At 40.4% G+C, this 72,089-nt stretch overlaps 4 protein-coding genes across 4 annotated transcripts; all 4 read right to left on the bottom strand.

Annotated features, from left to right (window-relative positions):
* Nucleotides 1–7,289: 7,289 nt before the first annotated feature.
* LOC136879150 (cuticle protein 76-like) lies at nucleotides 7,290–7,919 on the bottom strand. Its single transcript, XM_067152941.2, has one exon. It carries the CDS (start codon nucleotides 7,917–7,919, stop codon nucleotides 7,290–7,292), a length of 630 nt encoding a protein of 209 aa, XP_067009042.2.
* A 16,668-nt stretch (nucleotides 7,920–24,587) lies between these two features.
* Nucleotides 24,588–35,204, bottom strand: LOC137501533 (cuticle protein 67-like). Its single transcript, XM_068228685.1, has 2 exons — nucleotides 35,185–35,204; nucleotides 24,588–25,110 (listed from the first exon to the last, which is right to left on the bottom strand). Exons 1-2 carry the CDS (start codon nucleotides 35,202–35,204, stop codon nucleotides 24,588–24,590), a joined length of 543 nt encoding a protein of 180 aa, XP_068084786.1.
* Nucleotides 35,205–47,943: 12,739 nt separating this feature from the next.
* On the bottom strand, nucleotides 47,944–48,432 carry LOC136879221 (cuticle protein 67-like; the record flags this gene model as incomplete). Its single annotated transcript, XM_067153064.2, has 1 exon — nucleotides 47,944–48,432. A coding segment is annotated over one exon (489 nt), but the record flags the coding sequence as incomplete, so codon positions are not given.
* Nucleotides 48,433–64,384: 15,952 nt separating this feature from the next.
* Nucleotides 64,385–64,873, bottom strand: LOC136879319 (cuticle protein 67-like; the record flags this gene model as incomplete). Its single annotated transcript, XM_067153170.2, has 1 exon — nucleotides 64,385–64,873. A coding segment is annotated over one exon (489 nt), but the record flags the coding sequence as incomplete, so codon positions are not given.
* Nucleotides 64,874–72,089: the final 7,216 nt, after the last annotated feature.

Below are 72,089 nucleotides of genomic sequence, written 5' to 3' on the forward strand. Positions count from 1 at the left end.
TACAGAGCAATTGAATCACGATGTTTCTCGTAAAAAGTTACTGAAAACTCGTGTGACCGCCCAGTCCCTCAACAGATATTAGTGTGATTTAATATTCATGTAATCGCTCTACTCCTGCTTGCATTTAAGAACCTTGTCGAATGACGTCTAAAAATTCCATAATCAGTAATTTCGGAAAAACGTCCAGTTTAAAACATTATTGAGTATAATCACACTTGCAGAAGAAGAAGAAGAAGAAGAATCATATGGCCTCAGTTACCGTGTGCAGACATTTTAATACACACCTCAAAAAAGTTTTTCACCACCTGTATTTTTTGTGTTCTTGAAGGATATTCGCTCTAAAATTTGTTGCGTGAAAAATGGCCGAATGTCGTGTAACGCTACCTGTTAGTGGACGTGGAGGTAATACGCGCAGTCTCAAGACAACCCAGATAAGTGCGCTGTTACTGTCACCTGTGGACACAACATGACACGAGCGCATTTGTGTCCTGTGCAGTATGAAAGCCTGCCTCAACGAGTCATTACCGCCTTTGACCATACGCGCATACTGATATTGCGTCAGCAAGGCCTCTCTGCGAGGGCATTTGCCGACCTGGTTGGTTTACAGTGACATTGTCAGGACATACAACTGCTATCGTGTGACACAAAAGGTTGGAGATCGTCATCGCGGTAGTCCTTGACAGTCAACAACAGCAGTGGACGATCGTTACATGCGAATCCTAGATAGCAGGAACCCGGCAGACACTGCAGCAGAACTGTGTAATGCATTACGCCAAGCAACTGGTCGGTTTGTGTCTACGCAGACAATCAGAAATAGTCTCCACAGGGACCACCTACACTCAAGTGTTCCTTGGTGAGCACCTGCACGTACACCCCAACACCGTGGCACCAAGTACAGATGGGTAAGGCAGCACTTGGACTGGACACTTGAAGAATGGCGGTAGGTACTCTTCACGGTTAAGTGCGGAATGATTCTGACGCCGGGTAATCGTCCGAAGCGGGTTTGGAGAGAGTGAGGTAACGCCAGAAGAGTCATGTACGCCACCCCACATGCCTATCAGGGAGGCGGATCCGTCGTGTTTTTGGGCAACATTATGTATTGTGCCCTTCAGGACTCTGAAGTTCCGGCCAGGCGAAAGCCGGTCTCGAACCCAGAGTACAGAAGTGAAAGAACTCTCACAAACGTGAGCTGGTGCACATAGTCTTACCTGAACACATTTCTTCGCTCAGCCGGATAAGAGCGCTCTTCTCAGGGATAACATGGGGATAAGTGCGCAACAAAGATAAAATACTAGGAAATGTGACTAATCAGGTAATAATTCGCTAAATTAAAATAAAAATATCTAACAGAAAACATCGCTGCATTCAAAGTTTAACAAACAGGGATTTATTACATAAAATTGAATTTATTTACAAAAATAAGAGCTTTCAAAATGCTTGGGTCAAGATAATGTTGAGCCGATGACAACCAGTTCACTGCCTCCACGAAAACAGCTGTGCTGTAACAAGCATGTTACAATTGTGTAAGTAACGACATCTAGAAAAACGGATATCTGCTGAAATACACATCTAACAGTAATTCCCATAAAATTTACTATGCCTCGTACCATCGAACCCCGGTGCAAACAAATATCACCACATAATGTACAGTGTCCTGACTCGGTCACGAACCCTAGTCCCATGAAGAGTAAGGCGTATCAGATTCATAAACAAACACTATAAAAAGAACACAACCAACATATCCAAGGGTGTCAATATCAAACGGGCCAGTGTAAAAATTAACGTAGAGCAAATAGAACATTAAAAATCTCTCTCTCTGCTTTCAAAACATCAAGGCCGTATCTTCCTCTAAACACACTCGACAAGCTGCAGACCGTAATATGACCAATTCTCAAGACTGTGACGTCAGGCACAGCACCCTCACCCTCCGACCACTTCACCAGCGACAGTCCACATAATTTATGAGCTCAGCTGGGCGGCAGGCTAAAAATCTCGCCTTTCATAAACACCTCACGTAATCTGCTGCTAAAAGCCCTCTTTTAAATATACCTGGGCTATCCGCCCAGGTCTCAATATCACCCGCACTATCACAAATCTTACTTCCGCCTCTCATGGGCTCAACCTTGGTGCTATAAAAACACAAATCACTAATCGATAGTCACATGGCCATAATACGGCATCTCCAATACATCAAATACACTCTCTAACTGTGCGGGGCTTTCTCATATCAATACATACAGTTGGCTATATGCTTAATGCTCAAATCTCTCACATATTCGGACTTGCTCGCTCTATCAGTGAAGCTAGGTGGATTACGGGTTACATCCTGGTCACAACTATACACGTCTACGTCTGCAGAGACAAATGCCTGAACGCGACACAATAAAAAGTGCCTGCCTGTTAGACTAATCTACTATGACCAAAGGAGTACGACCTGACCCCCAAAGATAACACGTATGCTAATATAATACTATCAAAGAAAAATAAACACACCAACAAGGAATCTACAAACAATCATCTACCCTAATGTACGGGGTTCGAGCTTGAGGCCTAGCTCTTTATTACCAAGAAATATTCCTACCCTAATTAATCTGTTGACTGACGGCCCCCCGATTCCTATCTAAATTTAAATGACATGCTTGAAACAGAATTGGAAAGCTCTGACCTTATGTTATTGATGACATGACGGAGCGGCCCTCCCTGTGGACCACTGAATTTACCACATCATGGCAGACTGCGGCGCTTGCATCAGATACTGTTGACCACTTGGAGACATTCTTTCTTGCGTGACTCCTTCGTACAGCTCCTTAGATAGTTGAAAGATGTCCCCTTCGACGTCGCGCTGATCAGGTGCTCCCAACGTTCCTGGATCGATGCCCGTTGTCGTGTTGGCTTCAGCTCCTGGTTGTGGCTTCCTCGCAATGATGATGTCAAAACTCGTTCTGACTTGATGCTGGGGTAATTCCTCGCAGTTACAGTAGTACTAGTAGTATGTGCAGCTCGAAGACAAAGCGTTGTTCTCAGTAGCAACACGCAGTATGATGACTCGTTCGATCAGCCTTCCGGTCAAAGAATGAGACTGATATGCCAGGCGGCCTTATTTTTATAATCAAGTTTAGCGTCATCACGCCGCTTGATCGCGTGCAGGATACGCGCGCCCGCGACTCGAAGTTTTCCCGCACAAAGTACTTCCAGTACTCTATTTAACGAATGCATTTATGATTGCAGCCCTAATGCATATCAAAATTAAGCAGAAATTATGCAGGTTGCAATTCTTGTTTCAAATCCAATGCAACTCTTCCGTAACCAAGGATATAAATTTAATTCTTTCTTCCCTCCTAATGTACGTTTTGCCGGGATCTAGGAAGCGTCCCTAATCTTCATCAAGAGGCTTGGCTTGGGACATAACTCCCTTTAATGAGGTTCTGGAGATTTCTCATAATGACGCTCTAGCTCACTTCACACCAGAACGCTTCTTCTGGACTCATTTATGAAATACATTATAAGACAATGACTTCGTGGGTGGTCTTATATAATCCCAATATCCAATACTAAAATCAATACTCTTGGCCCATGAACAGTACGGTTCAGTATGGACGTCGGACGCAACTCATCGTCGTAGAGGGCAATATGACTGGTATACAATACCGGAACAGATTCTCAATTAACTTGGTTTATTTACCTTGGTGCATTCATCCATAGTTATTATCATCATGAGGAGACGGCCGGAAATATCTACAGGGTGGTCAGAAACAACATGAACCGAATGTACAGTATGAACGTTAGAGGGCTGGTCATAATGATATATAATTTGAAAAAAATAATTCGATATCTCTTGTCGTTGCCATTTTATCACCTGCTGAATTTAGCCAATCAAATCAATTCTTGGGATAATTCGAATGGGCTTTGCAAGGCGGTATTACTAAATCTGCACGTGGCTTAAGACCGGTTTGGATTTCATGTAAAACACGAGGTCTCGTGCCCAAGATTGCGATATAAACAGTCACGTAAAACTTCCAGGTTGCTTAGGTCTTGGCCGTGTATGCTTCCTCTCATAGCAGACAGCTTTCATGTACGTCTCCGCTATTCGTTGCTGTCGCAAGGGGCACTCATGACGTAAACGGTTAGACGAGTTACATGCTAAACATGTTCTTAACTGTCATTCATAAATTTTTTGAGCACGATAACTTACTATGAGAATAAAAAAGGGAATTATCCCTTCTATTTCCATTCTCAACGCGCGAAAACTATTTTGAACCATAAATGGGTAATACATAGACCTTCTTTTCTATGTTCCACCAACTTACCTTTCCTGTTTATAAAAATATTGGTAGATTCATCTGGAACTTCTAGTGTAAGTTCAGCACACGAACTGTGTTCAGTATGGTATCTGCTTCAGTAATGTATATCTTCCCTATTCTTACACATTTTAATGTTATCCACAGAGATTCCTGATAATTCAATAACAGTCATATAAAACATAGGGTATTATCTTAATGTATGCTGCGGTTTCGATGTTGTCGAGCTGTATCATCTGTATTCAGTTCTGATTGAGCTTCAGGAAGGTCTGGATCCAGATGTGAATATCCCATGCATTTGGCCTGTTTTCCTTCTTGAATGCACATTTTAGAGTGTTCTTTTGGATAATTGTTTGCTATGTTGTTATCCGCACTAATGCACAGTTACCGCAGTACCGTATATCACGACCACATACGCAATACCACCTACGCTACGAGCTTGACAGTACAATACTTCGGTACTGTTCTCTCGAACTTTGCCACAAGTGTACCTCCTCGTAGCGCATCACAACAACAACAACGTTCCACCTTCTGCCAAATCCTGCGTATGTTATATTAGTATCCCGTATGTTTTGTGTATGGCCTGGTAAACGTACCTAATATTCATATACAGCTTTACCTTTGCACAATCCATGGACGAACACAGTCCTACGTTATTCATGATGAGAGTACACAAAAGGTAATGCCACACCACTGAAACACTGAAGTCAAAGTATTCATGGTCTTTAAATGCGACGAGTAATGCTATGCAATAGTGTGTATGAAATACTGCAACAATCACACAGCTCATACGAATCTGCTTAGTTTCATCGTCATTCAGCGATGCCCATCCTTGTATACTATGTGATGCTCTAACAAGTTACGTCCACATACACCGATGTAGTGCTTATCTCCTACGATCTCCCGTGACGACCAACTAGCTTACGTCTTTCTTCAGCACACCCCACCATCGCAGACTTGGTCTACTAAGGGCTCAAACTTTGTCGATGCTCTCCTTCACAGCTCTGGATATTGATTCTTCTGATATGCTCATCACATGACCAGTCTTTTTCTCCGAATATTTATGACACGGATATCCACCTACCGCACTATATATCTCTTTGTGTATCTTGTGTCAACACTCCCCTCCATATCTGATAGGCTTGAGGATCCACCGCATCACTTGCCTTTGGTTTATGACAGGAAAAATGAATTTAATATCGACATTGCTATGTTCTTAAACACATATTGTCAACAAGAGACATTCATTAGAACGAATAAAAGGGGAAACTCATGCGTCCGATTATCCCTAATGGGTACAGTACAATAATGTACTGTGTTTTTGTATGCATCCTCAGAGATCACGTTTTTCGTAGCGGATACGTTCTGCACTGAGTGAGTGGTAAAGCGGAATGAAAATTACGGTACTTCACTTCGTGCTCCTTTGTTTTCTTTCTTTTCTCTCTTTAATGTGCTAACAAATTATTTCAAAATTTTGATGACCTAATCTGGTATCTTTCTTCTTTATATATTTTGAAGATGCACTTAAGCAGTACAGAAAAAATCCTATCCAGAGATTTTCGCTGAAAATTCTCAAATTCGCCCTAGTGAATTTCTTAAACTCTTGGTCTTTGTACTATATGAATGTAGGGTTAAATCGATGTAGAATTCAACAAGAAATATGTCCTTACTTAAAATGACGTACATTAAGTTACGACCCTTATGTAACTATGTTTTATGTGTATGTTTTATATTCTTATTGAATAGTACAAAATGTACTTTAACCTTAGATCTTATCTACTTTTTCTGCGCATGCCTTGAAAGTTCTTCAGCAAAACTTAAGACGAGATTTTATTAGATCCTAGTTATTTCTGTATCAATGTTCCAGAAACTTTTATAAACTTAGAGAAATGAAAACAGCTCAGAGCTTTAGGAGACTAGATACCGAATTACCTGATATTAATGATATATTTTACCTGAAATCCGACCACATACGCAATAGCATCTACGCTACGCGCTTGACAGTACAGTACTTCGGTACAGTACTCCCGCACGTTGCCAGAAGTGTACCTCTTCGTAGCGGATCACAACATCAACGTTCTACATTTGGCCAAATCCTACGTATGTACCAGGTGGCTCGCGAGCGCCGATATTTCTACTTATAAATGCCCCGCAAGCACAAATGATGAATGGGTTATCTAGCAACTGATTTTCACAGGGGCACTACTGTCAGCGGACAGGTAACATCATAATACGAAGAGATAACAACCGTACGGTCACTCGCAGCATGTTCCTCAGCGCTACGCGACTAATACAACCCCTTGGATTAGTAAACCTCGTTTTCGAATGCATACTACTTGGCTGGTGTATGGTACAGCAGCACTACATTTGCTGTCTGCATATCGGCAATGGCTAGTGTGTTCAGCAACGACAAATACACAGACATCATTTTTATTTGGAGAATCTGGTTGGAATGCAGCCGAAGCTCCAAATAGACGTCTGCCTTCTATGCACGTATATCGCCGAACTGTATTAGTTTTGGTTTCATACAAACAACTCTTTTATTGAGTGGAATGTCTACATGTCCATAAATTAATCAGTTATTAAATGTTCTTTTCTGCATCTCCGGCGTATTTACAAATGCACCCTGTTATGGAACCTGTGCAGAAAAATGACTGCTATTTGTTTCACAACATTCAAAATACGGCACGTTGTAGCGCTCCTTCGAAAACAAGTGATTAGGCATCCCATGCATCACTAATGCATGCGGGACAATTGTAAGTAGAAAGTACGGCACTCGCGGGCCGCCTGGTATATAGGGAAGAGGCAAAATCAGGAAACATTCTGATCTCATAAGTAATTGTGTGTATAGGTTCAAAAAAAATAAAATTCAGAATTTTCTGCACTTTTATTTTAAAATAATAGACTTCGTTATAATAATTTATTATACGGACACAGTGGTAGAGTGATGGGAAAAAATGATAGCTCAACTACTTAACGTAGGTTCACCATCTACCATGCGTAGGAAAGACCAAGACCGTTACTGTAGGTCATGTGAGCGACGGCGGGGGCAGCGGAGTAGGCAACTCCGATAAGACTGTGTCCGACGACAGCGGGGGCGGCAGCTTTCACGATAGCGGGAGCAGCATGAACGGCAGGGGCGCCATAGGCCACAGCAGGGGCAGCGTGCACAGCAGGAGCAGCATAGGCGACTGGACCATGAGCAGCATAGGCGACTGGAGCATGAGCAGCGTAGGCGACTGGAGCATGAGCGACGGCGGGGTAGGCAAGAGCGTCGTTGCTCACACGGACATCAGACTTGCTGACACTAGAGTAAGGAGTGTTGATAGACTTGGAGTAGGTGGAGATCTGTCCCAGGTTACCGGGAGTCCTCAGGATATTGGAATGCTGGGCAGTGATGGCGGGGGTGGCCAGAGAGTGGGCGGCGTAGCCGTAGGCAGGGGCGGCAGCAGCATAGCCGTAGGCTGGGGCAGCAGCGTATCCGACAGCAGCAGGTGCTCCCAAGAAGCCAGCGTTTGCGACAGCCACGAGGGCAGCGAGAATGACAACCTGGAAAAGAGAAAACTTTAACGTCTTGCAGGTAATAAAACTCCGTTCATTTAATGGTTTTTGTATCGACATTGTGCCCTTTCTGAGGTGGAAACTAATTTCTAAACTGTTCGAATTCCTGACAGAGAATCGAACCCACTTCTTCCGGATGAACCGAATACGGCTTTACCACCTCATCTAGGTAGTCTCGATGCACTGCACTACTTAATCACTACTTAATCACAAACAGTTGGAATGAAAACTCAGCAATCTTACTGGACGGTAACTGTCGATTAAAAGGGCGCTTTCAAGATGTGAACTTCTGTTATCTTTGGTATTGTGAGTGAGCAAAAATTACATAGAGTATAAATGAGTTATGAATTAAATTTCCTCCTTTTGTTTGTCTGATCCCCTCCCTTCTACACACTGTAGTACCATATCCACACAGTTCTTTAATTACGCTGTTTAATGTATGAGGGGAACTTTATAGTCAGGAATATTGTATATTTGTCATGGTAATGAGGTCTTTTGTTTAAATGTTACAAGAAGTGACTCATTACGCCCCTGAGTAACCTGCACAAGTAACTACCTTGAATAAAGTTCAGTGGGTCCTTTACCTGACTGGGACTGTAATTTTCAGCCCCTTCGTGTATAGGCTGTTCCAAGGATAATGAGTCATTATCTGTAATTGTGTGGCTACTTGTTTCCTATTGAACTGTTTGCTAATTGGGGACCTGAGTGTAGGGTCGCCTTGGTCGTGTGTTTGTCCCATTGACAAATTTATATCCGGGTTGCTTAACGTCTCAGTCCTCCATGATAAAGGAAATGAAAATCCACAGCCTGTTTCCAGTCATACGACCGGGTCAGGAATAGAACGAAGCCCCATCTAGCGGCAAGAATAGGAATTATGCCGGCTGCCGAAGCTTGTCGCACTCCCCTGGGGCAATGATTAATGTCTGATAGATGAAATGATATTGGAGTGTGTTGCTGGAATGAAAGATGACAGAGAAACCGGAGTACCCGGAGAAAAATCTATACCGCTTCCGCTTTGTCCAGCACAAGTCTTACATGGAGTGACCGGAATATGAACCACAGAACTCAGCGGTGAGAGGCCGACGCGCTGCCACCTGAGCCACCAAGGCTCTATCTTCTTTGCTACTATCGTACCTTATTAGTCAGAAAAGTTTTGAAATTAGTAATATGTACCGAACTTTAATATGGGTCATTCGTTCGCGCGTGCGGACAGAATGCTAATTAACGTGCATCTGTCCAAAGATTTATCCACAGGATTTAATTTGTTTCTTCGATAAATTGTGTTTTCGATATTCATTCTCAGATCTCCAAGTTGTAGAAATGATCACGAGAATATTTTAATTGTTTTATACCCTGTCGGGCTAAGTACCACAGATAGGAGAGCACTGGCTTTTTGAGGTTCAGTTAGTGGGTTCAACTCCGGTTCAGTCCGGTGGTATTTGATGGTGCTCAAATACACCGGACTCGTGTAGATAGATTTTCTGGTACTATGAGAACAATTTTCCGGCACCTTAGCATCTCCGGAAACCGTAAAAGTAGTTAGTAGGACGTAAAACCAGTAAGATGAAACATTTTCCCCTGATCTTTCCAAATTGATGTGGCCCGTGAACAGTATTCTGCATGAAGGAAGTCTATACGCTTGTGCTCTTCTCTAGAGACCCTCAAAACAGACTAATAGGTCTGAGTTATTCCATAATTCCTTCCGTTTGCTTACATCAGCCTTTTACCTTTCACGTTTCCTGTTCTACTCCTTAGAACAACTGTTGTTGTTAGCATATACCATTCTTAAATCTGGAAGATTCTAGGAGCAACCGAAATGTCTTGTGACGTCCTTTGCTACGAAGACTCATTTAATGAAGCCATATATATTCGAAATCTGATGATCCCAGCCGAGATATTCCCGTGCTTATCTTACCAACCGAACACGAGTCAACTGGTATTGTATCTTACTTACGCTCATTCATCTGTGACATGATCCCCTTAACCGACTCAATTCAGGTCTCTTTTATCTTACAAGAAATGTGGGTTACGATGAAGGATAATCCTGCTTATTATCTCTGAAGGAATTTTCATCGTTTAATTTTTCTGAACTTCGCATTTTTATCTTCATCTAGCGCACCCTCCTTTTACTGATTCCTGTCTGCTTGAGTCTGCAGCCACTGTTGTCTTCACTTCAAGTTCTAAATTAAATATCTTAAATTCAGTGAAAATCCTTTCGTCTCCTAGTCTTGATGGACAGCGTAGTGGCGTCTGGTTGAGAGGACGCCGGGTCCGGGATTTTTCTGGTTAATTTTTCAAGCTCGGGTCCTTGTATTCATGTTAACAACAAATCTTTCATAAAAAACCGTGCAATATTGAATACATCCCTCATTATAGGGTTGACTTCAGGTATTCATTCATGTACAGTGCCTTAATAGATATCGGAAGTTAAATTTTAGTAACACAAAAGTAAATCTTAGTATCTGTGGAAAAATTCAAGACTGTAGTATATCACCAATATGTAATTCCTAGTCATCTAACTCAGCAGAAATGTCGGATAATCTTCGAACTCAGCCATCCTAAAAGAGATTTTCCGTCGTTTGTAACTCCAATTTCATGTGAATGTCAGGTTGCCTGGCCTTTTGGCCACGGCTAATTTCTTCCCCCTCCCCTCTCCTTTCCCACATAAGAACATTGGACCAAGGTATCCAAATCCCATTGCACAACAATTGAATATTTTATTATCACTGTCGCAATAATAGTCTTACAGTATTAAACTTGATTGTAGTTACAAGCGTGCAAGGCAAGTTTGCTATACAAAAAAATCCATACAAATTTTCCTAGAAATAAATTTTTAATAAATCAGTTAATTCATCACATTAGGCTCATAAAAATAATTTATTTAACTAAGTATACACTAATACAATTATTATCGTTTTAATTAAATTACCACAATTTCTATAATCTTCGTTAGAACGTACCTGCTTTCGTAGCCTAGATCTCCCAGATTTAGAATTTGGCAATTGTCCTGTATACTTCACTTAGTTAATCAATCCTTAATATATTTTATAAATCTAGAACCGAGGTCTCCTGTATTTCACGTCCCAGTACGCACAAGGAACTTAGTGAGCAAGAGATATAACAAACTCGCGGGACATGGTGTTAAGTGGGTTGGCTGAAATAGGCATTCTACCTGAGCACAGATTTCACGATATTATAGCACCATACTGAAAAACCATATATCCAAAGGTCTTGAAATGATCCACTCTTCCACTTTTGTAAGTCATACGATATTCTCGTAAGAGTCTTCTGAACTAACGTCACTTAAGTATTAGAAATGCTAATTTTCATTCTGTACAGTACTATTTTTTTTTTCAAGTTACCGAGCGAGTTGGCCATACGGTTAGCGGTGCGTGGCTCTGAACGTGCATTCGGGAGATAGTGGATTGTAACCTTACTGTCGGCAACCCCGTAGTTTCCGATTTTCACGCCATCAAATGGGGGCGGTACCATAATTAAGGCCCGGCAGCTTCCTTCCCACCCCTGGCCCTTTCCTATAACATCGTCGCTTTAATCCCCATTTGTATCGGTGTGATGTAAAGCCAATTGTAAATCATGTCAAGCTTCAAGATTTTAAGGTTTCATCGCAGTCTATTATTACGACAAAATCATCTGCATAGACCCTACAGCTTACTAGATATCTTACCAACTGAATTGCCCTATGTCGTCCCTAAAGGAACTACATCGTCTAGATCACAATTTCAAAACTCGTTTTTTAAGAACTAATAATACTAATGATGTCAAGAGATTTACGTACTTATTTGGTTTTCAGAGAAACCGATATGCCGGAAATTTACTCTGCAGGAGTCCTTTTACGTGTCGGTAAAGTTACTGTAACGAGGCTGACTTATTAGACCACCTTCGAATACCACCAGTACGCGTCGGACTCAGAAGGCTAGTGCTTCTACTGCCTAAGCCACTCAAGCAGACTGTTTAACAACTCAATCACTTTCATTTTCCTCCCTGACAAATTTCCCACTTTAATTGGTTCGGCACTCATGTGTATATAGCCCATATTTTACGGCGGTATGCCCTTTCTGACTCCAAACCTTGGCACAGGCAATCTGCATATGAAACCATTCCTCAATTGGTAAATTTGTTAATATTATTAGACACAGGAACATACCGGTGACGTCTGTGTAAGAAATGGATCATTATTTTAAATTATTTCCCCCTCATGAAAAGTCAACAATGGAAAACATCATGCTTGGTAAATAAATACCGTTTACATAAAATTACACACGTCAGGTTATGGAACACTTACTATTCCCGCAAAGCGCGTTCTCGAAAATTATCGTACAGAAGTGTATAACAGTTTCTCAAATATTTTATCATCTCCAAAATTTCTGAAACTGTAACACTTAGACTTAGGGATCCGTATTTCTCCACTCGAAAATTAGATACGTACAACAGCTGGTATACGACTAGCTCTATACGTCCTTACCTTGAAAGCCATTATTGTTCAAGAGTTGTGAGTACACCGTATCAAAGCTGATCACACTGTGAGGGGAGTGTGGACTGCCTCACTTTTATATGAAGCAGGTCCAGTGGACGTCGTCATTCAGTGAAGACAGTCAGTCGGCGGTGCGCTTTCACCAGCCAGAAGGGATCGCGGTGTAGCCTTTCCTTACGTCATCCTCCAATGTCACAACTAATAGTTCCAATGCTCACCTAAATTAGGCAATTCCAAACTAGTGCGCAGAATAGTAATTTTATCACTTATAATTTCCAATAATCTTTGACGCCAATTTCTTCAGAACTTTCATTGCATGTAATTGAAACACTTAAGGTCAGTGATGTTGGAAATTTTGCAATAGTATTTAAGCCAGACATGCAAAAGGCGGGGAATATTTTCATAACGGATTTGGTCTTAGGGCAGTTCATACTCACCATAGATAGACTTAGACTCCCAATATATGGGAACATGGATAATGGGATGTAGAAGCGTAGAATCCTTAATAATATTTGAGTAGAGGCATCTCAGTTACATGTATGTATTTTTTTTTTTGCTAGTTGTTTTACGTCACACCAACACAGATAGGTCTTACGGCAACGATGGGACAGGAAAGGGCTAAGAGTGGGAAGGAAGCAGCCGTGGCATTAATTAAGGTACAGTCCCAGCATTTTCCTGGTGTGAAAATAGGAAACCACGGAAAACCATTTTCAGGGCTGCCGACAGTGGGGTTCGAACCTACTATCTCCCGAATACTGGATACTGGCCGCACTTAAGCGACTGCAGCTATCGAGCTCGGTGCATGTATGTATACCAGAATGCATGGATAACGGTTTGTTGAAGCGTAGAATCTTCAACAATAGTTCAGAAAAGGCATCTCAGCTACGTCTATGTGCAGCAGAATACACCGTCCTTCCCTGTGATTGGCCTGTAAGCAGAAGTACATTTATGTACATTTCCTTTTCAAATCGTCAGTTAATGATAAAACTCGTAAGTTTTCTCCATAAATTAGGTTCATTATTCTCTAGTACAGTATTTCCTCTTCGTCACTAACGTCTATACCCAGTTGTTTCGTCCAATGCAGTTATTCTTACTTTGGCCTCCGTACTTACAATGCATATACAAATTTTATCCTTTTGGGATAGGAGTCGTCCTTAAAACTCCTGACATGCCACTTAGAGTATATCTCCGTGTTTAAGATCTATAAAACATAAATGGAAACATGTGAGATTTTCAATAGGCTGTAGGGAAGACTAGAGGAAAATATGCATGAAACACAATGATAAGAGGATAACGTCAGTTGGGACCCGTTGTTATGACTGTTTAAATCCTTGCTATTGGATAATTATATCATCAGAATCAATGTGACCAGGAAGCCAAATTCGTTATAAAAACTAGATATGAGGGATGAAGGTGAAGATGGCGTTTAGGGCTGGAATAGGAGCAGTGTGGGGCAGGTATTGAAGAAGTGCAGAAATGGAATATATTCAGTAAAATGTTGATGGACCCAACATTCAACAGCTCTGTTTAATTGCCCTGTTTTAATTTCAACTGGGATCTTTATGCAAGCACTTGATAAAATACAATTCGGAAACCTCACCTTTATGGTTCATTTCCGTCCAATACAAGGAAGTTTTGAACATACCAAATCCAGCCACATAAACATTCAAACAGGCAGGCCACATGAAATGTGAACAATATTGAGAATATTGAGAAAGAAATGCAGAGTGCATACATACCAGTAGGGACAACCCAGCGTAGGACTACTGCACTCGGTGTGACAGTAAAAGAAAAAGGGAGAGGAGAAGGCTATTTGTGAATACTATCTTTCCATGTTTTCGGAATACTATTCTAAACTAACACAATGTTGCCTGCGATATAAAGTGGGAGGGATTGAGTAACGTATGCAGTAAATAACTGTGCACTAATAATTTGCCCTATTATGAAATGTGGCGTGTCTCTCATTTTACATGTAATTATGAACTGTTGCACCCAAGAGTTCAATATATACTGACTCGGCTACTACTTAGAATAAACTAACATATCCATGACTCAAAGTTGTCATATGAATTAAGGTTTGTGGTCAAATCTTGCCTTACTGCCAAGATCTTTATTTATTTGTGTCTTCATAAACTGGCGAAGTTAGGGCTCTTGGCCCTCTCTTACACTTAACCAACACAATTTTTAGTTTTTACAGCATTAATTAAAAATATCATAATAATGAATTACATAGTACAATTGTTTAAGATGGAAATTGTACTGGATAAATAGGGAGTATACAGTAACAGAAACAGCAAATTAGTAACTATAGAATGTCTGCTTACTAGCTTAAAGGAAAACGTATTCTAATATGAGACAAAATGATACGAACTGCATATTAGTATGTAACAATCTGAGTTACTATGTTGAATATTTTGGCATTATTCAGAACATGTCCTTTCATTCTATCAGCTTTTGTTCCTTGTCAAATTCGAACAAGGATCTTTGTTTTAGTCTTGTTTATTTGTATTTTCTAGGCTAGCAGGATGGATTCCATTTCCCCCGGCATTAATGTTAGCTCCTTTTCACCTTCTGCCAGGACTGCAATGTCATCTATCTATAAATCATAGCATGTCCACTCTTTCTTGTGCCGGCCCCGTGGTGTAGGGGTAGCGTGCCTGCCTCTTACCCGGAGAACCCGGGTTCGATTCCCCACCCGGTCAGGGATTCTTACCTGGAACTGAGGGATGGTTCGAGGTCCACTCAGCCTACGTGATTAGAATTGAGGAGCTATCTAACGGTGAGATACCGGCCCCGGTCTCGAAAGCCAAGAATAACGACCGAGAGGATTCGTCGAACTGACCACACGACACCTCGTAATCTTCAGGCCTTCGGGCTGAGCAGCGGTCGCTTGGTAGTCCAAGGCCCTTCAAGGGCTGTAGTGCCATGTGGTTGGCTTTGGTTTGGTTTTGGTCCACTCTTTCTCCGTGTACCTTCACCCCACCGATTTGCCTCAAGCTGGCTCGCATTTCTTCTAGTCCCATCCGAATGTAGCTGTTGAACAGGATACGCGAGAGTGAACACACATGTCTTACTCCCTGGTTGATTTTCACCTAATCTTAATGCTCATCACATCTCACCACTACTTTTCTTATTACTCTTCTTCTTTATACAACCTCTATTGTAGGTATAATAGTAATAATAATAATAATAATAATAATAATAATAATAATAATAATAATAATAATAATGCCGGGCTAAGTGGCTCAGACGGTTGAGGCGCTGGCCTTCCGACTCCAACTTGGCAGGTTCGATCCTGGCTCAGTCCGGTGGTACAGTATTTGAAGGTGTTCAAATACGATAGCCTCGTGTAGGTAGATTTACTGGTACATAAAAAGAACTCCTGCGGAACAAAATTCCAGCACCTAGGCGTCTCCGAAAACCGTAAAAGTAGTTAGTGGGACGTAAAGCGAATAACATTATTATTATTATTATTATTATTATTATTATTATTATTATTATTATTATTATTATTATTATTATTATTATTAATGACGATGATGATGACCGAGTGATTTGGCTACGTGTAACGAATCGTGTAGTTGTACGCTAGTGTTCAGTCCCCACCGTTGACATCCCTGAAAATAGTTTTTCACCAGGCAATTGTCGGAGTAGAAGAGTAGACCTCGGCCGTTACCTCCCCTTTTGGCATCCATCGTCACCGAAAAATATCTCACTTTCTTCATGTTAATTATGTAGTTAAGTAATTTTTTGCGTAGTATGCGTCATATGGAAACTCAGAATGATGGCAAATTTGTCTGTTAAGGTCACTGCATTTCAGTTTCTTGCATGATACATCTCTGCATAATTTGCAAAGTAATATACTGTATATGTTAATATAATTAAATATTTGCACATAAAATTAGAATTATAGAATTTATAGAATTTATGTAATTTTTAATTTGATATAGTCAGTATACTGCACTCCAGAAAACATTTCTGTCAGCAACAATCATGTGTTGCAGTATACATTTATGACCTCTTGCGATGTCGGCATATCATTTCAATACTTTTCAATCGTCGACGAAATCTGAAAATATGGAAAAGTATCTTGTGATACTTGCTTAACTTGACAATCTCACCAAAAACTACTGTGACGTATTGAAATGAGTAGTGTCTTTGAAAATTTTCTGTAACTATTTTTCAATAGATAGCTACTTTTTAATTCCGTGGTAAAGTATGGTATTACATATTTAGTACATATTTCGAGGGGTTTTGTTACATGTTTACGTAACGTCTCTAACTTAAAAAAAAGAATGAGAGCTTGGTACTGAATTTTCCTCTAATTTAATATTTTATCAGAATTAATTTGATCAAATTATAAATTCACTTCCCATGTAGATACAAAACCTGTTGGTACCCACCCACCCTACGTAATTTAATTACTATTGAGGAACTATCTGACCCTGTCTAGAAAGCCAAGATGACGGCCGAGAGGATTCATCGTGTCGATCACATGACACCTCAGCCTTTAGGTTGAGCAGCTGTTGCATGGTAGATGAAGGCCCTTCGGGGCTGTTGTGCCACGGGGATACAAACTTACAGGATACTATTACATGAAATTCCGGACTATAATTATGATCACTATTATTATTATTTTTATTATTCATAGTTAGGACCACTAAGAATCGCGAGATCTTGCCGGCCCACCAGGTTTTCATACTTTCGTCGTGTGCTTTCTTCCATGCATCAGAATGGACATGCTTCAGTCGAGATGGGACTTCTTCTTGATGAACCTGTCTAAGTTTGTATGTGAGTGGTACTCGGAGTTGAATGTCTGTTTCTGAGGTTCCTTACTTCAAAAGATCTTTTATCGATCTCCACCAACCAAGAAGGAATCGTTTTGAGATTTCTGAAGAAGGATAACAATCGTTTACAGATTCTTTCAGCTGGCAATCTGAAGAGGTGAGCGTAAAATGTTATCCTTCTTTTCCGGATTACGGTTGATATCTTTTCAGTGTGAGGGTATATTTCTAAGTTGCTCCAAAGTCTGTAAACACCATTTTTGGTGCTGAAACCAAGAATTTTTCGGATAATCATCCTTTCCTTAATTGCCAGTTTTTCAAGCAGGCTATGCGTTTGTTAAACATTCTGCTGCATGTAATGCTTCATGTCTAATCACAGTCTGATAATATCGAATTTTTGCATTTCGAGAGATGAACATTTTGTTGTATGCGTTTTGAGTGAGTCGTAAGGCTGTTTCAAGCTTGTTGACACGTGTTAAGACGGCGAACTTCTCAGAATTATTGGATTCAACCCATTCTCCAAGGTAGTTTAATTTTTCCACTTTCAAGATTCTAGCGTAGGTAGTCAGATGATGTACTGGAGCATGTATGATGTTAGAAATTAAATGGGTTTTGGTATAGGAGATGGTGTTAGAAATGAAATGGGTTTTGGTATAGGAGATTTTGAGACCAATCGTAACTACGCACTCATGCAAGTAGTCGATGTGTTGAGTACCTAGTTCAGGAGAGAGAGGTCATCCGCAAGAACAAGGCAGTTCGGCCTATTTGAACTCCATTAGACACTTCTTTAGATCGAAGAACATGTCCCCATTCCCGGATGACCCTCTCGAGAGTACAGTTGAAAAGTAGTGGTGATTGTGCATATTCTTGCCGAACTTCCGTTTGGGTTTGAAAGGCTTCAGAAATCTCAGGTCTGAATTTTACTTTGGAAGACGTACCAGTGAGTGTATTTTGAATGATCTGTCGGATCTTGCTGTCTAGGCCAAATTCTTGGAGAACTTGGAAAAAGGTTGAGAGGTCAATCGAATCCTACGCCTTTTGAAAATCTACAAAAGTGATGACAAGTGGTCTGGCACTGAGTTTCAGGTACGCGATAGTCATTTACAGATTCGGAATCCGTTTCGAGCAGGATCTGGATTTTCGTAAACCGACTTGGTATTCACCTATTTGTGAGTCAAGTTGTTCTACAGCTCTAGTGAGTAAGGATTTGGAGAGGATTTTATAAATAACAGGAGGAAGAGAGATGCCGCGATAATTATTGGCATTCAATTTATCGCCTTTTTTATGAAGGGGATGAATAAGAACAATAAATAATGTAATTATTATCAGCCCGTCTAGTGGCCATGATCGTTATGGTTTTGACTCTATACGGTCTGACACCGTGGTTAGCCGCTTCGAGTCCCGTTGGTCGAAATGATTTTCACCATCACCATCAGGATAGGACAGGCGGTGGTATACAATTTCTAATCACTAGATTGCGTGCCGAAAACCTGGATTCACGTCCAAACCTCTCTGCAGTGCTCATGTGGAGTGAAGGCATATGACGCTGTTGCTGTTGATTCGTCCGTCGGATGGGTACATGAAGCCTTCAGCAGACACCTTGGTGCTATTCGACAGGAGTAGGCTATGTGCTGGCACCGGGTTTCATCCTCTCCCTTCTTACTATGATTCAACAGGTCATTAATTTATTCTCACTAACTCGTCTGATGAGGTTGACGTCAGGAAGGGCATCAGGTCGTAAAACCTCATTACGAAGATTCATCTCACTTCATACCCGACTCCCGTAGAGAAACTGGACAACGGATGAACATGCATTATTATTATTATTATTATTATTATTATTATTATTTAGTTTAAATAGCGCTAATCCTCTTGGTATTAGAAAATGCCTGATTCCTCAAGAATGAGCTTATTAAGTATAAACAAATGTGTAAGGCCATAGAACATGGGAAATATGCATATTTAACTTGTAAACAACACGATCCTTAAACGTCTGTGTTTTAGTTACATTAATGAAATATCAATACTAGGAATATTAAATGGATTTTAACCCTTATTGCTATTCCTACGCATTTATTAGATAATCATGGACATATTCTATATTACCGTACTTGTGACCAGACGTAATATTCACTAGCTCTGACCTCCATAATAGCTTACCGTAAGGTACACTTGTTCCAGAAATGATCATGAATACCTAGAACAGTTTGCGTAATATCAAGAGCCATTAGAGAAAATTAGCTCTAACTTTATGTGATCAAATTAATATCGAGTAGGTTGTAGAGCTATTGAATCACGTTGTTTCGTAGAAGAAGTTGTTGAAAACTCGCGAGGCCAGCGCCGTCTGTCAACAGATATTAGTGTGATTTAAAATTAATGTAATCGCTTTACTGCCTGCATTTAAGAACCTTGTCGCGTATGGCCTATAAAAGTGACATAATCAGTAATTACGGATAAACGTTCAGTTTAAATCAGTATTGAGTAATATCACAAAGTAATCGTACTTGTGTAATAATAATAATAATAATAATAATAATAATAATAATAATAATAATAATAATAATAATAAAATAACGGAATTCAGTTTCATCCAGAGAGTGCTGTAAGTGGGAGTTTTAACGTGCTCGAAAATGTACTTTAACGAATCTCTCACATTTAATCTGACCTGTTATGACGGATTCGATCCCGCAACATTCACTAGAAAATCGTCCATCAAATAATTTCGCTACAAAGTAGGTTAAATTTAATTCTGTGTGGCTATATATATCCGTGTGCAGCCCTTGTAAGGCAGACCCTCCGATGATGGTGGGTGGTATCTGCCATGTGTAGGTAACTGCATAAGAAAAAGGTTCCAAGTAGGACATTCCAGAATTAATGAACAAGGGGAGTGTGTATATGAGGATCTTCAAAAGGCACAAGTATTCAGTCAGCAGTATGCAAAGATTGTTGGTTACAAGGTTAATGTCCAGTTAGAGGAAGAGACTAATGCTAAAGAAGTATTAAAATTTACATATGATAACAATGACATTTACAATAAGATACAAAAGTTCAAAAGAAAAGCGGCTGGAATTGATAAGATTTCTGGGGATATACTAAAGACAATGGGTTGGAATATAGTACGATATCTGAAGTACTTATTTGATTATTGTTTGCTTGAAGAAGCTATACCAAATGAATGGCGAGTTGCTATAGTAGCCCCTGTATATAAAGGAAAGGGTGATAGACACAAAGCTGAAAATTACAGGCCAGTAAGTTTGACATGCAGTGTATGTAAGCTTTGGGAAGGCATTCTTTCTGATTATATTAGACATGTTTGTGAAATTAATAACTGGTTCGATAGAAGGCAGTTCGGTTTTAGGAAAGGTTATTCCACCGAAACTCAACTTGTAGGATTCCAGCAAATTCCACTCTCTAGTCGTTCCCCGCATATTTTTATGTTAGCGGCGTGTTTTAAGTAAGCGTCAAATGAGAGTATTTAATAGAATTATAACTAAAGAAATAATTGTTTGGCGATAAGCATGTGGCAAAACAGGCAACGCCTTTATGAAATCTCCCCCAAGAACAATAGCTTTTCCCTCACAATGAATGGAATGTCGTTACCTATATTTAGAAGATGATTCGCACATATTAATTAATGACTATTTGCCATTGTGGGCATCGTGCTCATCGAATATCGTCAGCTGCTTTGGAATTTAATTTTAATCCAGACACAGAACTCATTTAAATTTAGAGGAATATTGAATGTAATGTACACTGTTCAACACTGGGACCGATGATCTAGATGTTAGGCCCCTTTAATCAACACGCTTCAACCACCGGGAAGAAAAACAGTGGCTATTCCTTTCCACGAAGTACAGCTGACCAGCAAGACGTCTGAATGCGCATGTATGCCTACCCCGTCCCACCTCCCCTATCGTGTTACCTGCTCAGTGCTCTCACAGTTCAGGCGGCCTTGAAATACTGGCGAGCGACTTAGGCAGTCAGAATGCTACAGTTTTCTTTGTTAATTGAAACATATGGCAAGAAATGTTTATGTTTTTAAAGAAAATCTGCAAATCTACAGAGCAAGAGCTTACGTCAAAAAGCTTTACGATGTCAGTAAATTCAGTCGTTCTCTCAAACTCGCGGTCACAAAAGTCAACCTAGTGTTTTAAATATATAGACTAACACAAAAAGGGGAAACTACCAGTTTCCTGTTCAGAATCACTCATATTGTCATGCTGTGGACAGCCTATGCAATAACGTCAGGCGTTCTGCGATGTTATGATGTCTTAATTGATGATCCTACCAAGCTTTATTGCAATCGATCTAGTTAAACCCGAACAGTTTCCTTGTGAATAGCATCGCCTATGGGTTCTCGCCGAGGTGAACACCATTCGAACACCAATTAATGTGGGATTTATGAAATTAAAATTACCTCCCTATGGGTTAGACCACACGTAAACTCATAAAGCCGTGCTTTGATCTTAAGAACAACTTAAAGATTTCAATGCATCCGTACACGCCCAAGTACCTTGATCCGCTAAAACAACATTTTGCTTTTCAATTTGCTGTATATCGCACCGACATAGATAGGTCTTATGGCGACGATGGGATAGAAAGGCAAGGGGTCAACCGTGGCCTTAATTAAGGTACATACCCAGCATTTGTCTGGTGTGAAATGGGAAACCACTGAAGAGACGACTACTACTTAAGCAAATAACCCGCAGATAATCCTCAACCCTGTTGCTTGTCTTTATTGACCAGGTCCAGTCCAGGGGTGACCACTGCACCACTTTTTTTCCTGCGTTGAACTGGAGGGCTATTATCATCATTGGGTGCTGCTGATCGCTTCTCACAAAATGCTCGAATCACTAGAGGCGTGCATATCACGTTACCTGTAACAGTTGTGACTCACATTTGCTTTCGAGAGTTGGCGTTCCTGCATGGTCAGGCTTTGTCATCCTTAGTGACCACTGGAGCATTTTCGTCTGCATTACATGGAGGGCCTATTTACGTTTTGTGGTAGCAGAGCCGTACAGTGCAACTGATTGGATCTTCTTTTTCTTCCTTCCTTCCTTCCTTCCTTCCTTCCTTCCTTCCTTCCTTCCTTCCTTTATCTCCATCTTTCCTCCGCATGTGTCACTCATGCTAACGGCCGGATGTCCTTCCTGACGCCAACGCAATATGAAGGGACGTATTCAACTGTTGGCTGTTTTTGTGAAGCTCGGCAGATGGCGTGTTGTGTGTGGTGTGTAATTGAAAAAATGTGTATTAATCCCTTCGCGAACACCCACTCTCCGAGTCATTGGCCGGACAAGGCAAAAATCCCCGGCGTGGCTGGGAATCGGACACAGTACCTCTTAAATCGAAGGCTGTGACACTGACAATTCAGCCAAGGAGTGGCATTAGTCGGGCCAAGAATTTTAATAATTACCTTGAGCTGAATGGATATTTTCTTATGAAATAGAACGCCAGTGTCTTTGCACAATTTCTAGAGCCCTGCGCGGATTTACAAAATAATATCCGCATCCGCACTTCCTTCATCCGCATCCGCTAATTGTTATCCGTGGATATTGTAAATATTTAACTACAGTATATTACACTCAAAGTATTGAAACTGATAGATCTGTTAACATAGTACACTAGGCCTGATACCATTAATTGTGGGCAGGAGTCAGCTAGGCTCAAGTCAGATTTACGGCTTTATGGTCTCAAGGCTCTTCATATATCACCATTTTCCCGTACCACTGTCAAAGGTTGCCTAATCACAAGCAAAAATAAGAGTATACCTGAGTGAAAATCAATAAACGTCGTTAGTTAGAAATTATTAGCAAAATTATCCGCACTACCATACAGTTTATATCCACCAAGACGCTAACTTCGTGGATATCCGCGGATATCCGCATCCGTGCAGGGCTCTAAACAATTTCATCCACATTAATTGGATTAATCTTTGATTTACTATGCATGATTTAGATACGAAGATGCTTATTGGCCTAAAACACACAAAACACACTCTTCCATTTATTTGACGATCTGTGTAGCGTAACTGATACGGTGCTTCCCACCTATACTCAAGATTGTGGGACCGAATCTTATTGCAAATTCCAGAACGCTTAAATGCAATAGACATGCATGCGTAGATTAACTGGTGAGAACACAATTCTGCCTTTATGGCGTCTTTTTTTAAGGGATCTTAAATGCACATTATTATTATTATTATTATTATTATTATTATTATTATTATTATTATTATTATTATTATTATTATTATTATTATTTGGAAAACTGTGGTTTGTTCAAATTTTTTTTTTTGTCTTTCACCATAATTTTCCTCATTACCATTTTTTATCTATGTATCTCTGAATGCGTCCTTAGCATCTTGATCATAAATTCATACATCCTCTCAAGAAAACAGCCGGCATTGAATTACCAAGAAGTTTGGGGAAGTTACTCAACGGAATACTCTCTTCTTCCGATGCGAGTGCGAATATGATAAGCAAACCATCCAAAATAGTGTCAAGTACTACACCTTGCGAACCTACCCTATGAACATGAAATAGGCTACGTCCACAATGCAACTCGGATTGGCCTCGACTGTACGAAATAATGTCCAGGTTTATCTAGTGTTTAATTACTGTAAACGATGTTAATATTATTATGCAAATTTTCTCTTTTAGTTCTTGCATAATCTCTCTCTCTCTCTCTTTTTCCCTCTTTATTTTCTTTGCATTTTCCTTTTGTTTAATTGCATAGTCTGCAGCCATACACTTAATAATGAATCTCTGAAAGTGACAGTCGATTTTTCCAATTTCTGGATTACTTGATAGGGAATGGAAATTACATAGTATATTTTAACTTGCCCGAACTATGGAGTTATGTTTAAACTTTGCCAACTTGATACTCTGCCAGATAACATAGTTTATCTATCTGTCTATCTATCTATTTAATAAACCTTTCTGGATAATTCTAAACTCCCTTATCACCCAAGCTGTCATCTTCACCAAGAGTTGGTTATGTATAATGAAGCACATTGTGAAACGCAGAGTAGTAAATTATGGACAGCCGGGCTGAGTGGCTCAGACGGTTAAGGCGCTGGCCTTCTAACCCCAACTTGGCAGGTTCGATCCTGGCTCAGTCCAGTGGTATTTGAAGATGATCAAATACGACAGCCTCGTGTCGGTAGATTTACTGGCACGTAAAAGAACTCCTGCGGGACTAAATTCCGGCACCTCGTCGTCTCCGAAGACCGTAAAAGTAGTTAGTGGGACGTAAAGCAAATAACATTATCATTAAATTATGGACAGGGAAACATAAAAGGACTAGTTACAACTTCAAAAGTATTTATTTACAGAAAAATATTAACTACATACACACAGTATCAATAAATTAGTATTGAAGTGATTAGACTCCAAAAGGACGACTTTTGAAGTCAATCATAGATCTCTGTTGATGATCTATGGTCTGTTTTTACCAGGCATAGCTGAGACCAAGACCGTTGCTGTAAGTCATGTGAGCGACGGCGGGGGCGGCAGAGTAGGCGACACCGAGGAGGCCAGCTCGTGCAGCGAGACCGGGGGCGGCAAGAGCGGGAGCAGCGTGTACGGCGGGAGCAGCATATCCCAGAGGAGCAGCGTGTACAGCGGGGGCGGCATAACCCAGAGGAGCGGCATGGGCGACGGCTGGGTATGCAAGAGCGTCGTTGCTCACACGGACATCAGACTTGCTGACACTGGAGTAAGGAGTGTTGATGGACTTGGAGTAGGTGGAGATCTGTCCCAGGTTACCAGGAGTCCTCAGGATGTTGGACTGCTGGGCAGTGATGGCGGGGGTAGCGTAAGAATGGCCATAGGCAGGGGCGGCGTATGCGGAGGCAGCATATGCAGGGGCAGCAGCGTAACCCACGGCGGCAGGAGCGCCCAGGTAGCCAGCGTTAGCAACAGCCAGCACAGCGGCGAGGATTACAACCTGAAAAGAAAAGAATACGTGGGGCCTTCAGTATACTACATTCAGAGCTTGTGTTTACTACAAAGTGCAACTGTTTCGTCTCTGTTTGCAGCTTTTCAGAGTAGTTGTGCGTGTTCACAAATGTGTCTATATTTGCTTTTGATGACACATTTATCTGAACAAACATTGTTCAGTAGCTGAAAGATAAAGTCTTTTTCTTATCAGTCAATGTACTGTACGTGTACAAAAAGTCTGTTACAGAACATCATGACTGATGAAGTTGAAAACAAATGTCCCCCTTGTAGCACGAAAATGGTAGACGATTTTTGGAGCCCATCTGAGGACAGATTTTAAAGAAGTATAACCACTATCAAAAACTAATCCAAATCCCATGGTGCAACAGCCCCAAAGCACCATGGTCTACCAAGCGACCGATGTTCAGCCCGAAGGACTGCAGATTACGAGGTGTCGTGTGTTCGGCACGACGAATCCTCTCGGCCAATAATCTTGGCTTTCTAGACCGGGGCCGCCGTCTAACTGTCAGATAGTTCCTCAACTGCAATCATCAAGGATGAATGGACCTCGAACCAGCCCTTAGATCCAGGTAAGAATCCCTGACCTGGCCGGGAATTGAACCCGGTTCCTCCGGGTAAGTGGCAGTGCGCTACCCCTACATCGCGGGGCCGGCACTGTCAAAAAGAGCAAATGTATTTGTTGGTGTCCATTCTAACATCCTGACACCGGGCGAGTTGGCCGTGCGCGTAGAGGCGCGCGGCTGTGAGCTTGCATCTGGAAGATAGTAGGTTCGAATCCCACTATCGGCAGCCCTGAAGATGGTTTTCCGTGGTTTCCCATTTTCACACCAGGCAAATGCTGGGGCTGTACCTTAATTAAGGCCACGGCCGCTTCCTTCCAACTCTTAGGCCTTTCCTATCCCATCGTCGCCATTAGACCTATCTGTGTCGGTGCGACGTAAAGCCCCTAACAAAAACAAAAAAACATCCTGACACGCTTCAGGACAGTGATTATCACAGGAAAGCATTTTCTGTCCAGGAGACTCCTATAACTTCGCATCCAACAATTTTGCGTGTAAATGTGCAGTGTATTTCATTATCGTATAATATATTCATTCAATTATCAAATTGAAGTAGTAATTATTTTAAAGTCTTGTTTTACATTGTCTCTCTTATATATTTAGGTTTTAAAGATGCTGTCTATTCATGTCAAAGGACAAGACTACCTGAAAAAACACTATTAGATGTACTCAATGAATACTACTAATGAGTTAACACTCGTCCTTGATGACAATGACATATAGGGCTGAAGTGAAGTAATTTATCGTGGTAGTGAGGTAATAGAAGCGGAAAACAAGACTTAAAATGAAAACAATAGAAGTCCCAGAATGTATTTGTCAGGTACCACTAAGGCAAAGTGGAACAATATTCAAAAGTGTGATTAGCGTAATCGTTTATCATTGCAAGCAAGTTCAATATTTTGTGACCTGAGGGAATGTTTGGACAAATCAGACACTGCTGCATGCACCCTTGTACCATCGTGCAGAATGATGGATGGATTATGCATGAAGTGTCCATTTGCATGGTGTGAAAATGCGAAAACACGGAAAATATCTTCCTGGCTATCGATGATTTGATTCGAACACACCACCTTCCGAACGTATTCTAACAGTTAAGCGGCTCGCACCATGCAGTCAACTGACTCGGTTACTTTTTATCACTCTTCTATCCTACTGGTGGTGTCAAGGGCGCAATTTGTGCCACACTTGCGGCTTTGGGTCAGTTCTAAGTCTATAGGAAGACTGCCTTATGTGGAGGGATGTTTTCAACACTTTCTGTGGAGGTTGACAGTGTAGTGTGTCGTGTTTAAATGGAACAGTGTTTATTAGGACAAACAAAAACAAAAGTTGACTCTGACGAATTCAACCAGGTTCTCCAAAATTCATGGCTCAGCCGAGGATCGAACTCAAGACCCTCTGAACGAAATCTGCTACATTCACAGAAGCCAGAAACAGGTCTGTAAAACAAATTCAATAGTAATAATGAATTAATAATAATATTCATCACCATCACCATCGTTCCATTACCTCAGTTGCGGGCAGTTTGGTATGGCGTCATTAAAGCTACCGCCTTGTTGGCGTTATGTTTTGTTCTATTAGATTTCAGAGAAATCTCAAGTCCATTGAGTGACCTATTGCTGGGTTGTAATTAAATTTGTCGTGTAGCACTGGGTGTTTCACCAGAGTTCATTTAAATGCCGACTTTGTACAACATGCAATGCCCAACGGACGTTCCCAAATATCAGTCTACCTCTGCCGGTTTTAAACCCAAAATCTTGAGATTTGTAAGCCGACATTATCCTTCTAATCCACAGAGTGAAGTGATGAAATCAATGAATAAAATTTTATGATATTATCTAGAAAACTTGTTTTTCAGTCCTCACGGGTTGTCTTGTAATTTTCTAATCAAAGGCTTGCGTGAGTTGTTCTTCGTGGCCGAACTGGTTGAATGCGAAATCCATTTTTGTTAATGGAGTTATTGACATAGCTATTACAAATGTAACAGCTCACATTTTCTGTAATTACCCCTTCCCTCACTTTCAGTCGTAATTACTAATGCTACCTAGTACTTACACTGAGGTAGCAAGTCTCACTGCCCAGCTTGGCTCCTAGTTTGAAAAGAGATTCACTGGACCGAGTAAGAAATCCCTTGCCGGTCTCAGTGGCTCAGTCGAAAATAATCCGTGTCCTTCCCATACCAAGATAACGAAATCAGTCTCAGTTAAGGTTAGTGAACTCTGAGAGTATTTAAACGTAGTATTTTCCGATTAATTTCCGTTTTGGTTTGATGTCACCGCTGAGAATAACTTATCTGACCGGGCGAGTTGGCCGTGCGGTTAGGAGCACGCAGCTGTGAGCTCGCATCCGGGAGATAGTGGGTTCGAACCCTACTGTCGGCAGCCCTGAAGATGGTTTTCCGTGGTTTCCCATTTTCACACCAGGCAAATGACGGGGCTGTACCTTAATTAAGGCCACGGTCGCTTCCTTCCCATTCCTAGGCCTTTCCTGTCGCATCGTCGCCATAAGATCTATCTGTGTCGGTGCGACGTAAAGCAACTAGCAAAACAAACGTATCTGATTATCCACTATTTAAATTAAGTAATACAATTCTACAATTTAAGAGCCAATAATTTTCATTGTCATGATTCGTTATAATCCCTTGCAGAAAACACTCTCAACTGTCAAAAATATTACTTAAAGTTGTTAATTTAGGAGACTTGCGTCTCTCTTTCTTTATTTTAGGGAATTGAGACTTCATGCTCCATGTACTAATTGACCTGATTTTTTAAACTGTATACTTGTGATATCCATATCGGTGTGTGTACAATAATTAACTGAGGGGTAAGATGAGGAAAACCGGGCTGAGTGGCTCAGACGGTTGAGGCGCTAGCCTTCGAACCCCAACTTGGCAGGTTCAATCCTGGCTCAGTCTTGTGGTATTTGAAGGTGTGAAAATACGCCAGCCTCGTGTCAGTAGATTTATAGGCACGTAAAACTACTGAAGCTGAATTCCGGCACCTCGACGTCTCCGAAAACTTTAAAAGTAGTTAGTGGAACGTAAAGGCAATAACATTATTATTATTATTTTTATTATTAGTCTGGGAAGGCAAACGGATATAGCCTATTTTTAGGTACATCCGGTGTTGTCACTATATTTGAAATCGGAATCTATGAAGAAACAGAATTCTAATGCTCTTCTGTTTTCCATTTTGTTCTCGAGACTGAATGTGCACTTTTCCAGGTTCTTAAATGTCTTAAAATTTTGTGAGAATCAGAAGTCGGAACCTGAGCCATCTGGGCGACAGGCTACTATGGACGACATCAGGGCTTAAGAGTTAATGCCTCAGCACATTCTTCAATACTTGTATAGATAGAATGTGGAGGCGTACTCGGTTCTCCTGGAGGAACCTGGGTTGGATTCCTCATCAGGAATATGAAAAATTTAGAAAGAGATTTCCACCCCTGGGGAGGCAAATAGCCCTGATTGTCACCAAGTTAAGCCCAGGAAAAAAGGCTGGTTAGGCATATAGGTAACTACGCTATCCCATTTAGGGAAGAGTTTATCCTCCACTTCTCCAGGGGCCTTCATAGATTGGGCGAAGGTGCAAAGGGTTTGCTTTCCTTCTTACAAATAAAATGTGCTTAGCGCCCTAGTCAAATTACCTCTTAATTTTATTAACTATTATTACCAATACGAATAGCGTCATATATATCCAGAGGTACTGTTGATATTTGTAGCTTCTGGGAGCATTTAGTTATTAGAAATTGACGTGAGGGTAGTTAGCCATTTACTTCTGATTTTCGTGAGATTTTTATGTTGCCCATTTATAAATCAAATACAAACCCACAATTCGCCTCAGAGAAGCGAGATCATATCACTCTCCGATACGAAGTGGTTTTCTGTGATGTATCCAAAAATAAGTTACGATATTACTATGCATTTTAGCCAGAAGAATTTCTTCGTATAAAATGATAAAAAATATGTTTAATCTAATCAGTTTTACCTTAGTTAATACTCCACATTCTCAGTCTTTCATGGAGAAATTAAGAGAACATTAGATTTTCATGTATATCAAATGCTTTTCATTCACTTTGCACGTTCTTCAATGTCTTTCTGGACACAGAAAGCTCCTTCTAATGCATATTCATCAACGTTTTGATAAACGTTTTTGAAATGCATTGACTTTAGCGTAAATGTCGATGTGTAGAATTGAAGTGTCAGAGTATATATTTGAAAATAATAATAATAATATTTGCTTCACGTCCCACTAACTAATTTTTACGGTTTTCGGAGAAGCCGAGGTGCCGGAATTTAGTCGCGCAGGAATTCTTTTAAGTGCCAGTAAATCTGCCGACACGAGGCTGACGTATTTGAGCACCTTCAAATACCATTGGACTGAGCCAGGATCGAAACTGCCAAGTAGGGTTCAGAAGAACAGCGCCTCAATCGTCTGAGACACTCAGCCCACCTATATTTTTGAACATACATACGATAGATAAAAGTTTCCTTGTTGCAAAGGAAAACGAACATATTTTGTTTCTTCGTGTAAAAACTAGCATATCAGCCAATTTTCAGCTTGATGTAAAGACAAACGTAGCGCAAGGGATGTTGCTAAACGATTACTGTATATTGCACCCATAAGGCGAATCATCGCAACTAATATAGCAAGATTAGACAGCTCTGTAGCAGTAAAGAGAGTTTTTTGTCTGGCTATGAGGTGAAGAATTATTAAGAGCACAAGTAAAGTAGCAAATTTCGACCCTACTTCCTGTTGGGAATATTAATATTACTTTAAACTTAATCTTTCGAACGTTGTTGAGTCACATAAATTATTTCAGTCTGTGACTTGAATACACTATTGATATTTCTATTGTAATATAACTATACAACATACAGAGAACATTCATTAATTTATCCACGTAACTACCGTGCACGATCGATAAAATAATGCAGTAACAAAAGATTCACCACATAATATTCGTACAGACGAAACTGTGTCAGCCTTCTCTAGTCCCTAATGTGAAGTAACTCTAACAGAAATGTTTAAAGATACCGAAAGAAGAAATATCCACGACCATTAAAATCCAAAGACTGCAAGTTAATTCATGCGGTACGAATGCAGAAATTGTTGCAAGCAAACGTAAAACACCAAAAAAATAATTTTCGAAATATTTTCGTCACTGAGCTTCTTTCAAAGACGAGCACTATAGTGACCTAATAAACCATTCTCGTATGTTTTGAAATATTCAATACTGGGACATAATAATAATAATATTAATAATAATAATAATAATAATAATAATAATAATAATAATAATAATAATAATATAGACTGGTCACACTTCTTACCTTGAAAGCCATTTTAGAGAAATATTGTGTGTACACTGTGTGGTGTCTGAACACTGTATGATCCCAAAGCTGGACCGCACAGTATATATATACCATCTTGATGTCTCAGTTTAATAGAAGAGATTACAATACTTTCTCCTGCCAGAGGGTTAGCGCCGGCCGCAGACACAGCTTACGTCACGTCGATCGCAAACTGAAAATGGCATAATCGATATTTTTAGTGTGCTAAACTTTTAGACCAGAGGGGCAATGCCGGATACGCGAATTAGGTCGCTAAAGGTCTTGCAGTAAGACCTTGCAAATGAACGCATTCCTTAGCGAAGCATTAAATGAACCTTGGTACACGATTGTTTATTTTTAATTTGAACAGCGCTCAAGTGTTTGTAATAAGCTAAGTACAGTATTTTCAATAGACTGGCATGAGATTTTGTAAACTTGAACTTTCACATACTGATTGTATCACAGCGGCTCGAGACAAACATGGTTCTAGGAAATCAGATCTTTGTTTCAACCCACTTTAGTTGCCAGTTTGCCCACCCAGTTGCCGAAGATAGGTCGAGGATCGGCTTTCAAGTGATGTATTCTTAATAAAGGAAATCATGACATTTTTAATTGATGAAAACTTTATCACAATATGTATGATAAATAAAAAATAACCTTGCAAATCCCTTAAGGGCTATGGTCTCCTGCTCAGTTTAACACATCAGTTCAGAAGATCCTGAGCTGTATGGTTATATTGGTTATTTCCTAGATTGTTCCTGTGCACAAACGTATTGCCGCATGTCGTATACTTGCATATTCTTACCTCCGAGTGGTTCTTGGTTGTTTGTTTCGTGTGAACATACCACTGAATATTATACACTTATGTTATCTCATCTCCGAGTGGGTGTAATGGTGTCCCTCGAGATCAAAACTAAGCGGAAACGTATTATTACATTCTTGACACGAGTTTAGTTTCTTCCCAGGGAGGGTTGAGATTCCTTCTATGTGGTAGCGTACCCTGCACATTTCGTTCTATCATGACTTGACCTCAGAGTGTGTTAAGTTCTTGAGTTTATCTCCACGTGACACGCTTTGAACTTGCGTGTCTTCTCCCAACGATCACGATATGATATTAATAAAATATCATTAAATTGGGAGATGTTTATGTGAACTATTCCGATACTGATCAGAAATTTATTCTAGACAAATTTAACTTTTAAGTTTAATAGTCCGTCCAGATCAAGATACAAGTTTATAAAAAGAAGAGATTTTTAATTTTTATAAGAACATCATCATATTCCTTCAGATCACTTATTTCTATGCGTATTTATGTACAATATTTTCTACGTTGTGTAAACTTCTCACAGATTATAAAGGAATGATATTATGAATACGTGAAAAATAGTCATTGGAATGTTGAAATTACGTGCCGAACTTAAAGGTTATCTATATAAATAAAGTCGTAGGGGGTCCGCTGTCTGTAATTTTCTTTGTTCTGCCAATTTTTCAGATATTTATCCGCTTTAGGTCAACCGAATCGGTGGATTTTATTTTACGTGTCTGTTTGTCTGTTTGTCCGTTTGTTCCGCCATCACGGCGAAACGGCTAGATAGATCTCAACCAAACTTCATATTTAGAGTATACTCATCCCGAAGAAGGTTTCGATATGCATACCATTGTAAAATCTTTTAATAGACGGGGGTTTATAGGGAAACCCTAACGGATTTCCTCCATTTTCTCGTATACTATTAATTTTCTGTCAATTCCGTGGACCGTATGTAAAACGCCTCTTCATTATAAACAACTTTCGTTATGTTCATAATTTACCTTACTCTTCAAATGACGGAGAAATTTACTATTCTCTGCGGATATCATGCTCTGCATTGAGTGACAGACAGACCGACAACGAACCTACAGATCATCATGGCAACGTCTCTGACTGCTTCCCAGCAGGGAAGTAACATATTGCTATTTTCCTCATCATTCCTTTAAATTCGTGGTTGTTCCTTGGGTAGAAAGCAAGAGAGGCGTCAATCGGCCATTCTGCGGGCTATGGGCGGAATATCGTTGGAGGTTATAACCGTCCTCGAATAGCTTAAATTTTTAATTTCATGTGGATGTTTCTAGCCGTGTGCAGCCCTTGTAAGGCAGATCCTCCAATGAGGGTGGGCGGCATCTGCCATGTGTAGGTAACTGCGTGTTGTTGTGGTGGAGGATAGTGTTATGTGTGGTGTGTGAATTGCAGGATGTTGATGACAGCACAAATACCCAGCCCCCGAGCCACTGGAATTAACCAATGAAGGTTAAAATCCCCGACCCGCCCGGGAATCGAACCAGGGACCCTCTGAACCGAAGGCCAGTACGCTGACCATTTAGCCAACGAGTCGGACATAGCTTAAGTAATAACACCATTACTCATCTTCTTATCTGCTTACCTAAGAAACCCTGCGCCTAAATTTCTCCTCTGTTACCACTTTCTTATATCCACAACTCACACCAGCATAATTTATTGAGGGCATTTGATTTTCCAGTACATTCACTTGGTATTTACATATTTGTCATCATCCGGCTATCCTCGGTTATAATCCATTTTCTATTAATTTCAACTTTCTTGACTGTATTATTTTCTTCCTTAATTACTCCGTATGTAAGCAAGTGCTAATCTCGAAAGCTGGACACATTTTTCTTTGAGGAATTATTCTGAGCTATGCAAATGTATAAATTTTGGACCGAAAATATCGAAATATGGATGAAATTTTAACGACCGTGTAGACCTTGGTTCGGGATAATTGGTGGCTAATCGGTAAGTCGTATCAAAAATCAGAAAGCAAAATGGCCTATCAATTTGGAGACATCTACAACGTTGATCCTATGACTTTTTGTCGTATTTCTATCCCTTATACGTTAAATAGAGCTGTATTTATCGATTTTAAGTTAATTTTGTACTTTTACACTGCATGTTATCATTTGGCACATTTATAGGAAAGATAGAATCATGACATTCGGCACGCACATTGACATGGCCACTGGCCATGTGATAGCCAAATTCTATAATTCTATCTGTCACATGAGTGTCAAAAATAAAAAGTAGTATGTGAAAACTGTACAAACTTTCACCCTATTCAATGACTGTATCTCAATATAACCCATAAATATAAGAGATACGAGAAGATGTCATAGGTCTAACCATGTAGAACACTGAAAGAAGCGTCTGATGGTGAAGTCCGTTTGTAGATATGTCGTACAGTTTCAAAGCAGTAACTCTGGAAATAAAGGTCTGCACTTCTAGAGTGTGCCTGGACATTAACTTTTGGCGAAATTTCCGTACAGTTATCCGTTTCAGTTGTAAAAATGACCATCTGCATATTTTTACCTTTGGTGTCTCTCTGTCTGTTTGTTTGTCTGTTTGTCTATAACTTGGAAACTACTGGATATATTTCCACCAAACTAGATATTTAGAATCACCTGTCCATTGGTAGGTATTAGGAAAAGTATTTTTTCTAAATCCCTGAACTGACTGGGTGTTTATACGAAACCGAAACCGTGATTTTGCACTCCCACAAAACATACACAACCAAACCTAATGGAAATCTACCTGCCTTAATGGAAATTAATTTCTAAACTTTCTTTTCACATGTGCATCATTTCGATACGAGGATTAATAACGGAAATATCATTAACGGACCGTTTTCCGGTACAAATCCCACCCGACTTAACTCAAGAGCGGGTGCGTGTAAAGCGTATTACTTACAACTTGAAAACAACTGAAGATATTTGAACTAAACTTCATATTTAGCATCCACATGTCCAAAGGCAGGATTTAAAGGTCAATAACATTACATTTTCCATGAATGGACTGGCGGTTTATAGGGAACCGAAATGGTGATTTTATTCTTCCACAATATATACAGTATAAGACCAACCTGAGTTGAAATCGACCAAACTTGGTGGAAATCCATTTCTTAAACATGTTCATGTGCATTTTTTTAAAAGGACGATTAATAACGGAGATATCATGAATGGTCGGTTTTGCAGGTTAAGTCTCGCGGGCATAGCCCAAAAATATTGTACCTGGAGCGGATTCCTTACCTATCGTAACGACAGTGTGCCTGTATATTGACTATTTTGGCGAAATTTTCGTATAGCTACGCGTTTAGTGGATAATAATGACCACCTGCATATTTTTTTGGTTTCCTGAAAGTCCTAATTTTTACCCTCCTCGCCCAAAATCCATATTGCGGCATAATCTACCAGACGAACAAGAAAATTGAAATTTGCAAAATTATACGTTTTTAGCCTGTAACGGACGGAAAACTTCCAATCTCTTTAAATTTTTCACGTTTTATCCCCGAAGAATATCGAAATATGGAAGCAATTTTAATGATGGTGCAGACCGTCGGGAAGTCTTGTCACATAACGAATGGCACAATATCCGTTCAGTTTGGAGTGATCTACAACCTTGGTCTTATGACTTTTTGTCGTACCTGTATCCCTTTTACGTTTGATTTTTCTCTATTTCTCGATGTTAAGTAAATTTGGGCTTTTCCCATGCATAATTCTTACTTTCAATTACTCATAAGAACGATAGAATCATCAAACTACACGAAAATTGGCCCACCCAGTAGCCATGTGTGAGCCAAATGCTATGTATGTAGCTGTCACATAATTATCCGAAATGTAATGCAATGTGAGATAATCTTATACAAATTTTACCCTATTCAACATTTCTAACTCAATCTGACCCATGAATAGATGAGATATCATACGACCAGCCATTTAGGCCGCTAAATCCGCCGTCTTATGGTAAAATCCTTTGTCGATATGACGTACCGTTTAGCAGCAGTTAATCTGTAAATGAAGGTCTGCAATATTGTAAACAAGCATATACTTTCGTATGTCAGTCTATATATATTCACTGATATCGATTTGTAGCGATCGAGAAAGGGTGTGTCTGCTATTGTAATCAGTATTCCCCACATCGACTTTGACTGGCAGTAGACATGGAGTCCTTTTCTATCTCCTGTGTAAGTGGCATTAGTAAGGAAAACCAACCATTGTAAAGAATAATTCCCATCTCGATTTCACTTTCAGAAGGCAAGGGAGTATGCAATGTTGTTCAAAACTCCCCTACCCGACTGTGTTTGGCTGTGGGAAAGGGTGCCCGCTATTATGAACAAATGTATCCATCTAAAATGACATTAGGCATAGTGGCCTGCTATTTTAATGGAAACTCACCAACTCGGTGTGACTAGCAGTAAGGTAGCTGGCATTAGGAAAAGGTGCCTGTCATTTTAATGATAACTGCACAACTCAATTTCGACTGGTAGTAGGGAAGTTGCCTGCATTTATAATAAAAACTCCTCGACTGTAATATGTCTGGAATTAGGATAGGGGCCTGCCATTGTAACGAAAACTACCCAAATCAATTGTGACCGCGCACTAGGCAATGGGGCCTGCAATTATAATGTAAACTTCCCCACTCGATTGTGAATGGCAGTAGGCAAGTGAGCCTGCCGTTATCATCACTAATCCGTAACGCTTTACATTGGAAACAACGTATGGGGACCTCCCCATGCTGTTTCTCGGATAACGCTAAGAGACATGCAATTTTAAAACAATAATATTTACTGCATGTACGGTATTTACTTCGAAATTCGAATACAATGTAGAATACCGTAGCAAAGCACGGGTACATTTGCTAGTATTAAGTAAGTTTACACTGAAAAGCTTGTCTTCCATGTTAACAGGACAAACCTAGAAAAATGTCGTCCAAATCTGCGAAAAATCTCTTTGAAAACAGGATATTTTCGAGTAGGGTTAGATATGTTAGTACCTAGTTAGTTACCCAGTGCGAGTAAAACAGAACTGTCTTGTATTCATTTAAATAATCGTTTGGCGAACGTGAAACTTAATGTTAGTTTCAGAGGGAGAATTCTTCGTCATAACTGGAACCCAAAATACTTTGATGTCATCTTGGACCGTACACTATCCTTCAAACAACACCTCCTGAACTTAGCACAAAAGTTGAAGTCTCGAAATAACATCCTTCACAAACTGTGTAGAACTATCTGGGGATCTTCAGCAACCACTTTGCGATCTTCAGCCCTGGGTTTGGTGTATTCAAGTGCTGAGTATTGTGCAGCTGTTTGGATGAACAGTCATCATACAAGGCTTGTTGACACCCTGCGCATCATATCTGGCGCAATCACATCTACTCCAGTTCATTGGCTTCCACTGCTAACTGGTATAATGCCACCTGGTCTACGTCGATCTAATGCCCTTATGAAGGAATTCCACAAGTTCTCAAGAAATCCTAGTCTACCCGTTAATAGTGACCTCCCACTTTTGAATCTTAATAGACTAAAATCACGCCATCCAACTCTGCGTGATGCCTCTAACATGGATGCTAAGGATTTTAAATCTCTTGATGATTGGAAAAGTAGATGGGAAGCAGCAACGGATGTGCGCCTTCATACCTTCTTCATACCTTCTTCCAAGTGGATCCCACCTACCACGCAAGACCTGAATAGAATCAGAACAGGACATGGCCGGTGCAGAGCCGCTTTCCATAAGTGGAAAAAGCTACCTAATTCAGACTGTAACTGCGGAGCTCTACACCTGACTATTCGTCATATCGTCAGGGAATGTAAGGTTCGAGCCTATCACGGTGATGAAGATGACTTCCTGCTGCTGACTCCAGATGCTGCACGCTGGATTAAAGAACTAGATATTCAATTGTGAAGCACAAATTACTTTGTTTCTCAGCTGTACTGATTATGTCTGTGTAAGCCATACGCTAAATAATAACGTGGATATTGTTTCATGATACGAAACTTTGAATTTTCTAAAGATTTCTGCAACTATAAATGTACTAGTAAGATACAATAATACTCTTCGTGACTAAACAAAATACCGTTAATCTGAGTAGTCAGTAGCTTTCTTATACCGTAATAGTAGATCACCAGCAAACAAACCGAGAATCCACACAGTTCACAATATTTGTTATTACAAATACGTCATTTGTTACTATGTTATGAGTTAATAATACTTTGTTTATAAGCAAGGAACCCGTTAATCTGTACTGTTCACAACTTCAACCATCAACTTCTAATCAAACAATTTTGCCATGTCCATATTATACTTAATTTTGCGTGAGTTTAAACACTCATATTGCAATCTCATCCAGATAATTACCGGTAAAATCTCGTCGAGTGGCATGCAGCTTCTGATGACAATGAGAGTGGAGACCATACCGGTACAAAAAATATATTGAATGCAGTTCCTTGCAAATCAGCAGTTTGGTAATGCACGTGATTCTGACGTTTCAGGAAAAGAATCCTGGTTTTCTCGGGAATGATTCTTGTTCAGATGAGTTAAGTGAACTATATAAAGAATATATTCTGGCATTTTTTGATGTTAATAGAGAGCTGCCGGTTGCTAAACACACTTATGTGCGTTTTTATGAAATGAAAAATGAGATAGTTACTTCAGAGTTTTGTAACATTTTGCTTTGAAACAAAATCTTTGGCAACTTATGTTACAAGGGAAAATTGAGGGTCGTCGTGTAGTTGGACGCTGAAGGAAATCCTAGCTAAATTATATCAATGAACGAACATATATCTACAATGCACAGCAGCTATTTCACCCGGCAAAAGACAGAAATATATGTCATAGTGATCGCCAACGTCTGGGGCACCAGATACGGCTAATAAAGAATTAGGTGAATAATTTTTGAGAGATGATAAGAGATACAGTGGGTAGAGAGCCGCAGAATGTCTAAAAAGGAGGGGGTAGAAGGTAAAATTTGGGTACGAGCTTGTCAAATATCAATCATTTAATCAAAGTCAAAAATGTTAGAACATCACTGAACACAGGAAGGAAATTTGTAAGATATCGTTTGAAGTACTGAAGGTTGCAGTGAAAGAAACGTGGGGAATGCGTAATAAGTCTTGTCTTAAACATTATGAGTTTGTCCTACCTGGTTCACATCAGGGTGATTTGGACCAATCATTTAACATTTCTGTGGATGATATACAACAATCCCTAAATAACATGAGATCTGATTCCACGTCTGGACCTGACAGGATGTTAGTGAGGACACTAAAATTTACAGAAGTTCTCCGGCAATTTCCTCCCTCCTAGAAGTAACACAAAATGGGGAGTAGTTCCTAATAAAATGAGAGAAGTAAAAACTATGTTAATTTATAAAAGTAAATATGAGGGATTTGACCCTATTAATTGTGTTCGGTGTAAGGGGATTAATAGAAAGGACACTGATATTGAGACACACCGGGCGAGTTGGCCGTGCGGTGAGGAGCGCGCAGCTGTGAGCTTGCATCCGGGAGATAGTGGGTTCGAACCCCACTGTCGGCAGCCCTGAAGATGGTTTTCCGTGGCTTCCCATTTTCAAACCAAGAAAATGCAGGGGCTGTACCTTAATTAAGATCACGGCCGCTTCCTTCCGACTCCTAGCACTTTCCTGTCCCATCGTCGCCATAAGACCTATCTGTGTCGGTACGACGTAAAGCCAATTGCAAAAAAAAAGTATATTGAGACAGTTACGATACTGAACATATTGACACAATGTATAAACTACAAATAGGATTGGCATGTCAGACAAGAACATATTCATTAGCTGATGGATGTTTAAGAAGAGCTCGACTATGAGCTCTCATCCGGACTGTCGAACCCCACTGTCGCTAGCCCTGAAGATGGTTTTCCGTGGTTCCCCATTTTCACGCCAGATAAATGCTGGGGCTGTACCTTAATTAAGGCCACGGCTGCTTTCTTCGAACTCCTAGGCCTTTCCTATCCCATCGCCGCCATAGGACCTCCATAATTCCTCTTCAGCTTACCATGATTTTTCGTTGAGTGATAGAGCACGTGACATATAGACATCTGGGCGTACTTTAAGGTAACAACAAATTACAACGGCCTGCAAATATTTTCCAGGAAAAGTAATTATACGTGATATAGGTTATATTTAGTGTCCTTATGTAAAAATAATACCGGGTGTTTCGTATCACGTACAGATTGTCACAAGTCCGTCTTATGTTTATGCTAATGGAGCTTCGCTCTTGTACATGAGGTTTGGATTGGTTGTATGGAATGCAGGTATGGACATGTCTGAGAGAAAATATTGTATGTGCTCTGTTTTGGAGGGGAGTAGGTAATCATACAGGAACGCCGGAAGAACAATTAGAAAAGTTGCAGTTCGCGCATGTGCAATGTCAGACAAGGGGCGAGCCTCCCTTTTATAGGCTGTGGAGGCTCGCGTGTACTATAGAAAGCACATCTCGAGAGGGCGCATCAGCCGGATTGTCCGCTGACGCGATGAGGTGCCACGAGAGGACGATGCCCTTCTGTGCAACTTTATTAATAATATCTATGTACAATGCCAGCAAGTAGTTATTAGAATGCAGTACATCCCCGCGCCCGGACTGAAGGGTGTACCGGGCCACGGAGCTGTCTGTATACACAGTAATGGCGTTACAAGGAACATAATAACAATCAATCAGAAAATGATGGGCGGCCAGGTTCGCCGCTGCAGTTTCCGCCACATTGATGCGATGCGGTATCATTCATAATTTTTCATAATCTTTTTCTTCTAATTTTTCTTTTCCTCCCGCTTCTTCATACACCTGTGGGGTTGCGGGTGAGATCTGTGTCGCACATGTGGATTTGGCCCTGTTTTACGGCCGGATGCCCTTCCTGACGCCAACCCTATATGGAGGGATGTAATCACTATGGTGTGTTTCTGTGGTGGTTGGTAGCGTAGTGTGTTGTCTGAATATGAAGAGGAGAGTGTTGGGACGGACACAAACATACTACCCCCGAGCCAGAAGAATGAATGAGAAGCGATTAAAATCCCCGACCCAGCCGGGAATCGAACCCGGGACCCTCTGAAACGAAGGCCAGTACGCTGACCATTCAGCCAACGAGTCGGACAGCCGGATATTACTCATAATGACGAGCAGAATTGATGAATAAGACTATTCAGCTCATAGCTTCAATGAATAATCCGGCATGAAAATATCAGGAACTTCAATCAGTCGGTAGTTGTCTATCGCCTCAGTAGTATTGTTTTCATATTAATGTATCTACGTGCACTCATTCCATCAGAATAGTGGGTTCAAACATCTTTATAACTTCTTTGCAATAATACAGTACTATGCTTCAGTTATCTTCAATAATGCGTTTACGCAACTGTATTATTCTGATAAAACCGACAACTGACATTTTTGAGACTGCGGCCCGGGGACTTGAAATACAAAAATAAAACTGTATAATTTTGTACTAAAATTTTGTGCTTTGTATTAGTTAGGAATTCCTTTGTGTTTGATTTGATTTGTTTTCATTTAACAAATCATATTATCATCACTTATTATTTTTGTAGTTATTTGCTAAACAGTCAAAATAAATACAAAAACAACTCTAGATTTTCTCTAGATACATTCTGGAGCATTCGTCCTATTTTGTTTGTCGATATGCAGACCCGCGAAACCGACAAGGAAGTGCGTTTAAAGGTGAAATTGGACAAGTTATTAATTTTAATAATGCATATTTGCATATAATTGAGTTTAGTACATACATTTCAAATTTAGGACTTATTGTGCATGTTTTCAGCTTTTATTATGCATATTTTAAATCATTTTACAAGTAGTCCTTAACAAAATGTAAATTAATTAATGCTGTGAACACTTTCATCAACAAACGGATCAGAGGGAACTGGCACTTACCAAGACACACTTCCAAATAATACTAGAATCAGTCAAGAATCTAAAAGCCCGTGGATTGCGTCTTGGTGATTCCCTAGACATTGTGCAAAACGTGAAGCGTGAAACGGAAGATATTCCAGGAAACCTCGGACTCCGTCTCCAAACAAAATATCGTGATATCCTTAAACAAAATTCGGTCTACGACATCATGATGGATATAAACAAATATTGGCTGGTACTGAAAATTTGGATCTACCAGAATGTTTAACATCTACACTTGCTCCCGAATTCCAGTACTGTCCTCTCACATCCGAAGATGTAGAGAGATCATTCTCCGCATCCAAGCTAGTTTTAACAGACAAACGCCACAGATTTAAACCAGAAAAGTTGGATAAGACAGTTGTAGTGTACTGCAAAGAAAATTATGCACAGGAAAAGTAGCGTTTGCAGTGTAAAATGACAGAGGAATGTGTATTTAAGCGTGTGTTTTCACGTTTGTACTGTTTTTTGCATGGTTTTCTTAAAATATTACTAATTGATAAACCGTGTCTTATGTAGAAGAAGTGTGCATATTGTTTTAACAGTGAACACGTATAGATTGATACGTCTCACGAACTATGCACGGATTGTTTGTACTACTGGAACAGCCGCAGCTGTAGGTAGGAAGGAATGTTACGTTTGCATTTCATACAAGTGTTTAATAGCATGAAAATAAGTGTATACTTAAGTGCGTATATCACCACTCTTTACAGCATAGCTGCATGCTTTTATTGGTGATTTATACAGCATATAGATCAGACCTATACTTATTACTACAGATAATTTGGTTTGTCTGGATCATATTTGATCGTAGTTATTGGATTTCATGAATAATTGCCATCTCTTGACGGTAAAAATGACAAATATCCCTAGATGTCAACAATGTACACATGCAGAATATCAGCAATTTATCAGAGGAAAACTTAAATCCTGGAGATGATGTGCGAAAAGATACAGTCTCACTACTTGGCTGAATGGTCAGTATTGAGGCATTCGGTTCACACGCTCACGAGTTCAATTCCCGGCCTGGTTGGGGATTTTAATCGTGCCTAGTTAATTCCTCTGATTCAGGGACTGGGTGTTTGTGTTGGTCCCAACATACTTCTCTTCATACTCACACAGAACGCATCATACTACCAATCCCACAGAAACACGCAATCGTGAACACACCTCTCGGTAGACTTAGTTCAATCATTGTAATAACAGATATTTACCTGTTACATAAATGATGTGATCGTGGGTTATATTTTTATTATGTGGCTTTTAATTCGTTTTACAATGTTCCTGTGTATCTTATTTACTGACTCTTTCCCCAGTTATAAGGGGTAGACACTACCGTACATTAAGTGACGTTAAAATGGCATCACTGAGGTTAGCGATCGTCTATTGTTTAAAGATGGCTGCTGACAGCTGTCAAAAGCACGTGGCATTGTTTACAAACAAGAGCACGTGGAATTTTTCAAATTGCCCGCCACCACGTGCCTAAGGTGGCAACTACGAGGTTTAGTGCCGTCAAGATGGCAGTACTGAGGTTAGCGATGTGTTGTTTAAATATGGCGGATGGCAGCTGTCAAAAAGCACGTGAGTGTCAAAAAATCACGTGGCTTCGTTTACAAATGCAAATTTCTCGCCAAAATTCTAATCTCCCGCCAAAATTCAAATTTCCCGCGCTTTTGCGTCAGCATCACGTGACCCGCTCCGCGGCCTCTGATTATCCCGTTGTGGGACTGTCTTAGTCCTTCTACTCTCCCTCCCGAATTCATTAAGCCTAGTTTTACGCTCGATTGCCTTTCCTGAGGCAACTCTATGTGGGGGATGTAATATGAGTGGTATGAGTGTAATATCATACCAACTTAAACTTTTTTCTTCTAAAACATATTAAATGAAGTTTTAATTGTAAATTATTATTTAAGAACTCATAACAATTTCTCACATTGTATAATTTCACTCTAATCTTATATTCTCATTTTATATTTTTTACCATGACAATCAGGATCCTGATTTTTATCTTTGAGTATGAGTGTAAAAAGGCTGATGATGCCCTTTTAAAAGGCGAAACATGTCCCTTCAAATTTTAGTTTAATAGGATGTAAGTCCTAACTTTGTAAATTCTATTGTATTGAATAGGTTGATCCTAATAAATTTTGGTAATATCTTAAATTGAACAGGTTTACCGTCAAACATCACGATAAATACTGACTAATCAAAGAGATGATAGTTTCTGTATGTTGGGATCAACCATTAGTAGAAGTGACTCGAGCAGTCCAGAAATTCTCCGAAGGCTTTCCCTTGGAAGAGTAGCATTCAAAGGCTTGGATAAGATCTTCAAGACGTATCTTTGCATACTAAAGTCAGAATGGTTAAGGTATTAGCCTCTCCCATACCTATATATGGTTGTGAAAGCTGGGTCATAAGGGTCAGAGTTGAATGCCTGTTCTCGTCGATCTCCACCAACGAAGGAAGAATCGTTTTGAGACTTCTGAAGAAGGATAACAATCGTTTACAGATTCTTTCAGCTGGCAATCTGAAGAGGTGAGCGTAAAAAGTTATCCTTCTTTTCAGGATTACGCTTGATATCTTTTCGCTGTGGGTGTATATTTTTAAGTTGCTCCGAAATCTGTAAACACAATCTCTGGGGTTGGGAACAAGAATTTTTCGGATAATCTTCCTTTCCTTAATTGCCAGTTTTTCAAGCAGGCGATCGTTCGAAGTGTTAAACGTTCTGCTGCATGTAATGCTTCAGGTCTAATTACAGTCTGATAATGTCGAATTTTTGCATTTCGAGAGATTAACATTTTGTTGTATGTGTTTTGAGTGAAACGGAAGGCTGCTTCAAACTTGTTGACACATGTTAAGACGGCGAACAGCTCAGAATTTTTGGATTCAACACTTTCACCAAGGTACTTGAACCTTTCCGCTTTCAAGATTCTACCCTGGATAGTCAGAAGATGTTGTAAAGCATGTATGATATTAGAAATGAAGTGGGTTTTGTTATAGAGGATTTTCAGCCAGGCTGAGTAGCTCAGACAGTTGAGGCCCTGGCCTTCTGACCCCAACTTGGAAGGTTCGATCCTGGCTCAGTCCGGTGGTATTTGAAGGTGCTCAAATACGTCAGCCTCATATCGGCAGATTTACTGGCACGTTAAATAACTCCTGCGGGACTAAATTCCAGCACTTCGGCGTCTCCGCAAACCGTAAAAGTAGTTAGTGGGACGTAAAGCAAATAATATTATTAGGAGATTTTGAGGCCAGTCTTAACTGGGCATCCATGCAAGTAATTAATTTGTTGAGTAGCTAGTTCAGGAGAGGAAGTAAGAAGAGCGAGGTCATCTGCAAAACACGGCAGTCAATACTGATTATTATTATTATTATTATTATTATTATTATTATTATTATTATTATTATTATTATTATTACTTCAGCAGCTTTGACAGAAAATACCCGTGAATACCGATGTGCTACTAAGAGTCATTAAACTAATTATTGCTGAAACACAGAGAGAGGTAGATGAAAAGAGAGATTGTGAGATACTGTAGCATGAAAGAATGAATGAATGAAGAATGGAAAATGGAGAGAATATTCAACGCCGTGGCGTAATCTCACTACTCCAAGTAAGCTGTAAATGATTATTATTATTATTATTATTATTATTATTATTATTATTATTATTATTATTATTATTATTATTATTATTATTATTATTACGGTCCCTGGTCAGATTATTAGGCCACCTCCAAGAAAAGATGTAAAATATACAGTTTGCTTTTAGTTTCCATATTTCTTGTCAAGTTCATGGTCATTTAACACTTGGAATACATCACTCACTTATTGTTGGCCAATAATATGTAATCCTGACTGTTGACCCGTTCTTAAACTGCCAATAATGTAACAAATTAACAAAGTAGTCTAGACATATCTATTCCCTGAAAATGTTCTGTTCATTGTTTAGTATCATTTAGCTGAGTGTCAGCGTATCAGTGCGGTCTGTGAAGTTGGCTTTGGTGAAATTATTGTGATTTAGTTCATTGGCGCAGTTTCTTTCAATTTCTTTCATATAAGTTTTGGCAGTTCCCTCACTAGGACAAAATTTTCAGAGGAATTTCTGAATATTGACATGGGCAAGCTCAAAGACCTAACAGATGAACAAAAAGCTGTAATAACTCATCTTTTAACAAAAGAGAACTATAATATAAGTGAAATATCCCGAAAATGCAATGTTTCGCGACAGTCAATCCGAAGAATAAAGGAGAAGTTAGAGAAGGGCTTGACTTTGAGCGCTAGGAGGAAAGGTTCCTGTGGTCGGAAAAAGATCATTTCGCCAAGAGGTGAACGTAAATGAATAAAAATAATTAAAGAAAATAGAACTGCAACGAATAAAGATGTGGTGGATAGTTTATATGAGGTGGGAATTCCAGCATCTGAAAGAACAGTTCGGCGAACATTGAAGAACCTTGGCATCAAGAACTGCAGGCCAGCAAAGAAACCAAAGCTCACGGAAAGGATGAAGAATCAAAGGTTCCAGTGGGCCAAAAAGTACAGGAACATCATTGCTGATGACTGGAGGAAGGTGAGTATCAGTTCTGGAAACTATTTTTACATTAATATATTGATTATAGCAAAGTCTAGCATGCACTGTAATTTGTTTTGCAGGTGTGCTTCAGCGATGAATCGACTTTCGAGGTATTGTCTGACAGGAAACAGTATGTGAAACGCAGGCCTAATGAAAAATATAATGAAGACTGTATTGTACAAACTGTGAAACATCCTCAATCTGTAATTATTTGGTCAGTGATAAGTGCTAAGGGACTTGGACGCCTTTACGTGGTGGAAGGGATGATGAATGAAGTGCAATATAAAAAGGTGCTTGAAACACAACTCCTCCCTCAGCTGCACGATTGGTATCCAAATGATGAAGAAATAATATTTATGCAAGATTCCGCCTCATGTCATACTGCAAAATCTGTGAAAAAGTTTCTGGCTGACAATAAAATACCGTTACTAGACTGGCCTGGCAACTCACCTGATCTGAACCCCATTGAGAACGTCTGGGAGCTGCTAAAGCGTCAAATTGGCAAAGAAAGAATCACAAACAAAGTGACATTGGTTGAGAGAATCACTTGGAATTGGAATTCAAATGAAAATTTGGTACAAATGGCTGTAAACAATATAGACAGCATGCCTCGCCGAATTTAAGAAGTAATTAAAGCAAGAGGCGGCTTGACAAAATATTGAGCTGTTAGTCACAACATGGTGTAATCACTTTAAAACTGTAATGTGTAATGTTCATAAATGTTTACAAATGTTATTTGTACACTTAAGACAAGAAAATTAAAATATAAAACAAGATATATTTGTTTTTTTCTAAATAATCTCAGAGTGGCCTAATAATTTGGCCAGGGACTGTATTATTATTATTATTATTATTATTATTATTATTATTATTATTATTATTATTATTATTATTATTATTATTATTATTATTATTATTGTGGTGATGCTGATGGTGGTGGTGTTGTTGGTGCAGGTGGTATGAATTTTTTAAAGGTCGAGGCACTGAGAAGTAACCAAATTTTCTACTTAAAGGCTTGCACTATACTACCAAAGAGGATTAAGACAAGGCCTTCATGTTATGTGTCATTCGCCTATTGGCATGTTAGTTAACAGTGAGAGAGCTGGCACTGACCGGCTAGTTGCTAACCAGCCTAGTTCAGTGTCACGTATAGTATAGTTGAATCTGTGGCTGTGTACTGTGAGGCGTCACTTGTTACTTGTTTCTTGATCAAGCAAGTCATTGAGAACACACCCTCTTGTTTAGGAAATAAACACCGACGTTGAATATATTCTTAACTTTATGACTTTTTCTGAAGGTGTTCTGATATATTATAGCAATGCTTTTGTCGTATCAATACACTAACTGCTCGGAAAGCGATGGCTGTTGTGAACTGCTTTAGCGTCTCTTGCACGCAGTGTACATCTCTGCAAGGCAGGGAGCACATTGACGGGCCTCATAATTTTCAGAATTTTAGAAAGTAATTCTATTATTGGGTGTTCGTGTATAGAAATAGAACACAAATGACAGAGTAAAATATCAAAATGTTTATTTACAGATAAATCAAACTATGTACAGAAAATACTAATAACTTAAGGAAGAGAAGAATTTAGATCATGACTATGCGGACTACATTGTGGGTATTGACCTCTACACATCATCTGTTTTCACCAGGCATAGCTGAGACCAAGACCGTTGCTGTAGGTCATGTGAGCGACGGCGGGGGCGGCAGAGTAAGCGACTCCGAGGAGACCGGCATGAGCAACAGCAGGAGCAGCATGTACAGCGGGGGCAGCATAGCCCAGGGCAGGAGCGGCATGCACAGCGGGGGCGGCATAGCCCAGAGGAGCGGCATGGGCGACGGCAGGGTAGGCAAGAGCGTCGTTGCTCACACGGACATCAGACTTGCTGACACTGGAGTAAGGAGTGTTGATAGACTTGGAGTAGGTGGAGACCTGTCCCAGGTTACCGGGAGTCCTCAGGATGTTGGAATGCTGGGCAGTGATGGCGGGGGTAGCGTAAGAATGGCCATAGGCAGGGGCGGCGTATGCGGGGGCAGCATATGCAGGGGCAGCAGCGTAACCCACGGCGGCAGGAGCACCTAGGTAGCCAGCGTTAGCAACAGCCAGCACAACGGCGAGGATCACAACCTGAAAAGAAAAGAAGAGTGTGTGATAGTTTGTAATTTACCTCTTAATCTCTGAGAGCAGTTAATGTGTAGCAGTCTGAGGAGCCACTACTTGCAAACAAAAAATCCTCAGCCCTCCAAATATTTCTAGCAGCTCTGTTATCGCTTTCTTCATCTGATGCTTATTCGCTTAGCCTTCTCTATAATTAAGTTGGAAGTGGGTGTGCATTGAATATAGTTTTGATTTAATGTTGGTCCAGAAGTTAATGAATCTGACCTTTTGGAGATAAATAAATTAGCGGGCGAGCTGACCGTGCGGTTAGGGGCACGCAACTGTGAGCTTACATCCGGGAGATAGTGGATTTCAACCCCGCCGTCAGCAGCCATGAAGATGGCTTTCCGTTGTTTCCCCATTTTCACAACACGCAAATGATGCTGGTTAATGATGATAGTTAAGGCCATGACCGCTTCCTTACCACTCCTAGGCCTTTCCTATCCCATCATCACCATAAAACCTATGTTTGTCTATGTATATATTATTATTTATTTTTTATTTAATTTTATCACATCATCTGTAATTGGGACATCCTTTAGGTGATAAATAAATAAACATATTCTATTCTATTCTATTCTATTCTATTCTATTCTATTCTATTCTATTCTATTCTATTCTATTCTATTCTATCTGTGTCGGTGTGACGTAAAGGAAGTTGTAGAGAAATAAATTACAGTACAATACTACGATCCCTCCTGTCTGTGTAAACAACAGAAGGCAGCTGCCTCAACAGCACATATCACTTAATAGGCTACGGTATCTGTGGTTTTAGTTCTTAGTGAATGGTTAATGTGATTGCTTTTTTCAGATTAGCGAGTGTTGCTCTATTTCGTTTTCCGCGTTTAGTATTATTGTATATTAGCGAGCCAAATATATAGTGCTTATAGAAATAGCGATTCCTGTTGGTAATGCAATGTATTCACGATGGCCCCATGCTAAGTGGGGTGCAATGGGCCTAGTTCAATGTTTCTTTCTGCTAGTGGTGATGGACTTGCCGTGATGTAAATATTCACTATGCTGGTTACGCCCGATATGGTGATTAATGTTTATTGAAAGAATTAAATAGCTGGCCATAACATAAAATACAATTACAGTAACCTACATCTCAGCTGATAATCACACACTCGCATAATTTTCTCTCCTAGTCGTTATTTCACTACAGTCGACATGCTATGTTATCTTAATGGAATATATGGTTTTCCGTGGTTTCCCATTTTCACACCAGGCAAATGCTGGGGCTGTACCTTAATTAAGGCCACGGCCGCTTCCTTCCAACTCCTAGGCCTTTCCTATCCCATCGTCGCCATAAGACCTATCTGTGTCGGTGCGACGTAAAGCCCCTAGCAAAAAAAAAAAAAAGCATGCAGATACACTTTCCCAGGAACACCTATATATATAAAATAAGAGTTTTGTCTGTACGTTGCTCAGAATTTAAAAAGAATGGTATTTCTTTATCGGTAGTGTCCACAGTAACAAGGAAACTCACTTTTTACTTTTCCGTAATTCTGTCTGTCTGTCTGTCTGTCTGTCTGTCTGTCTGTCTGTCTGTCTGTCTGTCTGTCTGTCTGTCTGTCTGTCTGTCTGTCTGTCTGTCTGTCTGTCTGTCTGTCTGTCTGTCTGTCTGTCTGTCTGTCTGTCTGTCTGTCTGTCTGTCTGTCTGTCTGTCTGTCTGTCTGTCTGTCTGTCTGTCTGTCTGTCTGTCTGTCTGTCTGTCTGTCTGTCTGTCTGTCTGTCTGTCTGTCTGTCTGTCTGTCTGTCTGTACACGCATCACGAGTAAACGGCTGTAGAGAATGTAATGAAAATCGGTATGTAAAGTCGGAGTGACTCACTAACTAGGCTATAAATCATGTTATTTGTGCTGAAGGAAATGTTAGTTTAGGGGAAGGCCTAAAATTTAATTCTCAAATATTTATGTTAATAGTGGTCCTATCGATAAATACTGAATAACTAAAGTTATATAGAATTAAATTTCTGATTTTTTATGTCTTATATATTTTTACCGTACCGGCTATGATAACAGAGATATTCATGAATTTGTATTTTTGTTGCTAAGTCCATATCAACGCTGATCCACGAAAAAATGGGTAAACAGAATTTATAGAAAATCGGTACATAGAGTCGGGAAATAATAATCTACAGTCTAAGCTATAAAGAATTGTATTCACCCTAGATGAAATGTTAATTTAGGTAAAGGAGGATAAATTTTAATTTTTAAATACAGTACCTATGTTATTGGTCCTATCGAAAAGTACTACATACCAGAATTTATAGAGAATACAATTTCTGATCATTTATGTTTTCTTTTATCTTGATGAGAGAGAGGATGACCCTTGCTATCTTCTGGTCTGTACCTTACTTTATCGTCTGCTTCTTGACACAGGCCAGAGTAAAATGTAGCTTTAAATGAAGTCCCAGTGCCGGGCTGGGTGGCTCAGACGTTTGAGGCGCTAGCCTTCTTACCCCATCTTGGCAGGTTCGATTCTAGCTCAGTCCGGCGGTATTTGAAGGTGCTCATATACGTCAGCCTCGTGTCGTTAGATTTACTGGCACGTAAAAGAACTCTACGGGACAAAATTCCGGCACCTTGGCGTCTCCGAAAATCGTCGAAAGTAGTTAGTGGGACGTAGAAATGACGCCATTATTATTGAAGTCTCGGTCTCATTCACGGCTGTGTTAATCAATGGTGCGTCTGGATGTTGTGAATGCGTTATTCAAAGGATCTGTCGCGCTTGAATAACCCTTTCTGGCTCTGTATGGAAAGCAGCGGCAAACTACCCCAGTCCTCATCCTGCCAGGTACAGCTGAATATAGCACCGCCATCGGTTTTTGAGATTTCTATGTAAGGCCTAACCACGTTACCCACAGTAGTACCAATTGAGGATCATATCAGCCTTCCGGATCATCATTTGATACACAAGCGAAGACGACGAATTCCTGAAGAATATGTTGTCAACACTGCTGAACATGTAGATGTGGCCAGAATGTAGTCATCGACCTTGTACAGCCAATGTAAAATAACTTGGTCGTAATTGTCGTTTCGGAATACCTTGTAATTATCTAATTCAGTTCTCCTTTGCACTGAAGTCCTTGAAAACAAATTATTGTCTCATTAAGAGAGCTGTTAACATAAAGCTTGAAATTTTTAACTGCCGGGCTGAGTGGCTCAGACGGTTAAGGCGCTGGCCTTCTAACCCCAACTTGGCAGGTTCGATCCTGGCTCAGTCTGGTGGTATTTGAAGGTGCTCAAATACGACAGCCCCGTGTCGGTAGATTTACTGGCACGTAAAAGAACTCCTGCGGGACTAAATTCCGGCACCTCGGCGTCTCCGAAGACCTTAAAAAGTAGTTAGTGGGACGTAAAACAAATAACATTATTATTAAATTTTTAACTACTCGCCTTTCATGCAATTTCTACCAGTCTAATTTTCAGGCGTAATTACTGATATTCTAGCCGGTAGTTAGTCCGTGGTCTTGTATTGCTGGACTATCTGATCTACCTACTTTCTCGTATCGAGTCTGACTTGATCGGATTAAACTGGAAACATTATTACTTCTTCTAGGGATGACGTCATAGAGATGATTACCGAAACTTGAGTTCCTACACTATGAATTTAGGAATAGGTTAGACCTGTTTTCCGTTTCAGGTCGCATTATGGTCAGACATTGTCAGCTGCATCATATTTCTTGAAATATCTCTGCTGATATCTTTAAAAATCTTGCTAACATTCCCTAGAGAATATTAATAATAATAATAATAATAATAATAATAATAATAATAACGTGTCCTTTGGCAGATTGTGCTGGCATTTTGATTTGTAACCACTTAGGCTGATTGTTTAATTTTTGATGTATATCTTTTCCCTACCTGAACAGAGAAATCGGATATTTATTCGTGATCTGAGTTTCAATTATTTTTTCGGGTAAATGCCGAAGTTCTTTTCGAAGATCTTTTACATAGTGACTTCGTATACCATTAATTGCCAAAAGAATTTATTCTGCTCTTCAAGTATCCGCCTAGTTTCTCTTTATTTGAGCCCGCAATCTTGGTTCTAAGTGATGACTACTAACATTACGTATCATAATAGGAAACCTGCAGCATTCTGTGGAGGCCAATGCACTGGGATGTGTATGATCGTTTCGAAAATCTCACTTCGACCTGAATTCGGAGCACACTCACATTGACTAGAAACAGGCAACGATGTCACTCAGCCACACGCCTGCATGCAGGGGCCTAGTAGATTAAACAGAAGGCAAGCTACATGATGCTCAAAATACTGCTGAACACAACGGCACATTAGCCGATTGTTAGACAATTCGAAGAAAAGTCCGAAGCAATGTAGAACTAAATAGTTAGGGGCGCTCTTGTAGACTCTATCCTATGCTTCTAAATATTCCTTGGTGTATATCACTTATGAATGGTAACACTGAAATGAATTACTTGTCACACTTCTTACCTTGAAAGCCATTTTAGAGAAATATTGTTGTGTACACTGTGCGGTGTCTGAACACTGTATGATCCCAAAGCAGGACCGCACAGTATATATACCATCTTGATGTCTCAGTTTAATGGAAGAGATTACAATACTTTCTCCTGCCAGAGGGTTAGCGCCGGCCGCAGACACAGCTTACGTCACGTCTATCACACATTGAAAATGGCATAATCGACCTTTTTAGTGTGCTAAACTTTTAGACCAGAGGGTCAATGCCGGATACGTGAATTGGGTCGCAAAAAGTCTTGCAGCAAGACCTGGCAAATGAACGCATTCCTTAGCCAAGCATTAAATCAACCTTGATATACGATTGTTTATTTTCCCTTTGAACAGCGCTACGAGTTTGCAATAAGCTAAGAACTGTATTTTTAATAGACATGGCATGAGATTTTTTAAATTCGAACTTTCACATACTGATTGTATCACAGTGGCTCGAAACAAATATGGTTGTAGGATGTCAGATCTTTGTTTCAACCCACTTTAGTTGTCAGTGTGCCCGCCTGGCAGCCAAAGATAGGTTGCGGATCGGCTTTCAAGTGATGAATTTTTAATTAAGGAAATCATTACCTTTCAAAATCGATGAAAACTTCATCACCATATGATTTTATCTAACCATCATTAAACCAGCATGTACCCGCATCTTCGACCGCGTTCATTAATTCAGCCTTTAGGCGTTTGTAAGCCATTCATTTAAAAGCAAAAGAGCATGAGACCTATATATATTAACACACAGTTTTTACATACATTCCATGAATTACATTATTTTTAATTATAATGTTACTTTCATTGCTTATGATACCGGGTTGGTGGATGGTACAAATAATATTAAAACTATATAAAAGATCACATTGTATAAAAAACAAACATTTCCTTGTAGAGCTTTCGGATAAACTATATTAAGTGTCCTTCCATTTGGAGCTGAGATGTATAGTGTGTTTGTGTTTCCAACTCTTGCACAACTCACGTACAGTTGGCCACAGGAGAAGCACCGTTTCCGAAGATCGAGTCCTACAACTTCAAGTGATTGCCCTTTTTTCCTTGTCGATGCATATAGCTAACTCAAAGATACGGGTAACTGCAGACGTCTATAATGAACGGTATATCCCAAGTGATGATTTGAATCTCAGGAATGAATACTACATCGCCCGTGGCATGTCTGGTCATGATGATGTCTTCAGTAATATTCGGCACCATTTTCTTGACTGAGTGTCATGTTCCGTTGCGAAGGGAAGAAGGATTCACATTCCTGATAAGGATAATCGGTGCCACAATCTTCATCCCCAAGATGTTCAGGGATACTCCAGGTGATTCCAAGTTGTTCCAAAGCTCTGTCGTGTATTTGACAGATTCATCTGTAATACATGTCGTGTCGATAGACTTGTACAATTGTAGAACACCGAGTAATTCTTGTAAAAGTACCTGTTCATGATGTTACAGCTTCATTTCTCGGAACAAGAATGACTCTTTGACACGGCCATGCCTAAAAACTTTAAGTGAATTGTCGGGGAGCGAAAATGGCTTCCTACGCCATGGACTTAAAATGGCCCTTGACTTGCATTGCCTATCTTATGCACGTTGCTTAGCGACTGTGAAATATGCATTTAATCCTGGTGACTGTACAGTGCGTTATTATCTATATAAATAAAAATGAATGTTTGTAAGTTTGTATGTATGTAAATGACACATCTCCTCCTAAACCACTGGAGAAAAACCAACGAAACTTAGTATACTCATAACTTACTGTCTGGAGACGAGCACTGTGGGAGTAAGCCATCCCAAGCACCCTTAGAGGGGGGGTCATGGGTTATAAATAAAATTAATCGAAAAGAGTGTCGAATACATAGTTTTCGGGTTCGCTGAGGTGAATAGTGACACTCCGGACTTCTTTTTAAACCCAGCTTCAGCCCCCTTTAGGATGGGGGGTTAGTGATATATAAAAATAATCAAAAATAGTGTCGACACCATACTTTTTGAGGTTGCTTAGATAATAGTGACACTCCGGATATTTTTAAAGTACAAGTTTGGCCCGCTTTGAGGTGGGAGGCGAACAAATATTACCTACTATCTGGAAAATATACCGTGGGGCAAGACGCCCCTAGAACACCTAGGGAAGTTGGTGAAATATGATCTATATTAAATCATTGAAGGTATAAAAGTTAAAATAGACGTGAATTAATGAGGCACTTCCAGACATCTTAGAAACTTAAAACTTGGCACCAGAGAAGCTGATGACTTCAGGATCCCTACAATAGCGAACATTTTGAAAATACCCTGAGGAGGCCTCGCTGGGAGTCTCAAATTTGGGGCTCAGCATAAGAACGCAGTCGGATATATTTATCAGGAATGATAACCTATAGGTTTCATGGACTTAAAAGTTTCCTGAAATTCCTAATTTTTGACCCTCTCCACCAAATCGAGATGGCAATCTGCCAGACGAGCTTGAAAATTGAAATTTGGAAAAATTATAGCTTTTAGCCTGTAATCGACGGAAAAATTCTGAGGTGTTTACATTTTTCATTTTTCGTCCGAAAAAAATTGAAATATGGAGACAATTTTAATGACGGTTCAGACCTTCCTTTCGAGGAATTTGGTGGCTAAACGGTAAATCGTATCACAAAACGGATGACACAATCTCAGTTCAATTTAAAACTTTGGTCCTATGGCTTTTTGTCGTATCTCTATCCCTTATATGTTAAATTTTGCTCTATTTCTCAATTTTACGTAAATTTTGCACTTTTGACACATGTAATTAGTAGTTTGATTCACTTATCCGAAAGATACGATCATAAAATTCTACTCGAACACTTGCCCACCCAGTAGTTATATGTGAGCCAAATTCTATGTTTGTAGCTGTCACAAAAGTATCCGAAAATTAATGCACTGTGAAAAAACCTTACCCATATTTCACCCTATTCAACCTTCCTAACTCAATCTTACTCATAAATAGTTGAGATATGAAACATATCATAGGACCAGCCATTTAGACCGCTAAATGTGGCGTCTTATCGTACAATCCGGTTATCGATATGGTGTACCGTTTACCAGCAGTTAAATTTTAAATGGAGGTAAATATGTATATAGGCTCTTATGTGTATCTATATTTATTCATTGAAGTCGATTTGTAGTGATCTACAAAGGGTGTGTGTGCCATTGTAATTAATACCTTACAAATCATTAATGACTGTCAGCAGGAGGGCGTCTGCTATTGTAATCAGTACTCCCCACGTCGACTTTGACTGGCAGTAGGAATGGGGTTCTTCTCCAACTCCTGTATACAATTGTTAGGGAGCATGGAATTTTTTTTTCAAGACTTCTTTACCCGATTGTGTTTGGCAGTAGGCAAGGGTACCCGCCATTATGAACATCATTTCGTTAGATATATCTAAAGTTCTTTAAATTTGTAGATTTTCTAATGTTCACTGGAATCGAGTTCCAGGGTCTGGCACCCGACAATTGGAACGACCGGTTGAAAATAGTAGTTTTGTTGTTGGGATTGGCAATGGTATGGGAAATCGAACGTGCATTACGGTGATGAAAGGAGAAAAGTGAGTTAAAGTCGAAAGACGAAAGGTAGTGGAGTTGTGATTCATTCAACCTACAACCTATCTTATTAGGAAGATCTTCAGTTGACCTCACGAAACTGAATGAACCCCGTTATATTTCCCACTCCAGAATTAAAATCCATGGACGAACTAGAAAACATCAGGGATCTCCAGGATGAAAGGCAAACGTGCCACCCCTACAACACGTGGTTGCCTAACAATGGAAGTATAATTGACATTTATTTTACACAATGAAATTTAGTGAGGAGGAAAGCAGATGGTTGTGTATTTTGTAAAATAATGAAGTAATTTGGAGATTTCAGTCAAAGGTCCAAATTAATTTCAGCAGGTGATCAGTGTTAGAAAGGGAAGGGCAGAGTATGGAGTAGGGCTGTTCATCAGGAATGTTAATCTGATACAGTACTAGAATTTTATACCGGACAGGTTAGTATTGCCTATGTCGGGTTCAATGTAATTTTTGCCTGATGGTCTATTATTATTATTATTATTATTATTATTATTATTATTATTATTATTATTATTATTATTATTATTATTATTAATGTCTTTATTAATGGGGAAGTTAGGGGTCCTATCCCTCTCTTACATTTAACCATAATATAAATATAAGATTATGATATACGAACTAACAAAAATTAAACTACGATAATAATGTATTACAAATAAAACTTATTTAACTACTATATCTATATTAGATAATTTAAAATTTTAAGAACAAATATAGCCATTTACATAAAAAATCATACATCATTTCCCAAAATGCCGTTTACCTGCATTGCCCGCAACATTCCTCTTGTATTATCAGAAGATGACATCCTCACTGCACTTAGTCCGACCGGCGTCCATTATATCTGCAGGCTCTACGACGGGGCTCAACCATCTACAGATATTCTTCTGTATTTTCACTCTCCAGCAAACCTCTCTACCATCTACAAGACTGGAGCACGCATTTGTCGCCACATTTATCAAGTAGAACCTACTCCAGAACATATTCTAGCCCAGCTTCCAGACAATAAGCCATCTTCGCCTGCAACCACCACTGTGACCGCCGCAAGCGCACCACCTCCTTACCCCTCAGCGCCGCCGCCACCTTCGTCCTTCACCTCCGCCATTTCTGTCACCACAACCATTACTACCACCATCAGTACCCACTCAGTACACACCTCCTCCTACATGTCTATTACTACCACTGTTATGTCTCATATTTCCCCTCTCATGAAGCCTCCTCCTCTCCTCTTCCCCGCCACCCTCTTCTGATCTAACACACCACCAGAGCGCATCGCTTCAGTCGCCTGTCGAGGAAAATTCTTCGCCAGGTACTCTTGGAAACATGGCACATCCACCATTGGGACCACATCCTTCTGCCAGCGCTAGCACCAACACCTATAGTTGCGTCGTTTGCGGTGTGGAGCCCAGCATACCATCAGCATTCATCGTCCAGAAACTCCGCCAGGCAGGGCTACCAGTGGGCATAGCCTTTCGTATTTACAACGCCGATGGTCCCACATACCTCGACAGACTTCACCTTCCAACTGCTGAAGACGCCGCACGACTCATCGCCACCAGAATACACCTCAACGGCCGCCACCATCGAATCGAACCATCTCGTTCACCTCCCCAAACTTCGTCACCCCACACCTCGTTGCAGTCCCCGGCCTGCCCCAGCACCAACCATCTAGTCCATCATTTCACCCTTATCCACCCCCAACCACACCTAGTTACTTTTCACCACCACCCTCCCTTGATATTCTTCGCCTTCTCACTTCCCTTGTTAACTTCTCTTCCTTCTATCGTACCCTTGCACTTCAATTATTTCCCCCTCACCTTGTTTACACCTCCCCTTCTTAGCATCGCTGTCATATCTACTCATGTACTGTGAATCGCTGTAATTTCTTCACTGTATTATTCATACCTCATAATGAAGCCCCTTATAGTCTTCACCTTCCTTAGCCAAGAAGCCGATTCTTCACATCTCCCATTTTCTTCATTTCCTTTACCAAACTCCTTCTTCTCCCATTCCCGTCACCTCTCCTGGCCAGAGAGAGGGCGTTACCCTCTAGACGGCTCGCCCCACCCCTTCAGGGTGTGGAATGAAAACATTAGGAAAAAAGTATAATGGAAACCTCGTAACTCTTAACAGTGAAAGAATGAAAATGCCGAATGTCCAGTAACAGGCGTATTAAGTAACGTTTCTTAAAGTTGGCTATACACGCACATTTCTAAGATGTTATGGAACCTGGTTATTGTCAATGAAGCTATTGAGATAGACTGAAATCTAAAGGAATATCGTTTTCTTATTATCTTGCACAATTAGTTAAATCGGGCAGGGAAGTTTCCATTCTTAGGTGTCGATATACAGAAAAAGAAAAAGATGATGATGATGATGATGATGATGATGATGATGATGATGATGATGATGATGATGATGATGATAGCTGTCGGTCAGAGAGGGCTACATTTTAGTAAAAGGAAGACAAATTATGGAAATTACATAAGCCCGCAGAGTCACAGTTCGCCAAGCATTTCTTCCATCCGGTTAAGCGTCTCTAAATTTTTCGTATTAAAAACAAAGAATCCATGCTCAATTATTTCAAAATACTAAAGTGTGTTAAAAATAAACAATAAACATGTATTAATTTGTACAATTCAACCCCTTACTTTTTTTCATCTACCCGGTTTTCTCTGTCAGCACATTGTGTCAGGTTCAAACTTTCACACTGCAGAAGTTATGGTCGGCTGTTTTCTATTTTAATGTTTTAATGTACACTAGCTCGTAAAAAAATTAAAGATATATGGAGTCTGTACTTACGATATGCAACGGAAACTTACCGTGTTTTCCTGTTGTATCTGTTGGCTCGGGATGATTTTGAATACCTTGTAACCGTACAACAGGGTTACAGATTCCATTCAGTATTTATTATTATTATTATTATTATTATTATTATTATTATTATTATTATTATTATTATTATTAACCCGATTCATTAGATTTTATATATTCTGTTTCTCATCATTTAGACTGTAATAATTAGGTATCACGTATATTATTGTATTTAATCATAGGTTAAGTGAAATTAATTTGTAATTATTCTGTATTGTAGTAAGTGAGATTTGTTGGTTTCATATAGTCAAGCTGTGGCTTGTAACTCTGGCTGGATGAGCTGGCATAGTATTTTGCAATCGAGGCTATGTTTAACTGTGCAAGTAGATTTTCCGGTGACGCATTCAGCTTAGTCATTCTCAAGCCGCTTGGGTACGCTTAGACAACACTTGACTGATGACATCAGTGCGTGGGCACGTGATTGCGACCAAGTGTCAGTATTCGCCAGCTACTGTATGTTGAAGTGGAAGGGATGGACAGTGAGTAGGGAGATGAGTCGTCATCGCGAGGTGATATAAGTCGAGGCGACGGTGGGGAGAGATATTCAGATCATATGATTCAGATCATATCGCTCAGTTCATAGTATTCAGTTCATATCGTTCAGTTCATATCGTTCAGATCATATCGTGCAGATCATATGTAACAGTCGATGTATAAAATGGAAGAAGTGGTCTTAGTGTGATGGTCAGAGCTAAGAGTTGTGTTTGAAGAAGTAATAATCGAGGAGGTCTACAAGTGGTGGTTGTATCCGAGCAGAGACGGGTACTATGCTGATAAAGAAACATCATCTTCTTGTGAGGATGGACTTCACAAGATGTTTCAATAATATTTTCCAATTATTTATAATATATTGAGTGGACGTAATTACATTGGAACTCCCTACACGCGTACATGGTATGTAGGCCAACTCCTTGTTATATAAGAAGATAACAGCAGACGGCTCCCGACTTCAGCTCACAGGTTTTCCCAAGAATTTCAAGTTCAACAGCGGTGTATGCAGACAACAGGTAAATAAAGCATCAGACATGTTATGCATTCATAACATGAAGAAGAGTGTAATCAGCGGCGATATCACATCTCACTTCAAGTTCATGCCAATAGCTTTTTTTGTTTAGATTAAATTTTCCTTTTCTTAGTACCGCAAATCTCACGATATATTTCTTTTGTTAAATTAAAAGACGTCAATGATTGTTCATTGTGACGTAAATTATAGTCATAAACTCAGTTTTATTTTAATTATAATAAGTGATTCCAGTTCCATGTACAATCCTCAATTGTGGAAATGCAACAGTAATTTAATATTGTCCTGATCCATATCCCTGTATATTGCCAGATATGTGAGTTTATCACCTCACGCCTTGAGATAATTGATATAAGAGGTATGCTCTACCGAATTTTGTTGTTTTTCTTAAAAAAGCAACTGGCGCTCAAACAAATGTTATTTATCTTGTGTGGAAGATATGAAGGTATAAGAGTAGTGGTTGGAGTAGCCACAACCTAAATTACTTCTTCTTCTTCTTCTTCAAATGCCATATCCGGTCCACTAGAAGTTGGCGATCACCCTGGAGAAAGCACCCCTTTCTTTTCCTAATCTGAATTTTGAAGCCTTCGCTTGCCTTCTGCCTGGTCTTATAAAATCAATTTTACTAGCCTGTACTTCCTTCCTCGTAGAATATAGCCTAAACAAGCTGTCTTCCTGGCTTTGGTGATGTTTGCCAGCTCTGCTCTACCTATTCTTAACACTTCATTGATGTTATTACGAGATCTGTTCAGGGCATTGTGAGAATTCTCCTTTGTAACCACATTTCTTGCTAGTTGCTTTACGTCGCGCCGACACAGATTGTCTTATGGCGACGATGGGACAGGGAAGGGCAGGGAGTAGGAAGGAAGCGGCCGTGGACTTAATTAAGGTACAGCCCCAGCATTTTCCTGGTGTGAAAATGGGAAACCACGGAAAACCATTTTCAGGGCTGCCGACAGTGGGGTTCGAACCTACTATCTCCCGAATACTGGATACTGGCCGCACTTAAGCGACTGCAGCTATCGAGATCGGTAAACCACATTTCAAAGGCCTCTACTCTGTTCATGGCGGGAGCTTTAACAGTGCAGGTCTCTACTCCATGAGGTCACTCTTTTGTGATGATATTCCAAACCTTTAGATTTCTAAGTATCTCCCAATAGCTTCATTGACAATAATCAGCTTCCATAACATCTTAGAAATTTGCGTGTTGGGCAGACATAATATTTCAACAGCTTTTGCATGAGTTTTGAGCTTTAGAATATTATCATAAATAATGCCTGAGTTTGAGGTTTGGACTATCATCACAAAAGAGTGACCTCATCTTTTGGAAAGATGATCTAGAAATCTCAGTACGGCGTCTGATCTCTTTTTCAGGGTCCAGAGTGTATGTTATGGAGCTCCCAAGGTGCGTCAACTGATTTACTCTTTCTATGTTTTGATTATTTAATGAAATAGAGGCACCTTCGTGATAGCTTCTGTTTCGTAGTATTGATGTTTAGACTATATCTTAATCCACGGGCTGAGTGGCTCAGACGGTTAAGGCGCTGGCCTTCTAACCCCAACTTGGCAGGTTCGATCCTGGCTCAGTCCGGTGGTATTTGAAGGTGCTCAAATACGACAGCCTCGTGTCGATAGATTTACTGGCACGTAAAAGAACTCCTGCGGGACTAAATTCCGGCACCTCGTCATCTCCGAAGACCGTAAAAGTAGTTAGTGGGACGTAAAGCAGATAACATTATTATTATTAATCCACTGAGATGAATTCTACTGAGCAGTTCTTGAAGACTTTCAATAGTGTCACATATAATTAGGGTGCCATTTGCATATCTAATATTGTTTATGACGACTCCATTTACTTTAACACCTAGCTCAGTATCATGCATTCGTCGTGATGAACACATGACACCTCGTAATCTACAGGCCTTCGGGCTGAGCAGCCGTCGCTTGGTAGGCCAAGGCCCCTCAGGGCTGTAGTGCTAAGGGGTTAGGCTAGTATCTATCATGCAAGGCTTCTTTAAACATGTGATCGACATAGAGATTGAAGAGAATCGGTAGAAGTATGCAGCCTTGGCATACTCCTTTTTGCATACCTATCTCTGAAGTTCTTGTTCGTCCAATCTTGACTGTGGCTCGCTGGTTTCAGTAAAGATTATGTATGATGCGAATACCTTTTATGTCTATTTATATATCTCATAATAATAATAATAATAATAATAATAATAATAATAATATATAAAACCCTAGTCGTCCATCTTCGTGGCTCATAGATCTGCGTAGTGGCCCTCGGTTCGGAGGGTCCCGGGTTCAGTTCTCATCCGTACCGAGGATTTTAGCCGCTTCTGTTTAATTACGCAATCTTGGGAACTGGATGTATTGTCCGTGTTAATAATCCACCTTTTATTAACACACAACACAACACAGCACATTAATAACTACCGCGCAAACAGGCAATTGTGAATGTACTCCTCTGCATAAGGATAGCGAGAGGGACATCCAGCCATAAAACTGGGCTTAAATTTACATATGGTACTGACCCCAAGCAGTTAGGAAACGGCCAGGAAATAAATTTTAAAAAATTGATTCTAAGCTATTCGTCTTATGCTATAAATGGCTGAATACTAATCCTAACTACCTCACAGCCATTTTGTGGGGAAACTTTTAGTACTCCTGGTATGTGTCCTGCTTCAAGGTTGTTTCTATTACAGTACATATCTCAAATTGGTGGTGATGTAATTTTTACTATATTCTCATTACCACTTCTCTAAAAACTATCACAGTTATAAGGACGCTAAACAATTTATTATTATTATTACTATTATTATTATTATTATTATTATTATTATTATTATTATTATTATTATTATTATTGTTATTATTAATCAGCAGCTTCGAATACGCGACATTTTAATAGCCTAAGAGTCTTTAAACTATAACTATTGCCATAATACAGACACAGAGAGAGAGGGGGAGAGAGAGAGGAAAAGATAATAGAAGGTAGCATGAATGAATGAAAGAATAAATAAATAAGAATAAAAAGGGACAGAGGAAGAATATTCAACGCCATGGCGTAATTTCATTACTCCTAGTAAGCTACAAAATGATGATGATGATGATGATGATGATGATGATGATGATGATGATGATGGTGGTGGTGGTGGTGGTGGTGGTGTTATGACTTATTAAGGGGCCAGGCACTGTTGTCATTGACTCAGAGACTAACAAAATTTTCTATTTTTTTAAAGCTTTCCTTCTTCCTGCTTATCCTAGTTTACATGTCCAATGCTGACTGTCCCCCAATTATTGGCTGCTCCTATTGTCTAAATCATTTTAAAGGTTGCGCTTTATGTCCAAAGAGGTATAACACAGTTCTTTCATGTAATGCATCATTCGCCTATTGGCATGTAAGTTAACAGCGAGAGGGTTGGCACTGGCCGGCTAGTTATTTCCCGGCTATCGGCTGCTCCCCTAACCTTGTTGAATATCACGTACAGTATGGTTGATTCTGTAGCTGCGTGCTGAGATGCGTCACTTGTCACTTGTTTCTTGATCAGGCAAGTCAACAAGGACATATCCATTTGTTTTGAAGAAGAACATCGACATTTTCTACATTCTTAACTTCGTTTATTATTTTTTTCTGAAGGTGTTTTGATATGTCAATTTTTTCTTGTATCAGTACGCTAACTGCTCGTCGTGAACTGCCAGCGGGTTTCTTGCACACAATGTACATCTCAGAAAGAGAGGGAGGACATTGGCGGGTCCCATGATTTTCTGAATTTTATGAAGGAAGTCTAATATTGGGTGTTCGTGTGTAGAAATACAACACAAATGACAGAGTAAAATATCAAAATGTTTATTTACAGATAAATAAAACTATGTACAGGAAATACTAATAACTTAAGGAAGAGAAGAATTTAGATCATGACTATGCGGACTACATTGTGAGTATTGACCTCTACACGTCATCTGTTTTCACCAGGCATAGCTGAGACCAAGACCGTTGCTGTAGGTCATGTGAGCGACGGCGGGGGCGGCAGAGTAAGCGACTCCGAGGAGACCGGCATGAGCAACAGCAGGAGCAGCATGTACAGCGGGGGCAGCATAGCCCAGGGCAGGAGCGGCATGCACAGCGGGGGCGGCATAGCCCAGAGGAGCGGCATGGGCGACGGCAGGGTAGGCAAGAGCGTCGTTGCTCACACGGACATCAGACTTGCTGACACTGGAGTAAGGAGTGTTGATGGACTTGGAGTAGGTGGAGATCTGTCCCAGGTTACCGGGAGTCCTCAGGATGTTGGAATGCTGGGCAGTGATGGCGGGGGTAGCGTAAGAATGGCCATAGGCAGGGGCGGCGTATGCGGGGGCAGCATATGCAGGGGCAGCAGCGTAACCCACGGCGGCAGGAGCGCCCAGGTAGCCAGCGTTAGCAACAGCCAGCACAGCGGCGAGGATTACAACCTGAAAAGAAAAGAAGAGTGTGTGATAGTTTGTAATTTACCTCTTAGTCTCTGAGAGCAGTTAATGTGTAGCAGTCTGGAGAACCACTGCTCACAAAAAAATCCCCAGTCCTCCAAATATTTCTAGCAGCTAATGTACATCTCTTAGTATTATTGATTTTTCGTCCCACTAACTACATTTGTGGTGTTCGGAGACGCCGTGGTGTCGGAAATTAGTCCCACAAGGGCTCTTTTACGTACCAGTAAATCTACTGACACGAGGTTGACGTATCTGAGCACCTTCAAATATCACCGGACTGAGCCAGGATTGAACCTGCCAAGTTGGGGTCAGAAGGCCAGCGCCTCAACCGTCTGAGCCATTCACCCCGGCTATATCTCTTTGTTCAACCAGCTTGTGCTTGTTCCCTTATCGTTCACTGCAATAAAGTTTTCAGTGAGTTTGCATGGATTGTATTTTGATATACTTATGGTCCAAAGATTAGCGGTCTGACCTCTCGGACCAAAATAAATCACGATCCCACCTGTCTGTGAGAACAACTGCCGGCAGCACGTAGCACTTAATACGCTACAGTATCTGTAGGTTTAGTTCTTAATATTTAATGTGATTACTTCTTTAGATTAGCAGTGTTGTTATATTTCGCTTTCCTCGTTTGGTATTTCATTCTAGCGAGCAAAATACTTGCTTGTTTTTTAAAGGGACCTAACATCTAGGTCATCGGTCCTCGAGCAAAATAAATTGTGCTTATAGAAATAGCGATTTATGTTGGTAATGCAATTTCTGTCCGCCTCTGTGGTGTAGTGGTTAGCGTGATTAGCTGCCACCCCCGGAGGCCCGGGTTCGATTCCCGGCTCTGCCACGAAATTTGAAAAGTGGTACGAGGGCTGGAACGGGGTCCACTCAGCCTCGGGAGGTCAACTGAGTAGAGGTGGGTTCGATTCCCACCTCAGCCATCCTCGAAGTGGTATTCCGTGGTTTCCCACTTCTCCTCCAGGCGAATGCCGGGATGGTACCTAACTTAAGGCCACGGCCGCTTCCTTCCCTCTTCCTTGCTTATCCCTTCCAATCTTCCCATCCCTCCACAAGGCCCCTGTTCAGCATAGCAGGTGAGGCCGCCTGGGTGAGGTACTGATCATACTCCCCAGTTGTATCCCCCGACCAAGTGTCTGAAGCTCCAGGACACTGCCCTTGAGGCGGTAGAGGTGGGATCCCTCGCTAAGTCCGAGGGAAAAACCGAACCTGGAGGGTAAACAGATGATGATGATGATGATGAATGCAATTTCTAAAACCTCCAGATTCAACCTCATTCCCCACCTTGCACGTTTTAACAACACATCTTCCCCAGTAAGATGAGTGGAGGGTAACATCCTTCGCTCTACAAGGTCGAGTCTCTAATGATATTACACTGAACTGGACCATTGAACCTCATTTACTCCAAGTAAGCAAATTCTATTCAAGGGAAGCTATTCATGAACCACTTTTAATTTTACACCGAATGTAGCATCGTCCCCAGTCTCCGTGGCTCAGGCGGCAGCACGATGGCCTCTCACCGCTGGGTTCCGTGGTTCAAATCCCGGTCACTCCATGTGAGATTCGTGCTGAACAATACGGAGGCGGGGTAGGTTTTTCTCCGAGTACTCCAGTTTTCCCCGTCATATTTCATTCCAGCAACACTCTCCAGTATCATTTCATTTCATCTGGCATTCATTAATCTTTGCCCCAAAAGAGTGCGACAGGCTTCGGCAACCGGCACAATCACTATAGTCGCCGCTCACTAGATGAGGGGCTTCATTCATTTCATTCCTGATCCGCTTCAATGACTGGAAACGGGCTGTGGATTTTCATGTAGCATCGTCCATTGGTTCATATTTGTTTCTCCCGATTTATTTCAAGTCATTCACAGAGAGAGAAGCAGCAAGGGCTGTGTGGAGTTAGCAGTTAAATTCGTAATATTAAAAGAAGCATTTTGACAGACAGGGCTCGACGGAGGAGCACTGCACGTGCTATTTTTACGGTGTTGCCATATTGCTGCATTCCTTTCTCCTTCCCTTAGCTTCCAGCTCACGTGTTCCTTCGTTCAGACCGCCGTTGTACACAACTAAGAAGTGAGAGGTTTGGCAACTCCAAGCAACACGACCCGGTCAGTAGGCTATCTCCATAGCAATAGGAGTGGAGTCCGCCCATGGTTCCATGGCAACCACACCCCCTTACTCCCTTATCCCCACCCAGGTAGGCTGTAAACGGACCTCACTCTAAGTAATGCCTGAACACATCTTTGAATATTACGACTAAAATTAGATTAATGTGTCAACCTTGCGGAAGGAAAAAACACTATTGCGATGTACGGGTATGAACCAGATTTTCTGCACACCAGTGTGAATTCCTTGTCACAAAAAGGAATACTCGAGTACAAGTAAGAACAAAGGGAATTAGCATATCATCATCTATATTAATACATGAAGATTTACCAACATTTTACAAAAAAAAAACTCATTCCTTTGCTGTTAGATCAATTTAAATGATAACGTTCGTTACGAAATACTCTAAACGCTGTTCGTCGCTTTCTTAACATAAAAGAACTACGCAGTTTTACGAAAAAATTGTTATCAAAACGTAAGAAAGTAAATATTGTATTACTGAAGACCATAGCACGGGATAATGTATACATGATTCCCCTCAATTCCTGAGTCAGCAGCAGTGCCAATCTGTGTAGATTTATGCTCCTTGTGGCTGATATGTGAGAGGGTTTTAGGAGACTACAAGTACGTTATGATATGGACATAAAGCACTGCCTTCTTAAATGTGTATGCAATAATCGGAAGGATAATCGTGTACAACTTCTCCATGCAAAGGAAAACGCCAGCACTGAGCGAGTTAGCCAGGTTACGTGGCTCAGATAGTAGAATGCTGGCCTTCTAAGCCCAAGTTAGCGGGTTCAATCCTTCCTCAATCCGATGGTACATGAACGTGCTCATATATGCCATCCACGTGTCGGTAGATTTACTTGCATGTAAAAGAACTCCTGTGGAACAAAATTCCGAAACCTCTGCGTCTGTAAACCCGTAACACCAACTAGTGGTACATAAAACCAATATTATTATTATTATTATTATTATTATTATTATTATTATTATTATTATTATTATTATTATTAAATTGGCAAGGTGACAGGTGGACGCGTTGCCCCCTACACCGAGGGACCGGACTAAATTACACCCTACTTTAAATTTTTGTCGGTGGATGCAGAGTGGGCCTCGGCCTACAACTGGCCATGGCTGTTCCGTTGTCCGATAGCTCTGCACTCCGACCTGCCAAACGAGCAGAGGAGGGGTGGCCGCAGCTCTACCGTGACTCTACGCCTCTACGGAGAGGGGCTGTTCCCCACCGTCGGCTATCCACATAATGGTTTTCCGTGGGCTTCCATTCTCCTTCACTAAGGCCAGGACAGTTCCTAGCATAGGCCACGACCGCCAACCCTCTCACATTCATCGCACATTTCATTTTCCGATACAGATCTCCCGGCCTGAGAGACGGCATCACCGCCTAGGAGGCCCGTCTCCTCCTTCAGTGAAGAAATGAAAATATTTTGTAGTCCCGGTAGTAGCTTTAAAGTTGTAACTTGTGGTGATGCTTTCGTCGCGAAACACTTCAGCGAAACAGTTTGATAAGAAATGTCAGAATTGAGATACAAGAGGAATAAGGTCGATATTGTAAACTTCCTTGTCAGGTGGACGTGAAGGAGTTCAGCTGTGCATGTAAAGTATTCACGATGGTCTAAAGATAAATGGGGTTTAATGGGCGGAGTTCAATGTACCTTTCTGCTAGTAGTGAAGGACGTGCCATGATGTAAATGTTCACTCTACTGGTAACGCCTGATATGGTGATAACATGTTTATTGGAAGAATTAAATAGCTGGACATAACATAAAATATAATTACAGTAACCTACATCTCAGCTGATAATCACACACTCGCCTAATTCTCTCTCTCGTGGCCGCTATTTCGCTAAAGTCGACATGCTATGTTATCTTAATTGAGTATACTTCTTACTACAGTATATGTATGGTTAAGACATGCAGATACATTTTCCAGGAACATATGTAATAAGATAATGTTTTCTTGATTCTAAGGTGAGGTACTAAGAGGAACGGTTTCGTAATGAATGCAGCCACTGGAATACACCCTATTAGCTTATGAGATTTGCCAGCTTATGATCAAATATTCTGAAAAGCCAAGAGACAGGGCTGATATTCGATCACTCAACGCCAAACATAAATTGAAATAGATAACGTCGTAACTATCATGTGGTCAAACCAACCACTCTGTTCGTATAGAAATAAAGTCGTGATACAGTCCAAGGCCTGTTAGGTTGTACTTCTACTTGAGACAATACGGGGTGTCACTGAACGAGTACCTCCCAGCGGTCTTCAATCTCAGAGCGTTGTGTAGTGATCACGGAGTCCCTACCTGAGACCAGCGTGGTTGCCACTTACTAGTGCCTGTATCCTCACTTTAATCTATACTATCTGACCTCCCTTGGTCAGTTCCTGAGATATTTTCCGACTCCGACGGTGTTAGTTTTGCAAAACTTTGTGAATATCTCATTTTTAAGCCATTTGTCGCCCGCCCTTCCCATTACTTCGCAGATAACGTTTCTTCGAAGCCTCTTGATTAAAGGTAAGAGAGGATTCGTGACTCATTATACTTTTGGCGGTGGTGGCGTCTGTTGTTTTAAGAGGAAGCACAACTTGGTAACCATCATCAGTCTCATTGTACTTCGATTTATTCCATGAATTCGGTTTATCCTAATTGCCCTTAAGAAGCCGGGTGGAAACCATAATCCCTGGATCAACCTGAGGCCTCCTGGACAACAGTCGGAGACTAGAACTACATGACTGGACTATGCTGGTGATCAGTAAAATACTCAGTAGGTGGATGGTATGTTGAAGGCAGCCGCTGACCATCGAGTAAAATACGATATTCCATCCACTTACAAGTATTAGGCGTTTGTTATATAGTTTCCATACCCAAACTGGTTTGATCAACTCTTGTAATATTTGTTTCTATATGAACCAAGAAATTCGAAATAGTTCTCCATTTTCTTCACTTTAAATCCTAGTGTGGTTCAGACCACATTGGAAGCTTATCCTGTCAGAGATCCAGCGGTAGCCCAAGTTCCTTTTCCACATTCACTATAGTCGAAGATAATGATGGTGTCCTTTTAACACTGAAATTATACATACCGTGCCAGGTAACACTGTAGTACAGATTACTGCATACGGTTCACTCTCACAAGTACATGGGAATGATGAATAAGATACCGAGCGAGTTAGCCATGCTGTTATGATCGCGCAGCTTTGAGCTTGCATTCGGGAGATAATGGGTGCGAATTCCGCCGTTAGCAGCACTGAAGATGGTTTTCCGTGGTTTCCCATTCTTACACCAGGCAAATGCTGGGGCTGTACCCTAAGTAAGGCCACGGCCACCACCTCCCCAACCCTATCCCCCTCCCATCCTTTCATCGACGAAAACCTTCAGTGTGTTATTGCGGCGACGATAGCAAAATAACGACAATTCGCCAATAATCCATACCTTTCTTTAAATCTTGATGAGAGAGAGGATGACCCTTGATATCTTCTGGTCTGTACCTTACTTTTTCACCTGCTTCTTGACACAGACCAGAGTAAAATGTAGCTTTAAATGAAGTCCCAGTGCCGGGCTGGGTGGCTCAGACGTTTGACCCCAACTTGCCAGGTTCGATCGTTGCTCAGTCCGATGGTATTTGAAGAACTGTTGTGGTACAAAATTCCGGCACCTCGGCGTCTCCGTAAACGTCAAAAGTAGTTAGTGGGACGTAAAAATGACACCATTATTATTGAAGTCTCGGTCTCTTTTACAGCTTTGTCAATATCGATGGTGCGTCTGGATACTGTGAATGCGTTATTCACAGTATCAGTTGCGCTTTAATAGCAGTTTCTGACTCTGTATGGAAAGCAGCGGCAAACTACTTCATTCTTCATCCTGCCTAGTACAGCTGAATATGGCACCACCATCGGCTTTTGAGACTTCTATGTAGGCCTAACCGTGTTACCCACAGTAGTGCCAATTGAGGATCATATCAGCCTTCGGGGTGATCATTTAATGTACAAGCGAAGACGAGGAATTCCTGAAGAACATGTTGTCAACATTGCTTAACATGTAGATGTGGCCAGAATATAGTCATCGACCTTGTACAGCCAGTAACCGTAGCCAATGTAAAATAACATGGTAGTAATTGTCGTTTCGGAATGCCTTGTAATTTTCTAATTCAGTTTAAAGTGATTTCTCCTTATCACTGAAGTCCTTGATAACAAATTATTGTCTCATTAATAGAGCTTTTGACATAAAGCTTGACATTTTTAACTACTCGCCTTTCATGCAATTTCTACCACTCTAATTTCCAGTCGTAATTACTGCTATTCTAGCCGGTAGTTAGTCCGCGGTCTGGTGTTGCTAGACTCTCTGACCTACCTACTTTCGTCTCGAGTCAGACTTGACCGGATTAAATTGGAAAGAAAATTGCTTCGTCTAGGGATGACGTCACAGATGATTACCTAAACTTGAGTTCCTATAAGACGCATTATTGTCGGACATGGTCAGTTGTAAAAGAATTATTTTTAAAAACTCTCTGTTGATATCGTTAAAATCTTGCTAACAATCTCTAGAGTATCTAATAATAATAATAATAATAATAATAATAATAATAATAATAATAATAATAATAATAATAATAATAATAATAATAATAATAATAATAATAATAATAATAATTTGTACTTTGGCACCTTAAGCTGACATTTTGATTTGTCACCACTTAGGCCGACAACGTGTCATTTTTGACGTACGTGCTTACTCTATCTGAGCAGAGAAATCGGATATATATTCGGGATCTGAGTTTCAATTTTAAGAGTTCGGTTAAATGACGAAGGTGTCTTCGGGAATCTTTTACATTATGCTATCGTATGCCAAATAACCGGGCGAGTTGTCCGTGTGGTTAGGGCCGCGCAGCTGTGAACTTGCATCCGGGAGATAGTAGGTTCAAACCCTACTGTCTGCAACCCTGAAGATGGTTTAACGTGGTTTCCCATTTTCACACCAGGTAAATGCTGGAGATTACGTTAATAAATGACACGGCCGCTTCCTTCCCACTCCTAGCACTTTCCTATCCCATTGTCGCCATAAGACAT

This window comes from Anabrus simplex, chromosome 1 (assembly GCF_040414725.1).
Source record: "Anabrus simplex isolate iqAnaSimp1 chromosome 1, ASM4041472v1, whole genome shotgun sequence".
Taxonomy (NCBI): domain Eukaryota; kingdom Metazoa; phylum Arthropoda; class Insecta; order Orthoptera; family Tettigoniidae; genus Anabrus; species Anabrus simplex.

Bases quoted from the DNA above. Each gene is read 5' to 3' on its own strand.
- LOC136879150 (XM_067152941.2), bottom strand. From the start codon at position 7,919: ATGTCGATACAAAAACCATTAAATGAACGGAGTTTTATTACCTGCAAG.
- LOC137501533 (XM_068228685.1), bottom strand. From the start codon at position 35,204: ATGGATTTTGGGCGAGGAGG. The intron at 25,111-35,184 runs GTAAAAATTAGG...AGTATACTGAAG, and splicing joins ATGGATTTTGGGCGAGGAGG to GCCCCACGTATTCTTTTCTT.